This window comes from Lingula anatina, unplaced genomic scaffold (assembly GCF_051362555.1).
Source record: "Lingula anatina isolate TDL-2025a unplaced genomic scaffold, LinAna3.0 unanchor82, whole genome shotgun sequence".
NCBI classification, from domain to species: domain Eukaryota; kingdom Metazoa; phylum Brachiopoda; class Lingulata; order Lingulida; family Lingulidae; genus Lingula; species Lingula anatina.
Window position 1 is genome coordinate 961,005 of NW_028257603.1, and position 72,089 is coordinate 1,033,093.

The 72,089-nt window shown below is 40.0% G+C and overlaps 5 protein-coding genes across 5 annotated transcripts; 2 read left to right on the forward strand and 3 right to left on the reverse strand.

Moving 5' to 3' along the window:
• Positions 1 to 843: 843 nt before the first annotated feature.
• On the reverse strand, positions 844 to 4,738 carry LOC106156643 (uncharacterized). Its single transcript, XM_086998559.1, has 3 exons — positions 4,389 to 4,738; positions 3,847 to 4,048; positions 844 to 2,174 (listed from the first exon to the last, which is right to left on the reverse strand). The coding sequence occupies exons 1-3, from the start codon at positions 4,736 to 4,738 to the stop codon at positions 990 to 992; spliced, it is 1,737 nt and encodes a 578-aa protein (XP_086854685.1). The 3' UTR covers positions 844 to 989.
• Positions 4,739 to 20,565: 15,827 nt separating this feature from the next.
• On the reverse strand, positions 20,566 to 22,159 carry LOC147759144 (uncharacterized). Its single transcript, XM_086998560.1, has 2 exons — positions 21,934 to 22,159; positions 20,566 to 21,101 (listed from the first exon to the last, which is right to left on the reverse strand). The coding sequence occupies exons 1-2, from the start codon at positions 22,157 to 22,159 to the stop codon at positions 20,566 to 20,568; spliced, it is 762 nt and encodes a 253-aa protein (XP_086854686.1).
• Positions 22,160 to 33,078: 10,919 nt separating this feature from the next.
• Positions 33,079 to 34,985, forward strand: LOC147759145 (uncharacterized). The gene is made up of 3 exons (XM_086998561.1): positions 33,079 to 33,316; positions 33,686 to 33,916; positions 34,453 to 34,985. Exons 1-3 carry the CDS (start codon positions 33,079 to 33,081, stop codon positions 34,983 to 34,985), a joined length of 1,002 nt encoding a protein of 333 aa, XP_086854687.1.
• Positions 34,986 to 37,803: 2,818 nt separating this feature from the next.
• LOC147759146 (uncharacterized) lies at positions 37,804 to 40,300 on the forward strand. Its single transcript, XM_086998665.1, has 4 exons — positions 37,804 to 38,211; positions 38,316 to 38,499; positions 38,653 to 38,883; positions 39,389 to 40,300. The coding sequence occupies exons 1-4, from the start codon at positions 37,954 to 37,956 to the stop codon at positions 39,916 to 39,918; spliced, it is 1,203 nt and encodes a 400-aa protein (XP_086854791.1). The 5' UTR covers positions 37,804 to 37,953; the 3' UTR covers positions 39,919 to 40,300.
• LOC106164538 (uncharacterized) lies at positions 40,082 to 43,350 on the reverse strand. The gene is made up of 4 exons (XM_013542483.3): positions 42,726 to 43,350; positions 41,976 to 42,159; positions 41,280 to 41,516; positions 40,082 to 40,940 (listed from the first exon to the last, which is right to left on the reverse strand). Exons 1-4 carry the CDS (start codon positions 43,056 to 43,058, stop codon positions 40,408 to 40,410), a joined length of 1,287 nt encoding a protein of 428 aa, XP_013397937.2. The 5' UTR covers positions 43,059 to 43,350; the 3' UTR covers positions 40,082 to 40,407.
• Between the last annotated feature and the right edge of the window lie 28,739 nt (positions 43,351 to 72,089).

Sequence of the window (72,089 nt, forward strand, 5' to 3'; positions counted from 1 at the left end):
GGGTCCGCCTCGACAGGGGCGCCATCTATAATTGGTCGCAAAACTTCATAAAACTTCAGGGATGTATTCTGCGGATCGGAGAATAACAGGTTTTGGAGGAAACTTGTGCCAGAGCGCGGAGGACCAATTATGAAAATCGGCCGTTTGATATGTATCTGAATAAAAAATATTATACGTACTTGAATACATTCAATCGTTCAATAAAAAAATAAGCATGTACCATAAGGCATTTCAGGCCCGTGGGCTGTATGTCTGTGATTGTAGGGGGGGGGGGAGGTTGCCAGTCCCATAATTTTCTTTGGTGGGATCTTCAAAAAGCTTAAGATTTTCCCAGTTTATCTAAAAACTCCCACTTTTCCTTCGGTCAGTACAAATAAATGGTTGCATGTAAGGTTTATCATATAATTAAAAAATTAAACGAAACTTACCGAAGTTGAAGTTTGATTGTAATTCTACTTCATCGCTGGAAAGGAATGTAGGAATCACATGAGATAGCGCAGGCGTATCGGACTTCAGTTTTGAACGCAGTTAATCCAATGGTCGAAAGTGTACTGCACGAAGGCCTAAATTGTAATGACCACTTGACTGCTGTCTGTAAACTTCCTGAAAAATTGTATTACTGGGAGGGCTAAGTACCCTAGGGTGGGCATGTGATTCCTACATTCCTTTCCAGCGATGAAGTAGAATTACAATCAAACTTCAACTTCGGTAAGTTTCGTTTAATTTTTTAATTCTACTTCATCACTGTCAAGTTCATTACGGAACCACATGAGATTTTAAAAGCTCTGAGGCCATTGTGATTACCCCACAAAAATTAAAACAACACCTGCAGCATAAATTTGATATGTGTATTTGTGTATAACAATATAGCCAATATACATGTAGTACATTTTAAAACACTGAATATTGAATATCTTTCAGTTGCCACTTAGCGTCTGTTTGTTTATACATAAATAATGTCAGCGTCCACTGTTCACTGTAATAAAGCTTCAAACTTTTGTCATTGTTTCTAAAACTTTGGAGTCCATTTTGACAATATGTTTAGTTTTATTATAGAACGTGGCGAATGTACTTGCGTTTGCCCAACCAACATGCTTTAATATTTCGTCAATAGGGCATCCCATTAATGCTGCCGCTGATGTCGACGCGGCGCGTGTGCTATGTGCTGAATAAACACTAGTGTCTATTCCACTGTCGGCTAAAACTTGTTTAATCCAGCGAGAAATGGTCTCTGCTGAAACTGCCAAGTGTGGTTTTTGATAGCTGATAAACAACACGTTTGATTTTCTCAAAGGAGCTGTTTCAGTTACGTACGTCTGAAGATGGTGCACTATGCACAGTGATTTATCTGTATAAGCTGATAATGCTATCTGGGATAAATGATGTCCAGGTTTACTTTGCTTTAAAAGCACATCAATGTGAAACTCTACGCTGGACTCGGTTAATTTCATGTTGTCCACAGTTAATGCACGGAGCGTTTGCACCCGTTGTCCGGAAAGCAGTGCTAACAGCATTACGGTTTTCAGTGTTAATTGCTTCAAAGGCAGTCCGTCAACATGCATGTCTCTCAGCTTCCCCAGAACAATTGAGGCATCCCAGACCGTTGTGTAACGAGGGAGAGAGGGTTTCCTGTTAAACACACCCTTCATGAATCTTTTAACTATTGGGTGTTGCCCCACTTGCACGTGGTCGCTGTCAGTAATAATAACGATGGAAGATAAGGCACTCTTGGCCGTGTTTATGGCAGAGTATCCAATGTTTTGCTCATACAACTCTGTAAGGAAAATTAGAATATTGTTTATAGTTGTGTGAAACGGATTAATTTTCCGTCTATTACAGTACTCGTGCCATCGTTTAAGATAACAGTCATATTGCTTAGATGTGCTTGGCCTCCAAGAGGATAACAGTATCTCGGCAACATTCTGCGGAATCTTTCGCTCCTCGAACGATCTCCTGATAAGAGGCATATGAGCAGATTTAACTTGTCCCATATTTTGTGAATTTCCTTCGTTCCCGGTAGTTGAAGAAGGTCTTTCCGCTTGGGAACATAAATTGGCGGCGCAATTAACATGTTCAGCGCTGTTGTGTAATACGACTGAGTCGGCCAGTTGGGAAACACAACTATCCCTGTTACTTGCTCTAATGTCATCTTTTGTAGTACTGCCGGCATCAAACTGAAAGGTGGGAAACAGTAAACTGATAAATTTCCCCATGGGATTGAAAAAGCGTCAACAGCAAAAGATTGAGGTTCAGGTCTCCATGAGACATATTTGTCTAATTGATGATTAAGCCTAGTGGCAAACATATCAATGGTTGGTACAAATTGTAGTAATTCAAGGGCTTTGTTAAAGACAGAGCAATTCAACATCCACTCTTTCTCACAGTGGAAATGTCTGCTTTCATAATCTGCTTTGACATTAACTATACCCGGTATATGTGATGCGCTTAGCCAAATGGATCTTTCGGTAGCCCACATCCAAATATTTCTTGCAATTGCATTACATTCCAAAGATCTACTGCCCCCCTGCTCTCTTATGTAAGCAACGGCAGTGGTGTTATCCATCAATAGTTTGATGTGAATGTTTTTCTTATCGTTACAGAGTGCCTGAAGTGAAAACTGAGCTGCCTGAAGCTCGAGAAAGTTTATATGATGATCAGACTCTGAAGGTTTCCACTGACCACCTGTTTTGATGTTCAATTCTCGACAATAACAACCCCAACCCATTGTACTGGAATCTGTTTCAAGAGTTAGATCGGGGTTTCTTACTGTGACTGGTGCTTTTGAGCCTTTTAAGCAACTAATCCACCACCTTAAATCACTTACAGCCATATCTGATATATTAACTTTTGCATCAAAGTTTCCTTTGGCATCTTTTAAAGCTGCTATTTTATCATTTTCCAACTGTCTGTAGAAAAGTTTCCCATTAGGAACGGCGGGGAAGGTCGCAATTAAATTTCCTATAATGGTACACAATTCTCTTATAGTTGGAGACGTTTTCTTCAAGAAAGAATTACAAAGATCAATTATCTTGCAACTTTTGGAGTCAGATATTGCCACAGTCATATCTACAGAGTTCAGAATAAATCCTAAAAATTCTATAGATTGTGTAGCTTGAAACACCGATTTTTCCGGATTTATGACAAAGCCACATTGAGTAAGCATTTCGATCGTAGCTTTAACGTTTTTGTTGCAAGCTTCAATGCTCTCTCCTTGTAAATATGTGTCATCTATATATACTACGGAGAGATACCCGCTTTTCCTTAAGCAAGAGAAAATTGGCTTAAGAACCCGGGTGAAGACCCTGGGGCTTATATTGAGGCCCATTGGACACGCCCTGTACTGGTATAACTTTGATTTCCATTGGAATTTTAAGTATTTTTGATATTTTTCAGAGACAAATATGCAATAATATGCATCAGAGAGATCAATACTTGATTGCCAGCAGTTAGGCGTCATCATCTTAATTGCTGTTTGCAATGAATCCATTTTAAAATGGTGATTATCAATGCACTCATTTAACTCTTTTAGATTACAAATGAGTCGGTATTTCCCGCTCTTTTTCATTCTCAAAATAATCTCTGTATTTCCTTTTCTATTTCTACGGTTTCAGAGGCATTGAATTTTGCCTCCCTTATTGGTCTTGCCTGCACTGGCATTACACGGAAATCTAGTTCCATGCCTTTAATTATTCTTAATATTTCTTTGTCGGAGGTTATAGATCTCCATTCGTCTATAAAATACCGTAATCTGCCTCCTTCAAAAGTAAGAATATCATAGTTAGCCTTTTTAACGGCATCTAAAATAAACAGTGAAAATTCACTTTTAAATGTTTCTAGAGTCCTCACCTTCATAGTGGGTTCTACTCTTTCTTGAACTTCTTTCCCCTTCTCACGCCACTCGGCCCTGGTTTGTTGAACCAGTCCTGGGGGTGTCCCTCTCGGGAATTGTAGCCCTGTCCGTGCCGGGGGTTGTACCCCGGCCTCTTCCAGTTTTTTGGCTGGTACGGTTGGACCGCGTCCCGACCCACCTTGTCCATTTCCCGTATATCTTTGACGGATTTTGGCAGGTCGTCACCAAATAGTAAAGAGGTTACGGGTATGTTGGCATCGCATAACCCGGCGTGATCGCTTTTAAGCACGGGCCGCAGTAATTCCCGCCTTTGTAGCGACACTGACGTGTTCGCATGCCCGAGCAGAAATACGGCATCTAAACATGCGCGTATGGATTGTTCTGTCGAAGGCTCGGCGGGTTTGCTTAGCAAGTTTTCCGCAACGGATAACATTGCAAAGGTGCTTTTAGTGATAGCACTTTGGATGGAAGAAAATCTCAGATCTCTTTTCTTGAGATAGTTCTGTTTACGCATTCTGCGCCAAATTTCTTTGTTAACCCGAGGCACTGTGGCCTCAAGTACAACTCCTTCTTCTTTTTTACTTTTTCTGTCGCCAGTGGCTTAGAAAAAGCTTTATTGGCAATTTCAGCCAATTTAGCGCTTATATTCGGCCCAGTATCCTCCTCATCTTCAAATGATGCGCTTACATCTTCTAAGACAGCAGTACTGTGGCTCGCAACGTCGTCTTCGTCCTGATGGTCCATAGGACTGTCAATATCGGAGCAGGAGGAGTCGTCTCCTTCCTCTCCTTCAAAGACCGTCGCAGAGCGTTTGGCGGGTTTGTTTTCGGCTGCCATTGTCGCCCAAACCTCGCCCATTTTCTGTATATTGGAGGCAACAGCCTCCATAGTGCCCTTAAGGCCATCTATTGCTGAGAAAATGTTTCTCGATTCAGAGGGGGTAATACCCACCCCTGGCCCCAGTAGGGCGTCTTCTTCTTGAGAAGAAATATTGAAGGTTTCCATCAAAAAATGAAAAAACCGCGTAGGAAGAATTGTTATGCGTCCGTCTGGAAGTCCAGTTGGTTGCGCACTGAAGTCCGATACGCCTGCGCTATCTCATGTGGTTCCGTAATGAACTTGACAGTGATGAAGTAGAATATCAATAACCCTCTCCCCAACTCAGCATACAACCCTAACATGTTCTGGGCTGCATACACTATGTACAGTATTGCTTTGACATGGGACGTCTTCACGTCAAGTGCCATATACACAACTGATGCAGCTTGTACCGGTGTAACGTGACAGAGAGTTCCCCATAATGGAGTGTCCGCTTCCAATTCATTTGCACAGGTACGGCTCGCCTTAGATTTTGACCCACTTAAGCTAGGTCAACCTTATAACAATTATAACTAAATGGAGGGCTGACTCTCTGTTACACGGACCCTCAATTTCGTTTCACTGGGGTCCCAAATAATTAGTACAGGTTAGGGCAAGTCCCATGTATTTGACCCACTTAGGTCAGGCGAACCCTTACCATTATAACTAAATGGAGGGCGGACTTTCTGTTACATGGACTCTCAGTCTCGTTACACCGGTTCAATTTAAGTGATTGACATTTTTTTACTTTTATTAAAATAGTCTTGATATAACAACATGACGTTAATAAAACCTTTTGAAGCGATCACTTTACCAACTCTGAATCTCTAATCAGTATCCCTTGGAACAACTAAACAGCTGGGATCGAACTTTCGAAGACATTGTGACTTCACACACACACACACACACTCGCACACACACACACACACACACAGCACCTTGTAGCATCATGTACGCATGGTGGAACCTCGTAAAGTGACCTGATTCAGTGTACCCCAGCTCGATTTGAAAAGGTCGGTGTGGGTCATAAATATAATGTTACAATGTCACATTCCGGTACCTTTGTGGAATGTTAGTCTTAACGCTGTAGAGGTTTTTAAAGGCTTCGTTCTTAATCTTTCCGTTTACTAGACAAAAACAACTCTCATTAAACTTTAAGACATCTACAAGACTGTGGAAATAAAGACATAATCTAATGAGAAATTTACCACCACAGATGTCAAGAGAACCACCTCTTCATTTTTCAAAAAGTTAGTTTCTTCGCGTACTTACCTTGCTTAAATCAACTGAAACCAGTCGTCTTGATATTGCTAGTCTGTTGTTAAGGACATCAACCCAGCGTCTTTCAATCCCCTGTCTTCCTACCGAAGTTACAACTTTGTCTTCACGAAAGCACCTCAGTAATAAGGTAAATCCTTCATACCACCAGTGACCGGTGAGGGTATCCGAAAACAGCAACTCACGGTCTTCTTCAGAGAAATGACTTAAAATACTTTCCTCTGTGAGAGGAATAGTTTGTCCTTGGGACATTGTTCAATATTCTCACCGCTAACTCAGTCAGACAGATTGCTCAGTACAGGCAAAACATAAGCCTCAGAAACTTCTATTCTATGCCAAATAGTCGATCTTAAAGTCACCTGCAAGTTGAATGTCCTTCATTTAATGGCATGTAGTCCAAGGCGTGGCCGACATGTCAAGGGCAGCTCACGACAATGAACCAATGTGTCTGATTGGCCGAGAAGTGCTGAATGTGAAATGTAGAGACCCATTTACATTACCGTGACAACATTCTGTCTTTCATCGCATCACATAATGTCAGAAATTGACACGAGACGTACAAGGGATATCTGGTTTATGCGTGACGATAAATAGCCATTTAGACGAGAGAGAGAGAGAGAGAGAGAGAGAGAGAGAGAGAGAGAGAGAGAGGGAGGGAGAGAGAGAGAGAGAAAGAAAGAGAAGGAGAGAGAGAGAGTAAACCAGTAATAATTTATTCTGCTAGTTTTCCGGTATTGCCAGGTTATGCTTGCTGAGCTAGTGTTCAGTGGAACCGCGAATCCATCCCTTGAACTTGCTTTGAAACTCGTTTCTGATGTTCTTGCTCTCTCTAGCCAGGGTACAATTATAAATAAGTATGCTATTAGCCCGTCGTACAATATGACTACTACTAAAACAAAAAAGGTATTTGCTAAAGCCCAATTTACTTCTACTACTTAGTTGTCTGTATGTGCAGTTATGTCTTCTAGATCTCTCCTAACAATAGCATGGGAGAGATCATACTGACCTACCGACAATGAGGGTTTCTTCCTCCTGGCATCATATAATGATAGTAAACTTTTCATCAATTGTTCTGTGGCCAAAGTCTGTGTAGTAAAATTGATGATGGAAAACACTCTTTCACGCCCGCCCCCCCCCCCCCCTACACACACACACACACACACACACACACACACACACACACACACACACTGTGGTTCGTTTGAAAGTTATGGTCTTTTTTCCGCATATGTCTCGAATTTCTCTCGTTAGAAGTTGATTATGTGCAGAAAGCATTAGAGCCTGCACGTCTATATGGGTAACATTTCACCAATCTTGGGACATTGCATTCATCCCCATGCACTATACAGGTCACTGCTTAAGCGTGGCGGCAATAAAAACTTATAGCTCCTTTTATTTTTTTATATGTGACTTGGGGTAGAACGTGTACTCAACGTAAAAAAACGATTACAAATTTACGTGGAAGCAACGATCAAAGAAACGTAGCAGCCACGTTATATGTAACGTGGGGCTGAATCGTGTCTTCCACGTAAAAAACGGTTACAAATTTACGTGGGAACATCGTTCAAAGTAACGTTGCTGCCACGTTATATGTAACGTGGGGGTGAAACCTGTATTCCACGCAAAAAAACGGTAACAAATTTACGTGGGAACATCGTTCAAAGGAACGTTGCTGAAACATGTATTCCACATTCAAACCTCTTACAAGTTAACGTGGGATCCACGTTCAAAGTTACGTTGCTGCCACGTTATAAGTAACGTTGGGGTAGGACGTGTATTCCACGCAAAAAAAAAAAAAAAAACGATTACAAATTTACGTGGAAACCACGTTGCTGCTTCGTTACTCGTAACGTAGTGCTGAAACATGTATTCCACGTTCAAACCTCTTACAATTTCACGTGGGATCCAAGTTCAAAGTAACGTTCCTGCCACGTTATATGTAACGTGAGGGTAGAACGTGTATTCCACGTAAAAACACGGTTACAAATTTACGTGGAAACCACTTTCAAAGGAACGTTGCTGCCACGTTATATGTAACGTGGGGGAAGAATGTGTATTTCACGTAAAAATTGGTTACAAATTTACGTGGAAACCACGTTCAAAGGAACGTTGCTGCCATGTTATTCGTAATTTGGAGCTGCAACGTATATCCCAGGTTCAAACCTTACAGATTTACGGGTATTTCACGTTCAAACCTCTTACAAATTTATGAGGGAACGTACCACGTTCAGAGTAACATTGCTGCTACGTTACACGTAACGTGGGGGTCAAACGTGTATTCCACGCAAAAATAACGGTTACAGAGTTACGTTGGTACCACATTTAAAGTAGCCTTGCTGCCACAATCAGTGAGACGTGCTCACCACGTGGTGTCAACGTGGTGTTGCTTGCTGGGAATAACTTGAAGCGTATCGTTTTGCAAAACAGCAGATCCTGTTTCTACTTCATAACAAAGGTGAGTCTTTAAATGGATTTAAGACACAATAAATTGTTTCAGGAAATTTTGATTTCTTTAAATTCATTGAAATGAATAGGCAATACAAAGTTTCAAATACGTTGAGAAAAAATACTACTTTAAATCCATTTTTTAAAACTTATGCTGTATTTTACCACTAATTCTATTTTTATTCGAGAAAAGAACAGTTTTCTTCGACTCTAGAGCCTTTGCTTAAATGATCCAGCAGTCTTAGTATTATATTATATTATATTATATTATATTATATTATATTATATTATATTATATTATATTAGCAGTATTAGTCTGTCGTTGTACAGAGTGCCAAATGTCTCGTGTCCTATCACATAATTAGCCGGGGTTATCTGAGATGGTGTGCAGTTTTTGGCTGAAGACAATATTATCTTTAAATTATAAAGCCGCTTACTAGGAAGATCGTTGCAATCGTTTTCGTCTGAAACCCCATTCGTCAGACCCAATGAGATTGTGTTTTGAAATCACCACACCATCCTCCCACCCAGACAGTATTGCTTGTTAAATTTCTCAGTTTAAGCTTTGAAACAAAAACATTGAAAATACCTTAACAAGCCTAAATCCTGTATACGCCAGTATTTCCTCTAAGTCAATTGTCAATAACTGGCAGTACGTGATGCGTAATTGGATCATTTTGTTTCGTATTCTTTACTTCTAACACATTGACTCATTAAATACAAATATAAGGCTAGCACAGGTATTTGAGATACAGAAGTAGGTGTTTTACCTTTCGTGCTAACAATTCCGGATAATGTCCCAAGAACAACTGATTCCTCTCACAGAGGAAAGCATTTTCAGTCATTTCTCCGAAGAAGACCGTACGTTGCTGTTGTCGGATACCCTCACCGGTCGCTGGTGGTATGAAGGATTTACCTTATTACTGAGGTGCTTTCGTGAAGACAGTGCTTTAACTTTGGCTGGAAGACAGGAGATTAAAAAACGCTGGGTTGATGTCCTTAAAAACAGGCTAGCGATATCTAGACGACTACCCTTAGTTGATTTAAACAAGGTTAGTACACTGTACTTGAACATATGGTATCTACGAAACAGAAGGCATGTTTTGTTGACATCATTGTTCAAAATGCTCTCTTTTTTATATCTCTTTTAATATTTGTCTGTGTCTTTCGGTAAGTCATCATATTGAAACTAAGTGCAATTCCTACTACCTGTAAAGTTTTAGACCCAGAGGCAATTCAACCTGTAGACTACTGGTCAATTGAAAATAATCGGCCTCAACTTTGAAGAGGACAGTCTGCTTTGTGCGTGACTTATTTATCTCAATCTGGTAGACGGATACAGTGTTGAACAAAAGCGGCGTTTTAATCGATTACACAACATTAGATAATAATATGATACATTTATTGTAAGTCTAAAACCCATAAAATACAGGGTTACTACTTAATATGGAATATTATTTTTTGGCGAGTAAATTTTCTACAAAGTATTTATGTTCTCTCTTACTCTTTTAAATCCAAAACTGAGGTGTCACTTTATGTGTAGCCAGGTGTGTTACCTAATTACCATGCTACTTTCGAAACAACTAATGTAAGCAGTTGCATGTTCTGTGGTCAGAAATGTGAGGGGTGGTCTTTTAGGCAATTTCTGCCCTTGTATAAAAACGCATGGGTTTGGTCAATCTTTGGAGTGTATTTAGAGAAGCAACAAAGGGATCGCTCTGAAACTTGTCAGGTACCTTAGAGAAGATATGGTTCGACAGCTAAGCAACGCAGCTTACTATGGGATTCTTGGTCTCAGAGAAAATGGCTAGAAACGGACAGCCATTGCCAGACAACTCAACATTTTTCAGGAACCGTTAGTAAAGTCCTCCAAACAAATGCTACAACAGGGGCATCTACTCCAATACTTCCACCAGGGTGTCCGCGTACCACACCAAGAAGACAGGATCGCCTTCTCCTTAGAGTGCGCCGTGCTGGTCGTACAAAGGCAACCAGTGTCCTCAAAAAAAGAGTGGCAGAATGCCTTTCAAACGCCCGTTTCAAGGTCCCTTGTAAACAAGAGATTACAGCAAGCCGGTTATTTTGCACGAAGGCCAGTAGGGAAACCACTGTTATCAGCAGGTCATACACAGCGACGTCTGCAATGGGCTGGGGACCACGTGCGTTTGCAGCCAAAACACTGGAATCACGTCGTTTTCAGTGATGAGGCCAGATATGGAATTTAGGGGGTTGACTGTCGAATCCGTCCCGCCGACGTGTACGAGGGGCATAAAACGATGATTGTGTACTACCTTGGGTGCAAGCAGGGGGTGGTAACGTCTCTGTTTAGGGAGCATTTCATGCCCAGAACCAGTTGGTTTTTCTAGGAGGCAACCTCAACCAGGGTTCCTATAGAGACATTCTACAGCAAACAATGCTTCGATTTGAAAGAGTCATCTTCAGGAACAACTTTGTGTACCAAGACGACTGTGCAACCCCACATCGAGCTCGCAGAATCACTGTTTTTCTTCAAAACCAATGGGTTCAGCAACTGCCCTGGCCTGCAAACTTCCCAGTAATGAACCCAATTGAAAATCTGTGGGCGGAAGAAACTCAGATAATTAATAGCTATGGTCATCGGCCGGTAAATAGTGATGAAATGCGACAGGCAAATATCACTGCGTGGAATGATATCCCCATCCAAACTCTAAAAAACTTGTCACAGGGTATGGCATTTAGGATGAGGGCGCTGCAAGCGGCTGCTGGAGGTCATCTCCGCTATTGATGACTTTTCATGATTTACTGTAATGATTTCGTTGACTGTGTAACATATCACTGTCCGGAGGCTATCATTTTCTTTCATATCTTAGCTTAAAGTTAATACTGACATCAAACTGTTGATATGGTTTTCTGGGGGTGTTCTTTTCTTTTGAATGACTCTTACGTTAGATTTGATATTATTGACCAAAATATCTCACAATAGAAGACTGGGTATTTTTCTCACTCAGTGATATACTTTTATGATGAATCAAGCCAAAATATATAATCAGCACTCAAAAATAACAATGATAAAAAATATTCCATATTAAGTAGTAACCCTGTATGTTATGTAGACTTAACAATTTAAAAACTAAAAAACAAAGTTAAGATGAATTGAATTAATAAAATATGACCTAAGAGTTTGAGGTAAGATAATGATGTTCAGTTAATATTTCCGAGTTATAAAATGATCTTTAATAAAATTTGTTAAAAAGGTATGTTTTTAAAGCTTTTTTTTTAAATCCTTCACTGAGCTAATGCTTCTCAAGTCCACAGGAAATTTATTCCACTCATGTGGTGCCGCGTACTGGAATGATTTTTCGCCAAAAGATTGTGTTAATAGTCTCGACACCCAAGTTTGAAACCTATCATTTATTATGAATCCCTCACGAAAAAGTCCTATAGGATCCTATAGGAAATTGGCCCAATTCGTAAGGGATGGCCTTCACTGCAGGATACGTTTAAATGCCCAGTTAACATTGCATGACCTCATGGTTCAGCTGGTAATGGCTTGACAGTGTAACCGCTACCTCATATGGCCCTGATATTTCTGTTGTGGGTGTTCTATGTATCTTTTTTAGAGAAAGTCATTTTATGCCCCGCATATTCAATTCATTTTAATGTAGATGTAGGCCTACATGGTGAATACGGGTCCAATCGGTTGTAATGTGTTTCCATTATATGTGTTTGTTATCTGAGTGAACTAGGTTATTGCCCTTGCACTATGGTGTCTGTATGTGTTTGCAATATAATATTTGAAAAAAATATTTTACAAAAAAAAAAAAAAAAAAAAAAAAAAGGGTTTGGTGTTGCTTGTTTGGAAGTAAGAATACCCCACTCTCCAGGTTTCAGAAGATTATTTACGCAAGATGATTTTTTTCCTATTTATTTATTTATTTTTTGGTTCAACGTTGTTTCAACGTTAAAACAACATAATTGGCCCGCTGGGATACTAATACAAAAAAGTATTTTGCCATCGGAATGCCCTGCTGCAATAGGAAACTGTCTTTAGTTCCAAGCACCCGCACTAAGTAATGCAAAGATACAACAAGTAGGGTAAAACATCGCAGCAGACAAACGACATTGATTCACGGTTGAATCAACGTTAATTTTGGTGGATCAACGTTGAATCAACGTAGAATCAATGTCGTTTGCCTGCTGGGATGGTGGTGCCTAGGACGCATTGCCCAGTCATAGAAAGTGATTTAAGGTAATACGCCATATTTAGTTCAAGCTACAGACTTGACATTTAATATGGAATATTTTTTCCAAATCATAAATAATCAGTTTTTTTCCTATTTTGCGGACGGATAAATGAAAATAAGAATTAAAATCGTGTTTTAATAACTTTTGATAATCTGTTAGATGTCATTGTGACATCAGTTCATTAATTGAATTCGCCAGTGAAGCAAACAAAAATGCATTGCCTATTTCAAGTCAAACGCCAACCATTGAAAGCGATATTTTGGATCTCCATATTTTCCAAATCATCATCTTTAAAAGAGTTACACGCCCCACAAAGGCCCCTCATGTCAGTGTCTAGTCACAGCAACAGTCGCTGTTATGCCTGACCTCATCTTCCTGGTACCAGAGCTTTCAAGCGGCAAGGCATTCCTTAGGATAGGTTTTTAGAATTTAATCTGGAATAAAATTCCAGGCAACGGTTAAAACTTGTCCAATTTGGTTCAGTTTTGTTGTAGGAGATGCAGGCCGTTGATTCGGCGACTAATGGCCTACCCACATATTAACTATGTGGTTTCAATTATGGCGATTTTGATGACCGAGGTAGCTGTTCGCTCCCTTGGTTCTGTAAGTTATCTGCTATTTAAATTGCTCTGTGTGAACCGACAATCTCATCGTGCAACCTAAAATTGTTCCTAAGGTGCCCCCTATCAAATGATAGTCAAGTGGTTCCCAGATTATTCCTTTATTTTATTTGGTTCAAGTTTTCATCGATGACTTCCATTGGTGTTTTGGCACCAATGTGGTATCCACTCCAAATATTGACGCTGTCAATGATCCTAGTCACTTCAAAAGCGGCACACGCCTTGTCGTAGACCTCTTCAGGATGTCTGTAAACTCTGTTTTGACCATACAGTTGAAATCTGACCTCAATAAAGAAAAACACGAGGTTTCAATGTTCTACCAAGAAACGGTCATGGTCCCACGATTCATTAGAGAAACAGACTACTCTGTTTTGCTGTTTACAGTGGCTCATTTCTCTAACAAAGACCATGTGTTGCCGTTGTCGGATACTCTCACCGGCCGCTGGTGGTATGAAGGACTTACCTTATTACTGAGGTGCAGTACAGTATACAGTATATATATTTTTTCAGATCCCAATCAGACGACCGATTTTCATAATCGGTCCTCCGCGCACCGGAACTACTTTCCTCCATAAGCTCTTATTCTCCGATCCGCACAACACATGCCTGAAGTTTTATGAGCTCCTGCAACCAGTTGTAGATGCCAATACCGTTGTCGAGGACCCACGAATTTTGAAAACTACACAAAGAATAGGTAAACCACATTACAATGATATTGCCGCTCAATGAGTCTTAAGAATTCCCTATTGTAAGAGTATTAAATAATGAGATTGTACTCCAAAATACCTTCTTTAGAACTATTTTTTTAAAATAAACATTCAATACAGAGTGAAAAAATATTTGTTTTAGCCGAGCTATATGCCAGCATACCGGTTTTGGAAACCATGCACAAGGAGGAGGCTATCGGTCCGGAAGAAGATTATGCTCTATTTGATAACATTGGTTTGTTTAAAGAAAAAATTGTCCAAGGCAACAATTGCATAGAGTATTTAAAATGGTTGGAGGCTCGGACCAACGATGAAATGGTTGAAGTTTATCGTTTCCACAAGCAGCAAAGTCAGCTCATACTTCACAGCAGAGGTGAGTCTTCAATTGGTTTTACCTCACAAATAATTGATTCCCTAAACGTAAAGAGACGAAATACGTTTAAGTATATAAACCACATCTCTCATTCTCATTCCATTTCCATCTCAAACCCTTAAGGAACCGTAGACCTGATTTTCGCGCCAATTCTTGATTGTCCTCGGTAAAAAATACAAATCATTATTAGACCATTCCCTACACTTTCGATAGAAGTATTCTACCATTTTTCATTAAATAAGTGGGCTATTAACGAACCATTATTCATTTGTCTTGATCTGCCATATTTTGTCTGAAATTACAGAAGAAAAATCGAAATTGGTACTTTTATTTCGGTGGTTTCTCATTTTGAAAGTTTGAATTAAAAAGGAAAATAAAATTGCAGGATATGTAGACGTGAACGTAAAATTTAGGGAAAATTTCAAACTAGAATAGTTTGCATAATAATTACGAGAATACGGCATTATTCTTGAAACATTAATACCCATTTCTCAATTTTTGTTGCGGGATTTAAATAGGTTGTCGATTTGTTTTTAGGAGCCGTGAACAGTGATCGGCAAATGGTTTTTAAAGATAATTTCCACAGTCTGTATTTGGATGCCCTACTTAAGGTGTATCCTGAAGCAATCTTCATTCACACCTACCGCAATCCGAGCACATCCGTAGCTTCCCTGTGTTCCGTCTTCGAAGCATTGAAACTTCTTCTCTATAAAGAACATGGCATCGACTTAAAACAACTTGGCAGGGAGGTATTAAACTGGTCATTTTTTCATGGTGGAATAGAAATGATGAATTTTCGGAAGAACCACCCAGACCTGGAGCACAGATTCATCGACATTGCGTTTGACGACCTCGTTATATCACCTATGGATGCTGTGAAGAAAATATACTATCACTTTGACCTGGAACTGACCGACCAAGGGAAAGACAACATGGAGGCGTACGTCAAGGAAAATCCACAAAACAAATATGGCCGCCACAATTACGACCTGAAGCGTTATCACCTGACAGAAGAGGAAGTTTTGGAGCACTTTAAAGAATATGTGGAGAAGTTCAAAATTTCTTGTTGATTATAATTAATTAACTTTTATTACACTTCGTATAGTTGGAATTTTTTAGGTAACGGTACGTTAATAATTAATACCACTTTTTGCTTTAAAGCGTAAGCTTTCCTATACCTTTTTCATAAGTTTATTAGGTGTCATAGTGCCGATAAATATACCATTTTAATCAAAAGCATTGATACCATTAAAAAGATAACAACCATTTGTTTGGGATTAATATTTAACAATAAAACATTGTAAAGACCTTGTTGAAATATAATATGTTCCATTTTACCACCAAAACAGCACTTATCATAATTATATATCATGGAATATGTGCTTGCCATCGGACCACGGCTACACCTTTTTATATAGTAGATTGTTACACAAAATAACTTGTGTTTAATCATGTTAAATATGGTGTCTGGAATAAAAAGCACTGTTTATTAAAACATTCACATGTGATGTGATCATTTGTAAATTAAAGCACATGGAATCAGGGGTGGGACAATCTTTTTGACCAATGTTGAACACCGTATTTTACCACCAAATCTAATTTTATTCGAGAAAAGAACAATTTTCTCCTACTCTTCGACCTTTGCTTACTTAATCCAGCATGGAGAGTGACAAATTTCTCGTGTCCTATCACGAAATTAGCTGGGGTCATCTGAGATGGTGTGCATTTTTTGGCTGAAGACAATGTTATCTTTAAATTATAAAACCGCTTGCTAGAAAGATACGGAATCGTATAAACCCCATTCGTCTGACCCAGTGGGATTGAGTTTTGAATCCCTACACAATCTTTCCACCCAGACAGTACTGCTTGTTAAATTTATCAGTATAAGCTTTGAAACAAAAACATTGGAAATACCTTGACAAGCCTTAATCATGCATACGCCAGCATTTCCTGAAAATCAGTTGTCATTAACAGACAGTACGTGATGCAATTGCCATGCATGGTGACTTAAATGGGTTTCTGTGTTTCACATTCAGCTCTTCAGACACATTGACTCAGTTTCAGGATACGCCTTGGACTAAACCCCATTCAATACGAATAAAAGGCTGGCACAGGTATTAGAGATACAGAAGTAGGTGTTTTACCTTTCGTGCTAACAGTTCCGCATAATGTCCCAAGAACAACCGATTCCTCTTACAGAGGAAAGCATTTTCAGTCATTTCTCTGACAAAGACCGTGAGTTGCTGTTGTCGAATACCCTCACCGGTCGCTGGTGGTATGAAGGATTTACCTTATTATTGAGGTGCTTTCGTGAAGACAAAACTATAACTTTGACAGGAAGACAGGAGATTGAAAAACTCTTGGTTGACGTCCTTGAAAACAGACTAGCGATATTTAGACGACTGCCCTCAGTTGACTTAAACAAGGTTAGTACACTGTACATGTACTGTATATATGGTATCTATACGGTACATAAGGTATGTTTTTTTGACACATATAGGTAGGACAAAAGTGGCGGTTCAGTCGATTGGGCAACAAAACGTGTGTCGACACTTTAGTTTTGGACCTATAATTTGTTATTGATGGTCTTCACTGCAGGATACGTTCAAATGCCCAATAAACATCAACCTCGTGGCTCAGCTGGTGATTACTGTAATTATACTTGAATACGAAATTGTCAGTCGGATATCAGTAGGGGTGGGCAAATGACAATTAAAAAAAAACAGGTGGATCCTATGGCCATTTTTGCTGCTGAACACAAATCTGACAATTTTTTTTACCAAATATATGCTACTATGTTCTTTTAAAATCGATCACTTATTCTAAAGTATATCGTTTTATAGTGCAAAAGGTAAATTGCTAGGACCCAACGAGAGATCGCATTCGTTCTGGTGACTGCTTAAACAGGGGGCAAGGTCGTTGTCGTGATGGACTGACGTGCCTCATCCGGAATTCGAACTCGTGACTTCTCGTTACCATGGTTGGTGACGCTTTGTATTGTTTTTTTTTGCATCCAAGCACGCTACCGACTGCGCCGTGACTGACCCGCCCACCCTCCGTAGATACGAGTTTTCTCTTCTAGTAATCAAAAGCAAATTTTACAGATTAGTTTTAGGAAAAAAAAACATTAGAGGCATTTTGCTGGGTCTCGAACCAGTGGACAAGGATACAGTCATGCACAAGTCAACGGGGTTACCACGGAGCCACAGACGCTTCGTTGGTGAGTGGTGGATCAAATGGGAATATTCTAGCTTGTCAGGGAGAGGGCCAGTTTGGATGTACATGCGTATATTTTTGCTATTTCAATCGATAATCCGGGTGCCCTAGTTCAACCCGGGCAACCCCAGTCCTCGACCAAGGTTTTTCATGCCCGTTAAGTTCATGCTTTTTTGATTTCATTGTTTGTTGTCCTTTGTCACGACTCTGTGTGTGCGCGTGACGTTGTATATGTGCGCACGCATGTTTATACGTCGCTCATTCTTCTTTGTTACGTTAAAATGATACATACGTTACCGATATATACGTTACCGTGATCCGTGTAAATATTTATTTATTTTATTTACATTGGTTTGTCTTTCGTTTTGTGGGCCAACACTTTAAGGCAGAAGTGTTTTGTGCCCACAAAACAAAAGACAACCTATGTAAATAGAATAAATGTATATTTACACGCTTCATGGTAACGTATGTATCATAATAACGTAACAAAGAAGAATGAGCGACGTATATACATGCGTGCGCACATGTACAACGTCGCACGCATCCACAGTGTATCACCAAAAGACAACAAAGAATGAAAACAGAAAACAATACCTTCACGTTTTTTGTTTACGTATTTATTGATAACGTAGACCTATCCATTATATAAACAATTTCAACAAACTTTTTCAAGACAAGTAATCTTTACTTGCCCTGCTTTTTCATTTTATTGTCTTGTTCTATACCGTAAGAAAATGCGTTTGCTCACAAAACGGATAATGAGCGTATATTGTAATTAAAACGTTCAAATGTGCAGAAAACTGGTGTGTTATCCATTCAAGCAATTGCGTCGATGCGAATTTCGAGTAAAACATATTTGGCAAATAATTCCGCCCAGAAGATTTTTTTTTTGGGGGTGAACGCGGTTAACAGGTGGTATGACGTGTTGTTATACCTGAAGCTACTGAATCAATTCAAGGTCGATCGGTTGGTGGTATGACGTGCTGTTATACCTGAAGCTACTGAATCAATACAAGGTCGATCGGTTTCATTGCTTATCCGCTGGAAATGTTCCTAGTTATATGAGTTCAGATGTTTTTAGTTTCATTTTACTTTGGAACGAGATCCACAGCTGTTCACACCTTGGCGGTTTCAGATTTGAGTAGATTTTACTCTTTCATTGTTGACTGTGGAGTTGCCCCGGGTACTGAATGAACATATGAACCGTCTCGAGAAGCATGGACCCAAGATAGGAAGGGGGTGCATAAAAAGACAAAACGTAGTTTACAACTGGTAAAAGCAATAGCGGCGGGGCGACATTTGTAAAAAACGGATGACAGGATAGGCTCTATACGGGGTTAGGAATAGCTCAATGCAAGTTTGATCGGTGGCGTAGCTGGAAAAAGATAGAGCTCAATGACCATGCCCACGTCATATTATTGACGGCGCAGACTTTATGCTAATATGTTCTTTTTACATCGGTCACGTATTCTAAATTATATCGTTTTATTGTGTAAAAGGTAAATTGTTAGGACCCACGAGAGCCCTCATTCGTTCTGGTGACCGCCCGATAGGGGGGCAAGGTCGTTGTCGTGATGGACTGACGTGCCTCCACCGGGATTCGAACTCGTGACTTCTCGTTACCATGGTTGGTGACGCTTTCTATTGTTTTTTGCATCCAAGCACGCTACCTACTGCGCCGTGACTGACCCGCCCACCCTCCGTAGGTACGAATTTCCTCTTATAGTAATCAAAAGCAAATTTTACAGATTACTTGTAGGAAAAAAATATTAGAATCATTTTGCTGGGTCTCGAACCAGCGGACAAGGATAGACTCACGCACAAGGCAACGGAGTTACCACAGAGCCACAGAAGCTTCGTTGGTGAGCGGTGGATCAAATGGAAACTTTCTACCTTGTCAGGGAGAGGGCCAGTTTCAGACCATCTGCAAAACAAATACGGCCAGCATACGTATGATTTGAAACGCTATCATCTGACAGAGGAAGAAGTGTTGGAATATTTAAAAGAATTTGCGGAGTTTTGCAGACCTCAGTAATGAAATTGACCCTGTGGAATGTTTTTTATCCTGCTGTTATCAGACAGTTGGGATCCACAACAATTTCAAATTTCAATGAATTTTTCTGTTGATTGAAGCAATTCAATATATGCATGGGTTATCATTATATACTTCATTATTCATTTATTTCATACACTCATGCCAGAAAAAAAAAGATTAAATCAAGTTACAAAGATATGGAGTAAATAAAGACAAGGACACACGCGATCCCAACCATACAGAAATAAAATGATACTCCAATAATGTTTCGTCTTTTGATAACTTTTTGCATAGCTGATTTTAAGTTATAAAGCATTCACTTACAGCGTAAATTTGGATCTCCATATTTTACTAGTTACCAACTGTTAAAGAGTTACACGCAACACAAAGGGCATTAATTTCACATTGCATGTCTTATCACAGAACACGTCATTGGTGTGGTTCTGGTCCCATGTTGCTGCCACCAGCTCTCTAAACCGTTGTGACAGGCATAGTAGTCCTAAGAATGGTGGTCCGGGGTCCCACAGCATTAGTACAGGTTAGGGTTGGTCGTAGTATTGGGGTTAATATATGGGACGAATTTTACCAGTGCAAAGTAATGGGGAACAGCTTTCAGCTTAAAGCAGACTACTATTCCTGTCACATAAACAGATGTAGGACCCAACTTATAGGTATTTGCGTTGTAAGAGACTTGCTTGGTTGGCTATTTGATGCAAATTTCTCTTGGTGTACGTTCTATAGATGCGATATGTACATGTACAGCGTACTAACCTTTTATATGTCAGTTGACAGCAGTCAATTAGATGTCGCAAGTCTGTTTTAATTTAAGCGTAAGATAATAAATTAGCATGAGAATTTATACTCCTGCACATTTAAGCACAGGGTGCGATAGTTTAAATTACCAACATAAAGTTACCTTCAAAATTCCAACTCTGACGACTGATAAAAGTTAACACTGATTATGAACATGGTATTTTGTACTCCTCCACATATCCTTTAAAGTGCTCCAAAACTTCTTCTTCTGTCAGGTGATAACGCTTCAGGTCGTACTTGTGGTGGCCATATTTGTTTTGTGGATTTTCCTTCACATACGCCTCCATGTTGTCTTTCCCTTGGTCGGTCAGTTCCAGGCCAAAGTTATCGTATATTTTCTTCACAACATCCATGGGTGATGTAGTAAGGTCGTCATATGCAATGTCGATGAATCTGTGCTCCAGCTCTGGGTGTTGTTTTCTAAAATCCATCATCTCTTTTGTACAGTTGAGGTTTGTAGTCTTTAAAACCTTTCTGCCAATTTGCGTTACGTCGACATCATGTTCCTCAGAAGAAGGCGGCATGAGCTTTTCACGAAGAGAACACAAGGAAGCAACGGTGGAGCATGGATTGCGGTAGGTGTGAACGAAAATTGCATCTGGATACACCTTTAGTAGGACATCCAAATATAGACTGTGGAAATTCTCTTTAAACACCATTCGCAGATCACCGTTCGGAGATTCTGAAGCCAAAACAACAATTTCTTTTAATCCTGCCGTCTAATTCAGTTTTAAGTCTTATCCAGGTAAACATTTGCTCAAAACTGGCATCATGTTCTTCTTATTTGAGGCATACTATTTGCATTTTTATATGACTAGATGTCTTGCAAAGGCAAGTGTTTTTCTAAATTCAGACATCAAAAAGATAAAAATCGTCATTAAAATGTATCTAATGTGAAATCAGGCAGACTGTTGAAATTTAAATGACGTAAGTGCTGGGACGGGTTCAAATGTCTTTCCTCAATTGACACTTTTCATGACAAAAAAACATCTAAGTATCCATTTAGGTTTGAAATGGCATGAGAGTGAGATATGTGGTGTACATACCCAATTATATTAGAGAATAAGAAATACACATTTGAACTGTTTTGTTGGCGGCCATATTTGATTCTAATTTGATTTTAAACAATAATGTTGTGGTCATAGACTGATTTCTATTGCATGAATGGACTGAAATATGGGTATAAGACAAGAGCATATATATATATATATATATATATATATATATATATATATATATATATATATATATATATATATATATGGTTATTGGCTGTCACTTTGTATATTTCACGTTACCCAAGCAGGGATGACTTAAGAATAACTTAAGACTTTTGGTATGGTGATAAAAAGCATTTAAGAAAGTGTGTGGAAATTAAATTCTGTTGTTAATATTGTGTTTTGCCTGGTTGACAATACGGACTATATTAGATAATAAAAAAAAAAACACTTGCACTGTTAAATTATTAACTAAAGAAGAACTTACTTGCAGGATTAAACTAGTCTAAGACTTACCTCTGCCATGTAATATAAGCTGAGTCTGCTGTTTATGGAAACTGTAAGCCTCAAGCATTTCATCGTTGGTCCGTGCCTGCATCCACTTTATATAATCTCCATAGTTACACAGTTGGAGCGCGTAATCCTTGAACACACCGATGTTAAAAAAAAGATAGTGGTCCTCTTCCGGTCCGGTAGCCTCAAAGTTGTGGATGATTTTGAAATCCGGCCTTGTAGCATACATCCTGACTATATAACAATTTTTTCAATTAGTATTTTCGTGCAAACCCAGAGAGCAGTTAGATCGAGTTTTTATATTGCCCAGGCACTATATGATACTTCAACTGTGAATTATTTAGTCTCATTATAAAACAATATTATTTTTGGTGTTGCTTGCCTATTTCTTGTGTAGTTTTCAAAATTCGTGGGTCCTCGGCGTCGGGAGCAACATTTGCAACTGGTTGCAATAGTTCATAAAACTTGAGGCATGTATTCTGCGGATCGGAGAATAAGAGCTTTTGGAGGAAAGTAGTCCCAGTGCGACAGGGACCAATTATGAATATCGGCCGTTTGATTGGTATCTGAAAAAAAGTTCAAACATGTGAACTATCCTCGAAACTATGATTTACGTTCTTGTTTTACCAAACTACGGCTGAAGTTGTGCAAAGATAAGGGTTAAGCATTTGACATACCCAGTCAAAATTTTCTTCGATTAAGATGTTTGTTATTCATGCAATTCACACCTAAACATAAGGATTTGACCCCAGCTCACCACCTGGATCAAAATCCGGCACGCCTCTGGCCAACTACCGAATCAGAAATCCGGCATTTGTACGGCTCATCTGTTTCAGTTATTGCTTTATCCGGTTTTCATAGTTGAAAATCAGTATAACGTAACATGGCTAGTTGGCTGAATAAGTACAATTATCACAGGAAAAAGGTCAATAAGTTGCATTGCAGACCTCTGAATACGTACACTTATCCAACCATATTTGTTACTTTCGGAAATATAGCTGTGGGATTTTGTCCAAAAATTACACGCACACTAATTCATACAAATGCATGTCAAATATAAGGAGTGCTCGAACTTCCGCACACACAACACAATTTTTTTGTCAAACAATGTTGCGCAAATTAAAAATGGTATACAGTATTAATGAAAATGTGCAGCATGTCCAAAAAAGTAAATATATACCTACATACAGATACAGACACCATTGTGCTAGGCCTAGGCCTATAAACTCTTTGACTCAGTAACAGGCCTACCCAAGTACCAGACTCGGCACCTAAGGATCCTGAATTAACCGGTATATCGGACCACGCTACCCGTTTTCAAGGTGTGTGTCAGATCACATTTCGGAGTATCATACCCCAGAACGAATTTTGTAGCACGACTGCGGGCTCATCCACGCTCGGCTGAACAAGCTTAAACTGTACTCTTACTTTAGAGTACTCTATTTTATTGTCTCTATGGGGATATATGGGGACTTTACGACATTCGGTTTGAATGTTTTAACCACTTTTGATAGGGCTTTTTTGCATTGTATTAGATTAATGTGGCAGTCTAAGGTTCATCTAGGTGGCTTTCAAAATTATGCACCCGGTTTTAAAATCATATAGCGATTTTACGACAATCGTTTACTATCCAATCAAGGTGACAGCCGAGCATGCCAGGGCTCATCCTGTCGGTGTTCTAGCTGATACTCCGAAATGCGATCTGACACACACCTTGAAAACGGGTAGTGTGGTCCGATATACCGGTTAATTCAGGATCCTTAGGTGCCGAGTCTGGTAGTTGGGTAGGCCTGAGTTATAAAGCACATGTTATGGAGGTTATATTAGCACTATACGTCGTGTAGATTTGTATCGGAGTAAATGGGAAATGTGGGGCAAAAATTTATTTCGTTCGGAGAAACACAGAAAACCCCAACAGCAATATCAGGGCGATATAAGGAGCTGTTAGACTGTCTGATATCCGGCTGACAATTTCGTATTCAAGTATAATTACAGTAATCACCAGCTGAGCCACGAGGTTGATGTTTACTGGGCATTTAAGCGTATCCTGCAGTGAAGATCATCAAAAATAAATCATAGGTCCAAAACTACCTTATGTACCGTATAGATACCATATATACATATACAGTGTACTAACCTTGTTTAAGTCAACTGAGGGCAGTCGTCTAAATATCGCTAGCCTGTTTTTAAGGACATCAGCCAAGAGTATTTCAATCTCCTGTCTTCCTGCCAAAGTTATAGTTTTGTCTTCACGAAAGCACCTCAATAATAAGGTAAATCCTTCATACCACCAGCGGCTGGTGAGGGTATCCGACAACAGCAACTTACGGTCTTCTTCAGAGAAATGACTTAAAATACTTTCCTCTGTGAGAGGAATAGTTTGTCCTTGGGACATTGTTCAATATTCTCACCGCTAACTCAGTCAGATAGATTGCTCAGTACAGGCAAAACATAAGCCTCAGAAACTTCTATTCTATGCCAAATAGTCGATCTTAAAGTCACCAAAAGTTACCTGCAAGTTGAATGTCCTTCATTTAATGGCATGTAATCCAAGGCGTGGCCGACATGTCAAGGGCAGCTCACGACAATGAACCAATGTGTCTGATTGGCCGAGAAGTGCTGAATGTGAAATGTAGAGACCCATTTACATTACCATGACAACATTCTGTCTTTCATCGCATCACATAATGTCAGAAATTGACACGAGACGTACAAGGGATATCTGGTTTATGCGTGACGATAAATAGCCATTTAGACGAGAGAGAGAGAGAGAGAGAGAGAGAGAGAGAGAAGGAGAGAGAGAGTAAACCAGTAATAATTTATTCTGCTAGTTTTCCGGTATTGCCAGATTATGCTTGCTGAGCTAGTGTTCAGTGGAACCGCGAATCCATCCCTTGAACTTGCTTTGAAACTCGTTTCTGATGTTCTTGCTCTCTCTAGCCAGGGTACAATTATAAATAAGTAAGCTATTAGCCCGTCGTACAATATGACTACTACTAAAACAAAAAAGGTATTTGCTAAAGCCCAATTTGCTTCTACTACTTAGTTGTCTGTATGTGCAGTTATGTCTTCTAGATCTCTCCTTACAATAGCATGGGAGAGATCATACTGACCTACCGACAATGAGGGTTTCTTCCTCCTGGCATCACATAATGATAGTAAACTTTTCATCAATTGTTCTGTGGCCAAAGTCTGTGTAGTAAAATTGATGATGGAAAACACTCTTTCACGCCCGCCCCCCCCCCTACACACACACACACACACACACACACACACACACACAATATGGTTCGTTTGAAAGTTATGGCCTTTTTTCCGCATATGTCTCGAATTTCTCTCGTTAGAAGTTGATTATGTGCAGAAAGCATTAGAGCCTGCACGTCTATATGGGTAACATTTCACCAATCTTGGGACATTGCATTCATCCCCATGCACTATACAGGTCATTGCTTTTAAGCGTGGCGGCAACAAAAACTCATAGGTCCTTTTATCATTTTTTATATGTAACTTGGGGTAGAACGTGTACTCAACGTAAAAAAACGATTACAAATTTACGTGGAAGCAACGATCAAAGAAACGTAGCAGCCACGTTATATGTAACGTGGGGATGAATCGTGTCTTCCACGTAAAAAACGCTTGCAAATTTACGTGGGAACATCGTTCAAAGTAACGTTGCTACCACGTTATATGTAACGTGGGGGGAAAAGTGTATTCCACGTAAAAAATGGTGACAAATTTACGTGGGAACATCGTTCAAAGGAACGTTGCTGAAACATGTATTCCACATTCAAACCTCTTACAAGTTAACGTGGGATCCACGTTCAAAGTTACGTTGCTGCCACGTTATATGTAACGTTGGGGTAGGACGTGTATTCCACGCAAAAAAAAAAAAAACGATTACAAATTTACGTGGAAACCACGTTGCTGCTTCGTTACACGTAACGTAGTGCTGAAACATGTATTCCAAACCTCTTACAATTTCACGTGGAATCCAAGTTCAAAGTAACGTTCCTGCCACGTTATATGTAACGTGGGGGTAGAACGTGTATTCCACGTAAAAACACGGTTACAAATTTACGTGGAAACCAGGTTCAAAGGAACGTTGCTGCCACGTTATGTATAACGTGGAGGTAGAACGTGTCTTCCACGTTCAAACCTCTTACAAGTTTACGTGGAAACCACGTTAAAAGTTACGTTGCTGCCACGTTATATGTAACGTTGGGGTAGGACGTGTATTCCACGCAAAAAAAAAAAAAAAAAAACGATTACAAATTTACGTGGAAACCACGTTGCTGCTTCGTTACACGTAACGTAGTGCTGAAACATGTATTCCAAACCTCTTACAATTTCACGTGGAATCCAAGTTCAAAGTAACGTTCCTGCCACGTTATATGTAACGTGGGGGTAGAACGTGTATTCCACGTAAAAACACGGTTACAAATTTACGTGGAAACCAGGTTCAAAGGAACGTTGCTGCCACGTTATGTATAACGTGGAGGTAGAACGTGTCTTCCACGTTCAAACCTCTTACAAGTTTACGTGGAAACCACGTTAAAAGTAACGTTGCTGCCACGTTAAATGTAACGTGGGGGTAGAACGTGTATTCCACGTAAAAAATGATTACAAATTTATGTGGAAACCACTTTCTAAGTAACGTTGCTACCACGTTATATGTAACGTGGGGGTAGAACGTGTATCCCACGTAAAAAATGGTTACAAATTTACTTTGAAACCACGTTCAAAGTAACGTTGCTGCCATGTTATTCGTAACTTGGAGCTGCAACGTATATCCCACGTTCAAACCTTTCAGATTTACGGGTATTTCACGTTCAAACCTCTTACAAATTTATGTGGGAACCACGTTCAGAGTAACATTGCTGCTACGTTACACGTAACGTGGGGGTCAAACGTGTATTCCACGCAAAAATAACGGTAACAGAGTTACGTGGGTACCACATTTAAAGTAGCCTTGCTGCCACAATCAGTGAGACGGCTCACCACGTGGTGTCAACGTGGAGTTGCTTGCTGGGAATAACTTGAAGCGTATCGTTTTGCAAAACAGCAGATTCTGTTTCTACTTCATAACAAAGGTGAGTCTTTAAATGGATTTAAGACACAATAAATTGTTTCAGTAAATTTTGATTTCTTTAAATTCATTGAAATGAATAGGCAATACAAAGTTCCTAATACGTTAAGAAAAAATACTACTTTAAATCCATTTTTAAAACTTATGCTGTATTTTACCACTGATTCTATTTTTATTCGAGAAAAGAACAGTTTTCTTAGACTATAGAGCCTTTGCTTAATTGATCCAGCAATATTAGCCTATCGTTGTACAGAGTGCCAAATGTCTCGTGTCCTATCACAGAATAAGCCGGGGTTATCTGAAATGGTGTGCAGTTTTTGGCTGAAGACAATATTATCTTTAAATTATAAAGCCGCTTACTAGGAAGATATGGAATCGTTTTCGTCTGAAACCCCATTCGTCAGACCCCATGAGATTGTGCTTTGAAATCACCACACCATCCTCCCACCCAGACAGTATTGCTTGTTAAATTTCTCAGTTTAAGCTTTGAAACAAAAACATTGAAAATACCTTAACAAGCCTAAATCATGTATACGCCAGTATTTCCTCTGAGTCAATTGTCAATAACTGGCAGTACGTGATGCGTAATTGGATCATTTTGTTTCGTATTCTTTACTTCTAACACATTGACTCAGTTTCAGGGTACGCCTTGAACTAAACTCCATTAAATACAAATATAAGGCTAGCACAGGTATTTGAGATACAGAAGTAGGTGTTTTACCTTTCGTGCTAACAATTCCGGATAATGTCCCAAGAACAACTGATTCCTCTCACAGAGGAAAGTATTTTCAGTCATTTCTCCGAAGAAGACCGGACGTTGCTGTTGTCGGATACCCTCACCGGTCGCTGGTGGTATGAAGGATTTACCTTATTACTGAGGTGCTTTCGTGAAGACAGTGCTTTAACTTTGGCTGGAAGACAGGACATTAAAAAACGCTGGGTTGATGTCCTTAAAAACAGGCTAGCGATATCTAGACGACTACCCTTAGTTGAATTAAACAAGGTTAGTACACTGTACTTGAACATATGGTATCTACGAAACAGAAGGCATGTTTTGTTGACATCATTGTTCAAAATGCTCTCTTCTTTATATCTCTTTTAATATTTGTCTGTGTCTTTCGGCATGGACATAATAAGAGATGCTTTCGGTAAGTCATCATATTGAAACTAAGTGCAATGCCTACTACCTGTGGAGTGTATGAAACCTTCGAAGTTTTAGACCCAGGGGCAATTCAACCTGTAGACTACTAGTCAATTGAAAATAATCGGCCTCAACTTTGAAGAGGACAGTCTGCTTTCTGCGTGAGTTATTTATCTCAATCTGGTAGACGGATACAGTGTTGAACAAAAGCGGCTTTCAATCGATTACACAACATTAGATAATAATATGATACATTTACTGAAAGTCTAAAACCCATAAAATACATGGTTACTACTTAATATGGAATATTATTTTTTGGCGGGTAAATTTTCTAGGAAGTATTTATTTTCTCTCTTACTCTTTTAAATCCAAAACTGAGGTGTCACTTTATGTGTAGCCAGGTGTGTTACCTAATTACCATGCTACTTTCGAAACAACTAATGTAAGCAGTTGCATGTTCTGTGGTCAGAAATGTGAGGGGTGGTCTTTTCGGCAATTTCTGCCCTTGTATAAAAACGCATGGGTTTGGTCAATCTTTGGAGTGTATTTAGAGAAGTAACATAGGGATCGCTCTGAAACTTGTCAGGTACCTTAGAGAAGATATGGTTCGACAGCTAAGCAAAGCAGCTTACTATGGGATTCTTGGTCTCAGAGAAAATGGCTAGAAACGGACAGCCATTGCCAGACAATTCAACATTTTTCAGGAACCGTTAGTAAAGTCCTCCAAACAAATGCTACAACAGGGGCACCTACTCCAATACTTCCACCAGGGTGTCCGCGTACCACACCAAGAAGACAGGATCGCCTTCTCCTTAGAGTGCGCCGTGCTGGTCGTACAAAGGCAACCAGTGTCCTCAAAAAAAGAGTGGCAGAATGCCTTTCAAACGCCCGTTTCAAGGTCCCTTGTAAACAAGAGATTACAGCAAGCCGGTTATTTTGCACGAAGGCCAGTATGGAAACCACTGTTAACAGCAGGTCATATACAGCGACGTCTGCAATGGGCTGGGGACCACGTGCGTTTGCAGCCAAAACACTGGAATCACGTCGTTTTCAGTGATGAGGCCAGATATGGAATTTGGTGGGTTGACTGTCGAATCCGTCCCGCCGACGTGTAAGAGGGGCATAAAACGATGATTGTGTACTACCTTGGGTGCAAGCAGGGGGTGTTAACGTCTCTGTTTGGGGAGCATTCCATGCCCAGAACCAGTTGGTTTTTCTAGGAGGCAACCTCAACCAGGTTTCCTACAGAGACATTCTACAGCAAACAATGCTTCGATTTGTAAGAGTCATCTTCAGGAACAACATTGTGTACCAAGACGACTGTGCAACCCCACATCGAGCTCGCAGAATCACTGTTTTTCTTCAAAACCAATGGGTTCAGCAACTGCCCTGGCCTGCAAACTTCCCAGTAATGAACCCAATTGAAAATCTGTGGGCGGAAGAAACTCAGAGAATTAATAGCTATGGTCATCGGCCGGTAAATAGTGATGAAATGCGACAGGCAAATATCACTGCGTGGAATGATATCCCCATCCAAACTCTAAAAAACTTGTCACAGGGTATGGCATTTAGGATGAGGGCGCTGCAAGCGGCTGCTGGAGGTCATCCCCGCTATTGATGACTTTTCATGATTTACTGTAATGATTTCTTTGACTGTGTAACATATCACTGTCCGGAGGCTATAATTTTCTTTAATATCTTAGCTTAAAGGACAACTCAGTGGGTTAGATTAATGTATAGAAGCAGGTTCTATGTAAAACTTTGATCAGATTTGTGTTTTGGGAGATTGTTTATTATTATATGAATAAGTCTGGGTCACAAAAGTCCTGTTAAGACAACAAGAATAAAGAATTAGAAAACGAAAACTATTTATCATGATTTCGGAGCACAGCCAGAAGTACTTCCGGCTCATGGTCACGACCTCGATTTTCCCACGCTTACGACCAATCACAGCAGGCTTCAGTCAGAATGAGATAGACGTCACGACTACACAGCGAAACTTGTCAGACATGTAAGTGCCGCCTGTCCATCTTTTCGGTACATGTACCGATCAAAAACAGAAAACGTAAAGCCCAAAACGCTCTTATACACGTAACCAAAAAATGACAAATATTGTCATTTATTGTGAACAGGATAATATGATAATCAGACACACTTGAGACCTGTGAAGCGCATACTCACGTGTCGAGGAGTAGTTTCGCCTTTGCCTCGTATGTGAGTCCTAACTCAGCTTTAAGTGTCCTCCACCGCCCCACCTCCCTCCCAACATACACAGTCTGAGTGCTTCTTCGTCTGTCTCTAATTTTCTTTCGTATCATTCGAACTGGAGTGGCTATTTTCTTTCGCCCCCTTTTGTCGCTCTCCTGTTCAGACTTGACGCGCGTCTGAGCCATGTTTGCTGTTTTGGCGCCAAATAGTAACATCCGGGTCTCAGCCGTAGTACTTCATTCATAGTAAACCGCGAGACTTAGCGAGAAATTGCGCGTTCTGAAGCCGTACTGTGAGGTGGTAGCTGAGTATTTAAGACGAGTCGTCTTTTATTATTTAATGGAACTTAAAAACGGTATTAGGTAGCTTCATTTTCTGAACGGTTTTGGATAGGATATAACCTGTACCTTGTTCATTATGGGGAAATTGGTGAGTTTTCCAGGAAAATTCATTTTCGTGCTATTTTAAGGGTTTAACGCGCTGAGACTGTCTTTAAAGTTAATACTGACATCAAACTGTTGATATGGTTTTCTGGGGGTGTTCTTTTCTTTTGAATGACTCTTATGTCAGATTTGATATTATTGACCAAAATATCTCACAACAGAAGACTGGATATTTTTCTCACTCAGTGATATACTTTTTTGATGAATCAAGCCAAAAAATATTTAATCAGCACTCAAAAATAACAATGATAAAAAATATTCCATATTAAGTAGTAACCCTGTATGTTCTGTAGACTTAACAAACTAAAAACTAAAAACAAAGTTAAGATGAATTGAATTTATAAAATTATGACCTAAGAGTTTGAGGTAAGATAATGATGTTCAGTTTTAAATATTTCCGAGTTATAAAATGATCTTTAATAAAATTTGTTAAAAAGGTATGTTTTTAAAGCTTTTTTTTTTTTAATCCTTCACTGAGCTAATGCTTCTCAAGTCCACAGGAAATTTATTCCACTCATGTGGTGCCGCGTACTGGAATGATTTTTCGCCAAAAGATTGTGTTAATAGTTTTGACACCCAAGTTTGAAACCTATCATTTATTATGAATCCCTCACGAAAAAGTCCTATAGGATCCTATAGGAAATTGGCCCAATTCGTAAGGGATGGCCTTCGCTGCAGGATACGTTTAAATGCCCAGTTAACATTGCATGACCTCATGGTTCAGCTGGTAATGGCTTGACAGTCTAACCGCTACCTCATATGGCCCTGATATTTCTGTTGTGGGTGTTCTATGTATCTTTTTTAGAGAAAGTCATTTTATGCCCCGCATATTCAATTCATTCTAATGTAGATGTAGGCCTACATGGTGAATACGGGTCCAATGGGTTGTAATGTGTTTCCATAACATGTGCTTGTTATCTGAGTGAACTAGGTTATTGCCCTTGCACTATGGTGTCTGTATGTGTTTGCAAAATAATATTAAAAAAAAAAAAAAAGAAGAAGGGTTTGGTGTTGCTTGTGTGGAAGTAAGAATAACCCACTCTCCAGGTTTCAGAAGATTATTTAGGCAAGATGATTTTTTTTCCTATTTATTTATTTATTTTTTGGTTCAACGTTGTTTCAACGTTAAAACAACATAATTTGCCCGCTGGGATACTAATACAAAAAAGTATTTTGCCATCGGAATGCCCTGCTGCAATAGGAAACTGTCTTTAGTTTCAAGCACCCGCACTAAGTAATGCAAAGATACAACAAGTAGGGTAAAACATCCCAGCAGACAAACGAGATTGATTCACGGTTGAATCAACGTTAATTTTGGTGGATCAACGTTGAATCAACGTAGAATCAATGTCGTTTGCCTGCTGGGATGGTGGTGCCTAGGACGCACTGCCCAGTCATAGAAAGTCATTTAAGGTAATAAGCCCTATTTAGTTCAAGCTACAGACTTGACATTTAATATGGAATATTTTTCCAAATCATAAATAATCAGTTTTTTTCCTATTTTGCGGACTGATAAATGAAAATAAGGATTAAAATCGTGTTGTAATAACTTTTGATAATCTGTTAGATGTCATTGTGACATCAGTTCATTAATTGAATTCGCCAGTGAAGCAAACAAAAATGCATTGCCTGTTTCAAGTCATACGCCAACCATTGAAAGCGATATTTTGGATCTCCATATTTTCCAAATTATCATCTTTAAAAGAGTTACACGCCCCACAAAGGCCCCTCATGTCAGTGTCTAATCACAGCAACAGTCGCTGTTATGCCTGACCTCATCTTCCTGGTACCAGAGCTTTCAAGCGGCAAGGCATTCCTTAGGATAGGTTTTTAGAATTTAATCTGGAATAAAATTCCAGGCAACGGTTAAAACTTGTCCAATTTGGTTCAGTTTTGTTGTAGGAGATGCAGGCCGTTGATTCGACGACTAATGGCCTACCCACATATTGACTATGTGGTTTCAATTATGGCGATTTTGATGACCGAGGTAGCTGTTCGCTCCCTTGGTTCTGTAAGTTATCTGCTATTTAAATTGCTCTGTGTGAACCGACAATCTCATCGTGCAACCTTAAATTGTTCCTAAGGTGCCCCCTATCAAATGATAGTCAAGTGGTTCCCAGATTATTCCTTTATTTTATCTGGTTCAAGTTTTCATCGATGACTTCCAATGGTGTTTTGGCACCAATGTGGTATCCACTCCAAATATTGACGCTGTCAATGATCCTAGTCACTTCAAAAGCGGCACACGCCTTGTCGTAGACTTCTTCAGGATGTCTGTAAACTCTGTTTTGACCATACAGTTGAAATCTGACCTCAATAAAGAAAAACACGAGGTTTCAATGTTCTACCAAGAAACGGTCATGGTCCCACAATTCATTACAGAAACAGACTACTCTGTTTTGCTGTTTACAGTGGCTCATTTCTCTAGCAAAGACCATGTGTTGCTGTTGTCGGATACTCTCACCGGCCGCTGGTGGTATGAAGGACTTACCTTATTACTGAGGTGCAGTACAGTATACAGTATATATATTTTTTTCAGATCCCAATCAGACGACCGATTTTCATAATCGGTCCTCCGCGCACCGGAACTACTTTCCTCCATAAGCTCTTATTCTCCGATCCGCACAACACATGCCTGAAGTTTTATGAGCTCCTGCAACCAGTTGTAGATGCCAATACCGTTGTCGAGGTCCCACGAATTTTGAAAACTACACAAAGAATAGGTAAACCACATTACAATGATATTGCCGCTCAATGAGTCTTAAGAATTCCCTGTCGTAAGAGTATTAAATAATGAGGTTGTACCCCAAAATACCTTCAAAAGAACTATTTTTAAAATATACATTCAATACAGAGTGAAAAAAATATCTGTTTTAGCCGAGCTATATGCCAGCATACCGGTTTTGGAAACCATGCACAAGGAGGAGGCTATCGGTCCGGAAGAAGATCATGCTCTATTTGATAACATTGGTTTGTTTAAAGAAAAAATTGTCCAAGGCAACAATTGCATAGAGTATTTAAAATGGTTGGAGGCTCGGACCAACGATGAAATGGTTGAAGTTTATCGTTTCCACAAGCAGCAAACTCAGCTTATACTTCACAGCAGAGGTGAGTCTTCAATTGGTTTTACCTCACAAATAATTGATTCCCTAAATGTAAAGAGACGAAATACGTTTAAGTATATAAACCACATCTCTAATTCTCATTCCATTTCCATCTCAAACCCTTAAGGAACCGTAGACTTGATTTTCGCGCCAATTCTTGATTGTCCTCGATAAAAAATACAAATCATTATTAAACCATTCCCTACACTTTCGATAGAAGTATTCTACCATTTTTCATTAAATAAGTAGGCTATTAACGAACCATGATCCATTTGTCTAGATCTGCCATATTTTGTCTGAAATTACAGAAGAAAAATCGAAATTGGTACTTTTATTTCGGTGGTTTCTCATTTTGAAAGTTTGAATTAAAAAGGAAATAAGATTGCAGGATATGTAGACGTGAACGTAAAATTTAGGGAAAATTTCAAACTAGAATAGTTTGCATAATAATTACGAGAATACGGCATTATTCTTGAAACATTAATACCCATTTCTCAATTTTTGTTGCGGGATTTAAATAGGTTGTCGATTTGTTTTTAGGAGCCGTGAACACTGATCGGCCAATGGTTTTTAAAGATAATTTCCACAGTCTGTATTTGGATGCCCTACTTAAGGTGTATCCTGAAGCAATCTTCGTTCACACCTACCGCAATCCGAGCGCATCTGTAGCTTCCCTGTGTTCCGTCTTCGAAGCATTGAAACTTCTTCTCTATAAGGAACATGGCATCGACTTAAAACAACTTGGCAGGGAGGTATTAAACTGGTCATTTTTTCATGGTGGAATAGAAATGATGAATTTTCGGAGGAACCACCCAGACCTGGAGCACAGATTCATCGACATTGCGTTTGCCGACCTCGTTATATCACCCATGGATACTGTGAAGAAAATATACGATCACTTTGGCCTGGAACTGACTGACCAAGGGAAAGATAACATGGAGGAGTATGTGAAGGAAAATCCACAAAACAAATATGGCCGCCACAAGTATGACCTGAAGCGTTATTACCTGACAGAAGAGGAAGTTTTGGAGCACTTTAAAGAATATGTGAAGGAGTTCAAAATCCCATGTTGACTTATTATCAGTTAGCTTTTATTATCCAGCGTATAGTTGGAACTTTTTTTAGGGCTTACTAAGTTAATAATTAATACCACGTTTTGCTTAAATGCTTGAGGTTTCCTATACCTTTTTCATAAGTTTACTAGGTGTCATAGTGGCGATAAATATACCATTTTAATGAAAAGCATTGATCTCATTAAAGAGATAACAACCATTCGTTTGGGATTGATATTTCACAATAGATACATTGTAAACAACTTACTGAAATGTATTATATTCCATTTTACGACCAAAACAGTATTTATCGTAATTATATATCATGGAATATGTACTTGCCATCGGACCACGTGACATACAAAGATGGCTACCCCTTTTTATATAGGAGATTATTACACAAAATAATTTGTGTTTAATCATGTTAAATATGGTGTCTGGAATAAAAAGCAATGTTTATTTAAATATTCACCTGTGATGTGATCATTTGTAAATAAAAGCACATGGAATCAGGAGTGGGCCAACCTTTTTTACCAATGTTGTGTACTGTATTTTACCACCAAATCTAAGTTTATTCGAGAAAAGAACAGTTTTCTCCTACTCTAGAACCTTGCTTAATTGATCCAGCAATATTAATTGAGTGTCAAATATCTCGTGTCCTATCACGAAATTAGCCGGAGTCATCTGAGATGGTGTGCACTTTTTGGCTGAAAACAATGTTATCTTTATATTATTAAACCGATTGCTGTAAAGATACGGAATCGTATAAACCCCATTCGTCTGACCCAATGGGATTGTGTTTTGAATCCCTACACCATCTTTCCACCCAGACAATATTGCTTGTTAGATTTCTCAGTTTAAGCTTCGAAACAAAAACATTGGAAATACCTTGACAAACCTTAATCATGTATACGCCAGCATTTCCTGAAAATCAGTTGTCATTAACAGACAGTACGTGATGCAATTGTGACTTAATGTATGGTGACTTAAATGGGTTTCTGTGTTTTACATTCAGCACTTCAGACACATTGACTCAGTTTTAGGATACGCCTTGGATTAAACCCCATTCAATACAAATAAAAGGCTGGCACAGGTATTTGAGATATACAAGTAGGTGTTTTACCTTTCGTGCTAACAGTTCCGCATAATGTCCCAAGAACAACCGATTCCTCTCACAGAGGAAAGGATTATCAGTCATTTCTCCGAAGAAGACCGTACGTTGCTGTTGTCGGATACCCTCACCGGCCGCTGGTGGTATGAAGGCTTTACCTTATTACTGAGGTGCTTTCGTGAAGACAGGACATTGAAAAACGCTGGGTTGATGTCCTTAAAAACAGACTAGCGATGTCTAGACAACTGCCCTTAGTTGATTTAAACAAGGTAAGTACACTGTGCATGTACTTATGGTATCTACGAAACAGAAGGCATGTTTTGTTGACATCACTGTTCAAAATGCTCTCTTCTTTGTATCTCTTTTAATATTTTTCTGTGTCTTTCGGTAAGTCATCACATTGAAACTAAGTGCAATTCCTACTACCTGTGGAGTGTATGAAACCTTCGAAGTTTTAGACACAGGGGCACTTCGACCTGTAGGCTACTGGTCAATTGAAAATAATCGGCCTCAACTTTAAAGTCTGCTTTGTGCGTGAGTTATTTATCTCAAATTGGTAGACGGATACAGTGTTGAACAAAAGCGGTGTTTCAATCGATTACGCAACATTAGATGTGTGTTAATAGTCTCGACACCCAAGTTTGGAACCTATCATTTATTATGAATCCCTAACGAAAAAGTCCTATAGAATCCTATAGGAAATTGGTCCAATTTCGTTTAGAATCCTATAGGATCTTATAGGATCCTATAGGACTTTTTCGTAAGGGATGGCCTTCGCTGCAGGATAGGTTTAAATGCCCAGTTAACATTGACCCCATGGGTCAGCTGGTAATGACTTGACAGTCTAACCGCTACCTCATATGGCCCTAATATTGCTGTTGTGTGAGTTCTATGTGTATTTTTTAAAGAAAGTCATTTTTTCCCCTCATCTCCAATTCATTCAAATATAGATCTACCTGGTGAATACGATTGTAATGTGATTTCCATAGCATGTGCTTGTTATCTGAGTGAACTAGGTTATTGCCCTTGCACTATGGTGTCTGTATGTGTTTGCAAAATAATATTTAAAAATATTTTACAAACGGAAAGGGATTTTGTGATGCTTGTGTGGAAGTAAGAAAACCCCACTCTCCAGGTTTCACAAGATTATTTACGCAAAATATTTTCTTTGTGTGTGTGTGTGTGTGTGTGTGTGTGTGACCAAGTCATTTCTGGGCAAAAACCCACAGCAATTATTTCCAAAGTAACAAATATGGCTGGATAAGTGTATTTATTCAGAGGTCTGCAAATCAACATTTCGACCTTTTCCTGTTTGTGATAATTTAAATTATTCAGCCAGCTAGATGTGTTACGTTATACGATGAAAACATGTGTAACGAAACTGAGGGTCCGTAAGAAAGTCCGCCCTCCATAATGGTTAGGATTAGTGTGACCTATGTGGGTCAAAATCTAGTGCGAGGCTGTACAAATGAATTGGAAACTGACGCTCTATTATGGGGGACTCTCTGCACTAACCCGCTTCACAGGCACTAACCCGCAAAGATGCAAAGATACAACGAGTAGGGTAAAACATGGTGGTGTCTAGGCTGCATTGTCCAATCATAGAAAGTCTTTTTAGGTGATGCGCATTATTTAGTTCAAGATATAATGAGATGCCCTTATCATCTAGGACACTACTATAACTCGAAGTCCGCCATAGATAAAGGGCCATTAGCTGAGGTATTTTAACGTTAGTAACTGGGGCTACCTGATACCGATTTCTATCGGCGTTGGCTTAGTATAGTAACTAATCTTTTAGATATATATATACGTATCCAGTACTCAGTACGTGTATTTGAGAATTGAGATTGTTTGTTATACTTGAGTGTAAATAGCATAATGTCCCAAGGACAATTCATTTCTCTCACAGAGGAAAGTATTTTCTGCCACTTTTCTGAAGAAGACCGCGGGTCTCTGTTAAAGGATACTCTCGCCGGCCGCTGGTGGTATGAAGGATTTATCTTGTTACTGAGGTGCTTTCGTGAAGACAAAGCTATAAATTTGGCAGGAAGACAGGGGATTGAAAGACGCTTGGTTGATGTCCTTAACAACAGACTAGCAATATCAAGACGACTTCCATCAGTTGACTTTAGCAAGGTTAGAACATATTGCTTTCTTTTAAATAAGTTATGTCTTCACTTAACTTGATAATGATATATGATATGTAATGCATGGTTTGCGGGCAGTGTATATTTTTTCAGATCCTAATCAAACGGCCGATTTTCATAATTGGTCCTCCGCGCACCGGAACCACTTTTCTCCAAAAGCTCTTTTTCTCCGATCCGCACAACACATGCCTGAAGTTTTATGAGCTCCTGCAACCAGTTGTAGACGCCGATACCGTCGTCGAGGACCCACGAATTTTGAAAACTACACAAAGAATAGGTAAACCACATTATAATGATATTGCTGCTCAATGAGTCTTAAGAATTCCCTGCTGTAGAAGTATTAAATGATGAGGTTGTACTCCAAAATACCTTCAAAAGAACTATTTTTAAAATATGCATTTAATACAGAGTGAAAAAATATCCATTTTAGCCAAGCTGTATGCCAACAGACCGCATTTGAAAACCATGCACACGGAGGAGGCTATCGGTCCGGAAGAAGATCATGCTCTATTTGATAACATCGGTTTGTTTAAGGAAAACATGTTCCAAGGCAACAATTGCATAGAATATTTAAATTGGTTTGAGGCTCGGACCAGTGATGAAATGGTTGAAGTTTATCGTTTCCACAAGCAGCAAACTCGGCTTATACTTCACAGCAGAGGTGATTATTCAATTGGTTTTACCTTACAAATAACTGATTCCCTAAACGTAAAGAGACGTAATACATTTGAGTAAATGAACCACATCTCTCATTCTCGGTCCATTTCCATCTTAAACCCTTCAGGAAGCGTAGACTTTCGCGCCATATCTTGATTGTCCTCGGAAAAATACAAATCATTATTAGACCAGTTTCTGAACTTACGTTAGATGTATTGTACCATTTTTCATTAAATAAGTGGCCTATAAACGAACCATGATTCATTTGTCTAGATCTGCCATATTTTATCTGAAATTGCAGAATAATAATTCGACATCGTGTACTTATGTTTCGGGTTGTTCTCATCTTAAAAGTCTGAAATAAAAAGGAAAATAGATATTAATGTTTAATTTAGGGACACTTTCAAACCGAAACAGTTTGCATAATAATTACGAGAATACAGCGTTATTCTTGAAACATTTTTCAATTTTTGATGCGAGATTTACATAGCTCGTCGATTTGTTTTTAGGAGCCGTGAATAGTGATCGGCAGATGGTTTTTAAAGATAATTTCCACAGTCTGTATTTGGATGCTCTGCTTAAGGTGTATCCTGAAGCAATCTTTGTTCACACCTACCGCAATCCGAGCGCATCCGTAGCTTCCCTGTGTTCCGTCGTCGAAGCATTGAAACATCTCATCTATGAGGAACATGGCATCGACTTAAAACAACTTGGCAGGGAGGTATTAAATTGGTCATTTTTTCATGGTGGAATGGAGATGATGAATTTTCGGAGGAATCACCCAGACCTGGAGCACAGATTCATCGACATTGCATATGACGACCTTGTCACATCGCCCATGGATGCTGTGAAGAAAATATACGATCATTTTGGACTTACCGACCAAGGGAAAGACAACATGGAGGCGTATGTGATGGAAAACCCACAAAACAAATATGGCCGCCACAAGTATGACCTGAGGCGTTATCATCTGACAGAAGAGGACGTTTTGAAGCACTTTAAGGAATATGTGGAGGAGTACAAAATCCCATGTTCATAATCAGTGTTAACTTTTATCAGTCGTCAGAGTTGTCTTGTGACTCTTTAACAGTTGGTAATTAGTAAAATATGGAGATTCAAAATTACGCTGTAAATGGATGCTTTATAACTTAAAATCAGCCATGCATTTTAGTTTGCTTTAAAAGTTATTAAAAGACGATACATTACTGGGGCATCATTTTATTTCTGTTTGGTTTGGATTTATGTTATTACACGTGTGTCCTTGTCTTTATTTACACCATATCTCTGTAACTTGTTTTAATCTTCAATACATTTAAGGTCTGCAGTCCTGAAACATTATGCTTAATCAATTGCTCCCTGTTTTTTCTTGGCATGAGTGTTAGAAATAAGAAATAATAAAGTACATAATGATAACCCATGAATATATTGAATTGCATCAATCAACAGCAAAATTCAGTTTTGAAACTGTGGTTGTTTCTGATTCTCTGATAACACCAGGATAAATAACATTCCACAGGGTCAAAGCTCATTACTGAGGTCTGCAAAACTCCACAAATTCTTTGAAATATTCCAACACTTCTTCCTCTGTCAGATTATAGCGTTTCAACCCATACGCGTGCTGGCCGTATTTGTTTTGCGGATGGTCAGTAACGTAAGTAGACATCTTGGCTTCCCCTAACGCCGTCAACTCCAAGCCAAAGAAGTCGTAAATCTCCTTTACAACTTTCATTGGCGATGCAACAATATCTACGTAATCTACATCGCAGAATCGGTGCGCTTCTTCTGGGTGTTGCTTTCTATATCGAACCATTTCATTTCCACCGTGAAGCAGCGGAGACCGCATGGTATGTTGACCAAAATCATCCAGGTCTATGTTCTTAGGCTTGGACACGAAAGTAGCAAACCTTTTTGATAACAGGGAACATACGGACGCGGTCGTCTCACAGGGGTCACGGTAAGTACTGATAAAGCGGGCGTCCGGGTAAACCTTCAGTATTGCCTCGAGATTCGCTGCGTGCGTCGACTCTTTGAAAATCACTTGTTTGTTGTTCAATACATTGTCTGAAATAGTATTTATTTATTCATTGTTATTTTTTGGCCATTTTTATCTAGCAGAAGTATTCAAAACGCGAATGATACGTTATCATTATCATAAGTGATCAGTGACATATCGGTGACGTCATCACGGCCCTCTGGTGAAGGGTCGAAGTATTATATGTGCCTCAAACGTCAAAACACATTTAGTCTCTTCGAATACGATTACCACAACTTATCCTGTTTGAGATACAATTCGACCCTTAACGTACTGTCAATCGTGCTTGTGGCAATAATATGATGATACCAAAGTTTTAAATAGATTTCGGTTTCAAAATACATGTACCCGTAAACAATTGTCCATACCTTTGCCCCTTGCTAAGAATATGATTTGCATCTGAAGTTTATGGAAGCGGTAAGCTTCCACCATTTGATCCTTGGTGAGCGTCCTTCGCCATGCCTCGTAATCCTGGATGTTGGAAGTGAAGAAAAGGAAGTTCTTAAAAAGTCCCATATTTTCCATCAGATTGAAACACTCGTAAGGCCCCGTTGCCCGTATGTAGTGGATCGCTCTCAACTCTGGCGTTGCTGTGTACCGTGACCCTGCGTACGAGATACATTCATAAGTTCCGTATTACGTTTTGGTTATCTCGGAGCTGTATATGTTCCTACATGTAGACTTGAAAGTGAAAGGCAGCGACTCGTTCTCCTTTACAGAGGTGTTAACTTTATAGAGTAGCATTTAGAGCTGAGTAAAACGCAATAACACATCGTTAATGTACCCCTGTATATTGCAGTTTTGTCATCCGTACATTTTCACGTCATATACATTGTACATTGTACGAGACTCCCATTTTAAACCCACCCACGTTAAATATAACCCATTTCTGCCTTATGATCATGCAAGTCTCATCAAAATCAGTGTATGACTTTTTGAGTAGTGCTGACGAAAAACAGATAAACAGGCTAACAGATGAATGGAGGTAAGAACATTAAGCCACCTTGGCCGAAGTAACAAAATAACAACAGCAGCAGCAGTACCAGCAATAATAATAATAATACCTAATTTCCTAATCTCAGTTAGCTCCCTTGACTGCGCATGCGTGCTGGTAGCCTCTTCCACAGGGTGCATCACCTCAAAGTACCTAGGAGAAGTGTTCTTAGGATCCTCGTACAGGAGACTCTGCAGGAAAGATGTTCCAGAGCGAGCAGGTCCGATAATGAATATGGGTCTCTTGATCTGACACTGAAATGACTAAGAATAGTCTGATAGCGTATCGCATGTATCGCCCAAACTCAATATAGGGATGCATTTTACATGCTGAAGTATCAAAAAATAAAATTGAATTAATTCGAAGTTGTATTCAATTTTTATACATATGTATATATGCATAGAATAAAAACCCATGGCCGCCTCAATATTACACCTACATCTACATTATGTAAGAAGACTAAATGGTAACATATGTTCAGGTGTAACGAAACTGAGGGTCCGTGTAACAAGAAGTCCGCCCTCTATATAGTTATAATGGTTAGGGTTAGTCTGACCTAAGTCTAGGGCGAGCCTTTACTTTACAAATGAATGGGAAGCGGACTCTCTATCATGGGGGACTCTCTGTCATGTTACACAACCCAGGGAGTGAAGATAATAGTTTTTATTATTTTTCCAAAAAGTGCACAGGGGGGGGGGGGGGGGGGGGGAGGCATTAACCCTTTACCCCGGCATTCAGGTTGTAGACTGGTGAAAATGATGACAAAAATTGATGACCCCTAAGTAGTCTAACCTCCAACCGTCAGGTATAACACACATACCTTCAAAACATCAACAGACGCCAGTCGTTTGGATATAGCCAACCTATTTTGAAGAATTTCAGTCCATCGCGTTTCAACAATCATTCTGCCTGCCACAGTTAAATCTTCGTCTTCCCGATAACACTTGAGAAGTAAGCAAAAGCCCTCGTGCCACCACCGGCGAGTGAGGCTTTCTGACAGAATAACCCGTCGCTCCTCAACTGTGAATTTTCTCCACAGACTTTCCTCTGTGAGCGGAGTCAGTCGTCTCCTAAGCAGCACCCGGCACAGCCAGTCCAGTAACATGTGAAAGTATGGAAGACAGAACGCGTATAAATCTTGTAAACCTGGCATATTCACGTATCACAGTATTAAGGCTAAGGTTCGCGACTAGAACTCTAAAAACCTAAAAAAAGTTTTTATGACCGCATTGTACTAGCTTGGTCGCTCCGACTCTGCGGGGAATCTCGCTATTTATTAAAGTGCAATCAGTGGAATCAGCTGAATAGTCTGACTGGTATCCTCGGGCAGCTTGGAGGTAATTAAATTCCGTGTGCTGATTAACCTGATTCCATTGATTGCATTTTAGCGAGAATTTCCAGCACAGTTGGTTCAACCCAGCTAGAGCGACGTGTGAATCTGAATGCTCCCAATGAGAGGTTTGAATTTCACAGTATTTTGTCCTAACCCACAGTCTTGGTTACTCAGGCGTATGGTGGTGATAGCGTCATTTTATGGCCTAAGCTGCACCTTTAATATTAACCTCTACAAAAATCAAACACGGGGTATAAACTTATTCTTGACCTTGATAACCGTATGATTTGAGATAGTTGGGCCTTTGCAGTGGCGGATATGGGATGGGGGGGGGTCTGAAAAATATCTTTCACTCTAGAAATTAGTATTTTGACTAGCTGAATCATACTTCTAAACCGGATCAATTGTTCGCCCTCTAAAATTAAAAAAGAAAAAAAAAATGGGCCCTTCAGTGGGCACCGAACCCCACGCAGCCACTTATTCCTAAAAATTGGACCCCCTTCAGATAATCCTCGATCCGCCCCTGCTCTGCGTCTGGTGTCCCAGATGATATGATAACCGCATTAAGGTCTGCATGCCTGACCAGCTATTTCAAAGAGGTGAGGTGGGGTCTTTAATTTTTTCAGTGGAACATTTTATGGCGGTTTTAGCATACACCCTAAGTTGAACCAACTTTAGAAATTGCGCAAAGCCTAGATCAGATAAGGATTCAGAGCAAACTCTTTTGTGGCTTGGATAAGCCTTCTGTTAACTGTTCCGAATCTCCCTCGTCTTCGGTTGTCCTAATAAAAACTGGAGTCCCTTGGCTGTGTAGAATGATTGCATGCGTGGCCTCAGCATAAGAGGTAGATACTATTAAGATGTGGTGATATTCACTCTTTCGGGTAGGTACATGTATGTATAGATAATGATGCTATGTTAAGATATTATATGTTGCCCATTAATTCACAATTTTAGATATTTGAAGAAGTGGAGAAAGTAATGAAACAACTGTGCATGCGTTACTCAGAGCTCACGCAGTAAGTTGAGATCAAGCAATAAAAAAATATTTGTTACCATAACATTTATGTGGTGGAATAGAAAGCTCGCCAGTTCTTGGACATTTAAACGTCTTTTAATGATTCCCTCTTCTTAGGGGCTTGCTAAAACATCAAACTCCTCATTAAAAAAAAAGTCAGCTCTGTAGGAATTCTCAGTGTCGGGTTCTCAGATACGGCTTCGTGTGCATCATGAACTTAAACGGTCATGAAAAACCTTGGTCGAGGACTGGGGTTGCCCGGGTTGAAATAGGGCACCCGGATTATCGATTGAAATAGCAAATATATACACATGTACATCCAAACTGGCCCTCTCCCTGACAAGCTAGAAAATTTCCATTTGATCCATCACTCAGCAACGAAGCTTTTGTGGCTCCGTGGTAACTCCGTTGCCTTGTGCGTGAGTGTATCCTTGTCCGCTGGTTCGAGACCCAGCAAAATGACTCTGATATTTTTTTCCTAAAAGTAATCTGTAAAATTTGCTTTTGATTACTATAAGAGGAAACTCGTACCTACGGAGGGTGGGCGGGTCAGTCACGGCGCAGTCGGTAGCGTGCTTGGATGCAAAAAAACAATACAAAGCGTCACCAACCATGGTAACGAGAAGTCACGAGTTCGAATCCCGGATGAGGCACGTCAGTCCATCACGACAACGACCTTGCCCCCTGTTCGGGCAGTAACCAGAACGAATGCGGGCTCTCGTGGGTCCTAGCAATTTACCTTTTGCACAATAAAACGATATACTTGAGAATAAGTGATGGATTTAAAAAGAACATAGTAGCATAAAGTCTGCGTCGTCAATAATATGACATGGGAATGGTCATTGATCTCTATCTTTTTCCAGCTACGTCACCGATCAAACTTGCATTGAGCTATTGCTAACCGCGTATAGAGCCTCGCCTGTCATACTGCAATTTCAGCAAAATGGGCTCTTTTCTCGGTGGGATTTTCAGAGGAAAAAAGTTTTATTTTTTACAAAAGTCGCCCCGCCGCTATTGCTTTTACCAGTTGTAAACTACGTTTGTCTTCTTATGCAACCCCTTCCTATCTTGGGTCCATGCTTCTCGAGACGGTTCATATGTTCATTCAGTACCCGAGGCAACTCCACAGTCAACAATGAAAGAGTAAAATCTACTCAAAACTGAAACCGCCAAGGTGTGAACAGCTGTGGATCTCATCGCGCTCTTTAACGTCAAAGGTGAAACCACACGTTATCTCATTGCAAAATAAAATGAAACTAAAAACATCTGAACTCATCTTACTAGGAACATTTCCAGCGGATAAGCAATGAAACCGATCGACCTTGTATTGATTCAGTAGCTTCAGGTATAACAGCACGTCATACCACCAACCGATCGACCTTGAATTGATTCAGTAGCTTCAGGTATAACAAACAACACGTCATACCACCTGTTAACCGCGTTCACCCGAAAAAAAATTTCTTCTGGGCAGAATTATTTGCCAAATATGTTTTACTCGAAATTCGCATCGACGCAATTGCTTGAATGGAAAAACACACCAGTTTTCTGCACATTTGAACGTTTTAATTACAATATACGCTTATTATCCGTTTTGTGAGCAAACGCATTTTTCTTACGGTATAGAACATAACAATAAAATGAAAAAGCAGGGCAAGTAAAGATTACTTGTCTTGAAAAAGTTTGTTGTAATTGTTTATATAATGGATAGGTCTACGTTATCAATAAATACGTTACCAAAAAACGTGAAGGTATTGTTTTCTGTTTTCATTCTTTGTTGTCCTTTGGTGCGACACTGTGGATGCGTGCGACGTTGTACATGTGTGCACGCATGTATATACGTCGCTCATCCTTCTTTGTTACGTTATTATGATACATACGTTACCGTGAAGCGTGTAAATATACATTTATTCTATTTACATTGGTTGTCTTTTGTTTTGTGGGCACAAAACACTTCTGCCTTAAAGTGTTGGCCCACAAAACGAAAGACAAACCACTGTAAATAAAATAAATAAATATTTACACGGATCACGGTAACGTATATATCGGTAACGTATGTATCATTTTAACGTAACAAAGAAGAATGAGCGACGTATAAACATGCGTGCGCACATATACAACGTCACGCGCACACACAGAGTCTTGACAAAGGACAACAAACAATGAAATCAAAAAATCATGAACTTTTAAAACGGTCATGAAAAACCTGGGTCGAGGACTGGGGTTGCCCGGGTTGAAATAGGGCACCCGGATTATCGATTGAAATAGCAAATATATACACATGTACATCCAAACTGGCCCTCTCCCTGACAAGCTAGAAAATTTCCATTTGATCCATCACTCAGCAACGAAGCTTCTGTGGCTCCGTGGTAACTCCGTTGCCTTGTGCGTGAGTGTATCCTTGTCCGCTGGTTCGAGACCCAGCAAAATGACTCTGATATTTTTTTCCTAAAAGTAATCTGTAAAATTTGCTTTTGATTACTATAAGAGGAAACTCGTACCTACGGAGGGTGGGCGGGTCAGTCACGGCGCAGTCGGTAGCGTGCTTGGATGCAAAAAAAACAATACAAAGCGTCACCAACCATGGTAACGAGAAGTCACGAGTTCGAATCCCGGATGAGGCACGTCAGTCCATCACGACAACGACCTTGCCCCCTGTTCGGGCAGTAACCAGAACGAATGCGGGCTCTCGTGGGTCCTAGCAATTTACCTTTTGCACAATAAAACGATATACTTGAGAATAAGTGATGGATTTAAAAAGAACATAGTAGCATAAAGTCTGCGTCGTCAATAATATGACATGGGAATGGTCATTGATCTCTATCTTTTTCCAGCTACGTCACCGATCAAACTTGCATTGAGCTATTGCTAACCGCGTATAGAGCCTCGCCTGTCATACTGCAATTTCAGCAAAATGGGCTCTTTTCTCGGTGGGATTTTCAGAGGAAAAAAGTTTTATTTTTTACAAAAGTCGCCCCGCCGCTATTGCTTTTACCAGTTGTAAACTACGTATGTCTTCTTATGCAACCCCTTCCTATCTTGGGTCCATGCTTCTCGAGACGGTTCATATGTTCATTCAGTACCCGAGGCAACTCCACAGTCAACAATGAAAGAGTAAAATCTACTCAAAACTGAAACCGCCAAGGTGTGAACAGCTGTGGATCTCATCGCGCTCTTTAACGTCAAAGGTGAAACCACACGTTATCTCATTGCAAAATAAAATGAAACTAAAAACATCTGAACTCATCTTACTAGGAACATTTCCAGCGGATAAGCAATGAAACCGATCGACCTTGTATTGATTCAGTAGCTTCAGGTATAACAGCACGTCATACCACCAACCGATCGACCTTGAATTGATTCAGTAGCTTCAGGTATAACAAACAACACGTCATACCACCTGTTAACCGCGTTCACCCGAAAAAAAATTTCTTCTGGGCAGAATTATTTGCCAAATATGTTTTACTCGAAATTCACATCGACGCAATTGCTTGAATGGAAAACACACCAGTTTTCTGCACATTTGAACGTTTTAATTACAATATACGCTTATTATCCGTTTTGTGAGCAAACGCATTTTTCTTACGGTATAGAACATAACAATAAAATGAAAAAGCAGGGCAAGTAAAGATTACTTGTCTTGAAAAAGTTTGTTGTAATTGTTTATATAATGGATAGGTCTACGTTATCAATAAATACGTTACCAAAAAACGTGAAGGTATTGTTTTCTGTTTTCATTCTTTGTTGTCCTTTGGTGCGACACTGTGGATGCGTGCGACGTTGTACATGTGCGCACGCATGTATATTCGTCGCTCATCCTTCTTTGTTACGTTATTATGATACATACGTTACCGTGAAGCGTGTAAATATACATTTATTCTATTTACATTGGTTGTCTTTTGTTTTGTGGGCACAAAACACTTCTGCCTTAAAGTGTTGGCCCACAAAACGAAAGACAAACCACTGTAAATAAAATAAATAAATATTTACACGGATCACGGTAACGTATATATCGGTAACGTATGTATCATTTTAACGTAACAAAGAAGAATGAGCGACGTATAAACATGCGTGCGCACATATACAACGTCACGCGCACACACAGAGTCTTGACAAAGGACAACAAACAATGAAATCAAAAAATCATGAACTTTTAAAACGGTCATGAAAAACCTTGGTCGAGGACTGGGGTTGCCCGGGTTGAAATAGGGCACCCGGATTATCGATTGAAATAGCAAATATATACACATGTACATCCAAACTGGCCCTCTCCCTGACAAGCTAGAAAATTTCCATTTGATCCATCACTCAGCAACGAAGCTTCTGTGGCTCCGTGGTAACTCCGTTGCCTTGTGCGTGAGTGTATCCTTGTCCGCTGGTTCGAGACCCAGCAAAATGACCCTGATATTTTTTTCCTAAAAGTAATCTGTAAAATTTGCTTTTGATTACTATAAGAGGAAACTCGTACCTACGGAGGGTGGGCGGGTCAGTCACGGCGCAGTCGGTAGCGTGCTTGGATGCAAAAAAACAATACAAAGCGTCACCAACCATGGTAACGAGAAGTCACGAGTTCGAATCCCGGATGAGGCACGTCAGTCCATCACGACAACGACCTTGCCCCCTGTTCGGGCAGTAACCAGAACGAATGCGGGCTCTCGTGGGTCCTAGCAATTTACCTTTTGCACAATAAAACGATATACTTGAGAATAAGTGATGGATTTAAAAAGAACATAGTAGCATAAAGTCTGCGTCGTCAATAATATGACATGGGAATGGTCATTGATCTCTATCTTTTTCCAGCTACGTCACCGATCAAACTTGCATTGAGCTATTGCTAACCGCGTATAGAGCCTCGCCTGTCATACTGCAATTTCAGCAAAATGGGCTCTTTTCTCGGTGGGATTTTCAGAGGAAAAAAGTTTTATTTTTTACAAAAGTCGCCCCGCCGCTATTGCTTTTATCAGTTGTAAACTACGTTTGTCTTCTTATGCAACCCCTTCCTATCTTGGGTCCATGCTTCTCGAGACGGTTCATATGTTCATTCAGTACCCGAGGCAACTCCACAGTCAACAATGAAAGAGTAAAATCTACTCAAAACTGAAACCGCCAAGGTGTGAACAGCTGTGGATCTCATCGCGCTCTTTAACGTCAAAGGTGAAACCACACGTTATCTCATTGCAAAATAAAATGAAACTAAAAACATCTGAACTCATCTTACTAGGAACATTTCCAGCGGATAAGCAATGAAACCGATCGACCTTGTATTGATTCAGTAGCTTCAGGTATAACAGCACGTCATACCACCAACCGATCGACCTTGAATTGATTCAGTAGCTTCAGGTATAACAAACAACACGTCATACCACCTGTTAACCGCGTTCACCCGAAAAAAAATTTCTTCTGGGCAGAATTATTTGCCAAATATGTTTTACTCGAAATTCGCATCGACGCAATTGCTTGAATGGAAAACACACCAGTTTTCTGCACATTTGAACGTTTTAATTACAATATACGCTTATTATCCGTTTTGTGAGCAAACGCATTTTTCTTACGGTATAGAACATAACAATAAAATGAAAAAGCAGGGCAAGTAAAGATTACTTGTCTTGAAAAAGTTTGTTGTAATTGTTTATATAATGGATAGGTCTACGTTATCAATAAATACGTTACCAAAAAACGTGAAGGTATTGTTTTCTGTTTTCATTCTTTGTTGTCCTTTGGTGCGACACTGTGGATGCGTGCGACGTTGTACATGTGCGCACGCATGTATATACGTCGCTCATCCTTCTTTGTTACGTTATTATGATACATACGTTACCGTGAAGCGTGTAAATATACATTTATTCTATTTACATTGGTTGTCTTTTGTTTTGTGGGCACAAAACACTTCTGCCTTAAAGTGTTGGCCCACAAAACGAAAGACAAACCACTGTAAATAAAATAAATAAATATTTACACGGATCACGGTAACGTATATATCGGTAACGTATGTATCATTTTAACGTAACAAAGAAGAATGAGCGACGTATAAACATGCGTGCGCACATATACAACGTCACGCGCACACACAGAGTCTTGACAAAGGACAACAAACAATGAAATCAAAAAATCATGAACTTTTAAAACGGTCATGAAAAACCTTGGTCGAGGACTGGGGTTGCCCGGGTTGAAATAGGGCACCCGGATTATCGATTGAAATAGCAAATATATACACATGTACATCCAAACTGGCCCTCTCCCTGACAAGCTAGAAAATTTCCATTTGATCCATCACTCAGCAACGAAGCTTCTGTGGCTCCGTGGTAACTCCGTTGCCTTGTGCGTGAGTGTATCCTTGTCCGCTGGTTCGAGACCCAGCAAAGTGACTCTGATATTTTTTTCCTAAAAGTAATCTGTAAAATTTGCTTTTGATTACTATAAGAGGAAACTCGTACCTACGGAGGGTGGGCGGGTCAGTCACGGCGCAGTCGGTAGCGTGCTTGGATGCAAAAAAACAATACAAAGCGTCACCAACCATGGTAACGAGAAGTCACGAGTTCGAATCCCGGATGAGGCACGTCAGTCCATCACGACAACGACCTTGCCCCCTGTTCGGGCAGTAACCAGAACGAATGCGGGCTCTCGTGGGTCCTAGCAATTTACCTTTTGCACAATAAAACGATATACTTGAGAATAAGTGATGGATTTAAAAAGAACATAGTAGCATAAAGTCTGCGTCGTCAATAATATGACATGGGAATGGTCATTGATCTCTATCTTTTTCCAGCTACGTCACCGATCAAACTTGCATTGAGCTATTGCTAACCGCGTATAGAGCCTCGCCTGTCATACTGCAATTTCAGCAAAATGGGCTCTTTTCTCGGTGGGATTTTCAGAGGAAAAAAGTTTTATTTTTTACAAAAGTCGCCCCGCCGCTATTGCTTTTACCAGTTGTAAACTACGTTTGTCTTCTTATGCAACCCCTTCCTATCTTGGGTCCATGCTTCTCGAGACGGTTCATATGTTCATTCAGTACCCGAGGCAACTCCACAGTCAACAATGAAAGAGTAAAATCTACTCAAAACTGAAACCGCCAAGGTGTGAACAGCTGTGGATCTCATCGCGCTCTTTAACGTCAAAGGTGAAACCACACGTTATCTCGTTGCAAAATAAAATGAAACTAAAAACATCTGAACTCATCTTACTAGGACCATTTCCAGCGGATAAGCAATGAAACCGATCGACCTTGTATTGATTCAGTAGCTTCAGGTATAACAGCACGTCATACCACCAACCGATCGACCTTGAATTGATTCAGTAGCTTCAGGTATAACAAACAACACGTCATACCACCTGTTAACCGCGTTCACCCGAAAAAAAATTTCTTCTGGGCAGAATTATTTGCCAAATATGTTTTACTCGAAATTCGCATCGACGCAATTGCTTGAATGGAAAACACACCAGTTTTCTGCACATTTGAACGTTTTAATTACAATATACGCTTATTATCCGTTTTGTGAGCAAACGCATTTTTCTTACGGTATAGAACATAACAATAAAATGAAAAAGCAGGGCAAGTAAAGATTACTTGTCTTGAAAAAGTTTGTTGTAATTGTTTATATAATGGATAGGTCTACGTTATCAATAAATACGTTACCAAAAAACGTGAAGGTATTGTTTTCTGTTTTCATTCTTTGTTGTCCTTTGGTGCGACACTGTGGATGCGTGCGACGTTGTACATGTGCGCACGCATGTATATACGTCGCTCATCCTTCTTTGTTACGTTATTATGATACATACGTTACCGTGAAGCGTGTAAATATACATTTATTCTATTTACATTGGTTGTCTTTTGTTTTGTGGGCACAAAACACTTCTGCCTTAAAGTGTTGGCCCACAAAACGAAAGACAAACCACTGTAAATAAAATAAATAAATATTTACACGGATCACGGTAACGTATATATCGGTAACGTATGTATCATTTTAACGTAACAAAGAAGAATGAGCGACGTATAAACATGCGTGCGCACATATACAACGTCACGCGCACACACAGAGTCTTGACAAAGGACAACAAACAATGAAATCAAAAAATCATGAACTTTTAAAACGGTCATGAAAAACCTTGGTCGAGGACTGGGGTTGCCCGGGTTGAAATAGGGCACCCGGATTATCGATTGAAATAGCAAATATATACACATGTACATCCAAACTGGCCCTCTCCCTGACAAGCTAGAAAATTTCCATTTGATCCATCACTCAGCAACGAAGCTTCTGTGGCTCCGTGGTAACTCCGTTGCCTTGTGCGTGAGTGTATCCTTGTCCGCTGGTTCGAGACCCAGCAAAATGACTCTGATATTTTTTTCCTAAAAGTAATCTGTAAAATTTGCTTTTGATTACTATAAGAGGAAACTCGTACCTACGGAGGGTGGGCGGGTCAGTCACGGCGCAGTCGGTAGCGTGCTTGGATGCAAAAAAACAATACAAAGCGTCACCAACCATGGTAACGAGAAGTCACGAGTTCGAATCCCGGATGAGGCACGTCAGTCCATCACGACAACGACCTTGCCCCCTGTTCGGGCAGTAACCAGAACGAATGCGGGCTCTCGTGGGTCCTAGCAATTTACCTTTTGCACAATAAAACGATATACTTGAGAATAAGTGATGGATTTAAAAAGAACATAGTAGCATAAAGTCTGCGTCGTCAATAATATGACATGGGAATGGTCATTGATCTCTATCTTTTTCCAGCTACGTCACCGATCAAACTTGCATTGAGCTATTGCTAACCGCGTATAGAGCCTCGCCTGTCATACTGCAATTTCAGCAAAATGGGCTCTTTTCTCGGTGGGATTTTCAGAGGAAAAAAGTTTTATTTTTTACAAAAGTCGCCCCGCCGCTATTGCTTTTACCAGTTGTAAACTACGTTTGTCTTCTTATGCAACCCCTTCCTATCTTGGGTCCATGCTTCTCGAGACGGTTCATATGTTCATTCAGTACCCGAGGCAACTCCACAGTCAACAATGAAAGAGTAAAATCTACTCAAAACTGAAACCGCCAAGGTGTGAACAGCTGTGGATCTCATCGCGCTCTTTAACGTCAAAGGTGAAACCACACGTTATCTCGTTGCAAAATAAAATGAAACTAAAAACATCTGAACTCATCTTACTAGGACCATTTCCAGCGGATAAGCAATGAAACCGATCGACCTTGTATTGATTCAGTAGCTTCAGGTATAACAGCACGTCATACCACCAACCGATCGACCTTGAATTGATTCAGTAGCTTCAGGTATAACAAACAACACGTCATACCACCTGTTAACCGCGTTCACCCGAAAAAAAATTTCTTCTGGGCAGAATTATTTGCCAAATATGTTTTACTCGAAATTCGCATCGACGCAATTGCTTGAATGGAAAACACACCAGTTTTCTGCACATTTGAACGTTTTAATTACAATATACGCTTATTATCCGTTTTGTGAGCAAACGCATTTTTCTTACGGTATAGAACATAACAATAAAATGAAAAAGCAGGGCAAGTAAAGATTACTTGTCTTGAAAAAGTTTGTTGTAATTGTTTATATAATGGATAGGTCTACGTTATCAATAAATACGTTACCAAAAAACGTGAAGGTATTGTTTTCTGTTTTCATTCTTTGTTGTCCTTTGGTGCGACACTGTGGATGCGTGCGACGTTGTACATGTGCGCACGCATGTATATACGTCGCTCATCCTTCTTTGTTACGTTATTATGATACATACGTTACCGTGAAGCGTGTAAATATACATTTATTCTATTTACATTGGTTGTCTTTTGTTTTGTGGGCACAAAACACTTCTGCCTTAAAGTGTTGGCCCACAAAACGAAAGACAAACCACTGTAAATAAAATAAATAAATATTTACACGGATCACGGTAACGTATATATCGGTAACGTATGTATCATTTTAACGTAACAAAGAAGAATGAGCGACGTATAAACATGCGTGCGCACATATACAACGTCACGCGCACACACAGAGTCTTGACAAAGGACAACAAACAATGAAATCAAAAAATCATGAACTTTTAAAACGGTCATGAAAAACCTTGGTCGAGGACTGGGGTTGCCCGGGTTGAAATAGGGCACCCGGATTATCGATTGAAATAGCAAATATATACACATGTACATCCAAACTGGCCCTCTCCCTGACAAGCTAGAAAATTTCCATTTGATCCATCACTCAGCAACGAAGCTTCTGTGGCTCCGTGGTAACTCCGTTGCCTTGTGCGTGAGTGTATCCTTGTCCGCTGGTTCGAGACCCAGCAAAATGACTCTGATATTTTTTTCCTAAAAGTAATCTGTAAAATTTGCTTTTGATTACTATAAGAGGAAACTCGTACCTACGGAGGGTGGGCGGGTCAGTCACGGCGCAGTCGGTAGCGTGCTTGGATGCAAAAAAACAATACAAAGCGTCACCAACCATGGTAACGAGAAGTCACGAGTTCGAATCCCGGATGAGGCACGTCAGTCCATCACGACAACGACCTTGCCCCCTGTTCGGGCAGTAACCAGAACGAATGCGGGCTCTCGTGGGTCCTAGCAATTTACCTTTTGCACAATAAAACGATATACTTGAGAATAAGTGATGGATTTAAAAAGAACATAGTAGCATAAAGTCTGCGTCGTCAATAATATGACATGGGAATGGTCATTGATCTCTATCTTTTTCCAGCTACGTCACCGATCAAACTTGCATTGAGCTATTGCTAACCGCGTATAGAGCCTCGCCTGTCATACTGCAATTTCAGCAAAATGGGCTCTTTTCTCGGTGGGATTTTCAGAGGAAAAAAGTTTTATTTTTTACAAAAGTCGCCCCGCCGCTATTGCTTTTACCAGTTGTAAACTACGTTTGTCTTCTTATGCAACCCCTTCCTATCTTGGGTCCATGCTTCTCGAGACGGTTCATATGTTCATTCAGTACCCGAGGCAACTCCACAGTCAACAATGAAAGAGTAAAATCTACTCAAAACTGAAACCGCCAAGGTGTGAACAGCTGTGGATCTCATCGCGCTCTTTAACGTCAAAGGTGAAACCACACGTTATCTCATTGCAAAATAAAATGAAACTAAAAACATCTGAACTCATCTTACTAGGACCATTTCCAGCGGATAAGCAATGAAACCGATCGACCTTGTATTGATTCAGTAGCTTCAGGTATAACAGCACGTCATACCACCAACCGATCGACCTTGAATTGATTCAGTAGCTTCAGGTATAACAAACAACACGTCATACCACCTGTTAACCGCGTTCACCCGAAAAAAAATTTCTTCTGGGCAGAATTATTTGCCAAATATGTTTTACTCGAAATTCGCATCGACGCAATTGCTTGAATGGAAAAACACACCAGTTTTCTGCACATTTGAACGTTTTAATTACAATATACGCTTATTATCCGTTTTGTGAGCAAACGCATTTTTCTTACGGTATAGAACATAACAATAAAATGAAAAAGCAGGGCAAGTAAAGATTACTTGTCTTGAAAAAGTTTGTTGTAATTGTTTATATAATGGATAGGTCTACGTTATCAATAAATACGTTACCAAAAAACGTGAAGGTATTGTTTTCTGTTTTCATTCTTTGTTGTCCTTTGGTGCGACACTGTGGATGCGTGCGACGTTGTACATGTGCGCACGCATGTATATACGTCGCTCATCCTTCTTTGTTACGTTATTATGATACATACGTTACCGTGAAGCGTGTAAATATACATTTATTCTATTTACATTGGTTGTCTTTTGTTTTGTGGGCACAAAACACTTCTGCCTTAAAGTGTTGGCCCACAAAACGAAAGACAAACCACTGTAAATAAAATAAATAAATATTTACACGGATCACGGTAACGTATATATCGGTAACGTATGTATCATTTTAACGTAACAAAGAAGAATGAGCGACGTATAAACATGCGTGCGCACATATACAACGTCACGCGCACACACAGAGTCTTGACAAAGGACAACAAACAATGAAATCAAAAAATCATGAACTTTTAAAACGGTCATGAAAAACCTTGGTCGAGGACTGGGGTTGCCCGGGTTGAAATAGGGCACCCGGATTATCGATTGAAATAGCAAATATATACACATGTACATCCAAACTGGCCCTCTCCCTGACAAGCTAGAAAATTTCCATTTGATCCATCACTCAGCAACGAAGCTTCTGTGGCTCCGTGGTAACTCCGTTGCCTTGTGCGTGAGTGTATCCTTGTCCGCTGGTTCGAGACCCAGCAAAATGACTCTGATATTTTTTTCCTAAAAGTAATCTGTAAAATTTGCTTTTGATTACTATAAGAGGAAACTCGTACCTACGGAGGGTGGGCGGGTCAGTCACGGCGCAGTCGGTAGCGTGCTTGGATGCAAAAAAAACAATACAAAGCGTCACCAACCATGGTAACGAGAAGTCACGAGTTCGAATCCCGGATGAGGCACGTCAGTCCATCACGACAACGACCTTGCCCCCTGTTCGGGCAGTAACCAGAACGAATGCGGGCTCTCGTGGGTCCTAGCAATTTACCTTTTGCACAATAAAACGATATACTTGAGAATAAGTGATGGATTTAAAAAGAACATAGTAGCATAAAGTCTGCGTCGTCAATAATATGACATGGGAATGGTCATTGATCTCTATCTTTTTCCAGCTACGTCACCGATCAAACTTGCATTGAGCTATTGCTAACCGCGTATAGAGCCTCGCCTGTCATACTGCAATTTCAGCAAAATGGGCTCTTTTCTCGGTGGGATTTTCAGAGGAAAAAAGTTTTATTTTTTACAAAAGTCGCCCCGCCGCTATTGCTTTTACCAGTTGTAAACTACGTTTGTCTTCTTATGCAACCCCTTCCTATCTTGGGTCCATGCTTCTCGAGACGGTTCATATGTTCATTCAGTACCCGAGGCAACTCCACAGTCAACAATGAAAGAGTAAAATCTACTCAAAACTGAAACCGCCAAGGTGTGAACAGCTGTGGATCTCATCGCGCTCTTTAACGTCAAAGGTGAAACCACACGTTATCTCATTGCAAAATAAAATGAAACTAAAAACATCTGAACTCATCTTACTAGGAACATTTCCAGCGGATAAGCAATGAAACCGATCGACCTTGTATTGATTCAGTAGCTTCAGGTATAACAGCACGTCATACCACCAACCGATCGACCTTGAATTGATTCAGTAGCTTCAGGTATAACAAACAACACGTCATACCACCTGTTAACCGCGTTCACCCGAAAAAAAATTTCTTCTGGGCAGAATTATTTGCCAAATATGTTTTACTCGAAATTCACATCGACGCAATTGCTTGAATGGAAAACACACCAGTTTTCTGCACATTTGAACGTTTTAATTACAATATACGCTTATTATCCGTTTTGTGAGCAAACGCATTTTTCTTACGGTATAGAACATAACAATAAAATGAAAAAGCAGGGCAAGTAAAGTTAACTTGTCTTGAAAAAGTTTGTTGTAATTGTTTATATAATGGATAGGTCTACGTTATCAATAAATACGTTACCAAAAAACGTGAAGGTATTGTTTTCTGTTTTCATTCTTTGTTGTCCTTTGGTGCGACACTGTGGATGCGTGCGACGTTGTACATGTGCGCACGCATGTATATTCGTCGCTCATCCTTCTTTGTTACGTTATTATGATACATACGTTACCGTGAAGCGTGTAAATATACATTTATTCTATTTACATTGGTTGTCTTTTGTTTTGTGGGCACAAAACACTTCTGCCTTAAAGTGTTGGCCCACAAAACGAAAGACAAACCACTGTAAATAAAATAAATAAATATTTACACGGATCACGGTAACGTATATATCGGTAACGTATGTATCATTTTAACGTAACAAAGAAGAATGAGCGACGTATAAACATGCGTGCGCACATATACAACGTCACGCGCACACACAGAGTCTTGACAAAGGACAACAAACAATGAAATCAAAAAATCATGAACTTTTAAAACGGTCATGAAAAACCTTGGTCGAGGACTGGGGTTGCCCGGGTTGAAATAGGGCACCCGGATTATCGATTGAAATAGCAAATATATACACATGTACATCCAAACTGGCCCTCTCCCTGACAAGCTAGAAAATTTCCATTTGATCCATCACTCAGCAACGAAGCTTCTGTGGCTCCGTGGTAACTCCGTTGCCTTGTGCGTGAGTGTATCCTTGTCCGCTGGTTCGAGACCCAGCAAAATGACTCTGATATTTTTTTCCTAAAAGTAATCTGTAAAATTTGCTTTTGATTACTATAAGAGGAAACTCGTACCTACGGAGGGTGGGCGGGTCAGTCACGGCGCAGTCGGTAGCGTGCTTGGATGCAAAAAAACAATACAAAGCGTCACCAACCATGGTAACGAGAAGTCACGAGTTCGAATCCCGGATGAGGCACGTCAGTCCATCACGACAACGACCTTGCCCCCTGTTCGGGCAGTAACCAGAACGAATGCGGGCTCTCGTGGGTCCTAGCAATTTACCTTTTGCACAATAAAACGATATACTTGAGAATAAGTGATGGATTTAAAAAGAACATAGTAGCATAAAGTCTGCGTCGTCAATAATATGACATGGGAATGGTCATTGATCTCTATCTTTTTCCAGCTACGTCACCGATCAAACTTGCATTGAGCTATTGCTAACCGCGTATAGAGCCTCGCCTGTCATACTGCAATTTCAGCAAAATGGGCTCTTTTCTCGGTGGGATTTTCAGAGGCAAAAAGTTTTATTTTTTACAAAAGTCGCCCCGCCGCTATTGCTTTTACCAGTTGTAAACTACGTTTGTCTTCTTATGCAACCCCTTCCTATCTTGGGTCCATGCTTCTCGAGACGGTTCATATGTTCATTCAGTACCCGAGGCAACTCCACAGTCAACAATGAAAGAGTAAAATCTACTCAAAACTGAAACCGCCAAGGTGTGAACAGCTGTGGATCTCATCGCGCTCTTTAACGTCAAAGGTGAAACCACACGTTATCTCATTGCAAAATAAAATGAAACTAAAAACATCTGAACTCATCTTACTAGGAACATTTCCAGCGGATAAGCAATGAAACCGATCGACCTTGTATTGATTCAGTAGCTTCAGGTATAACAGCACGTCATACCACCAACCGATCGACCTTGAATTGATTCAGTAGCTTCAGGTATAACAAACAACACGTCATACCACCTGTTAACCGCGTTCACCCGAAAAAAAATTTCTTCTGGGCAGAATTATTTGCCAAATATGTTTTACTCGAAATTCGCATCGACGCAATTGCTTGAATGGAAAACACACCAGTTTTCTGCACATTTGAACGTTTTAATTACAATATACGCTTATTATCCGTTTTGTGAGCAAACGCATTTTTCTTACGGTATAGAACATAACAATAAAATGAAAAAGCAGGGCAAGTAAAGTTAACTTGTCTTGAAAAAGTTTGTTGTAATTGTTTATATAATGGATAGGTCTACGTTATCAATAAATACGTTACCAAAAAACGTGAAGGTATTGTTTTCTGTTTTCATTCTTTGTTGTCCTTTGGTGCGACACTGTGGATGCGTGCGACGTTGTACATGTGCGCACGCATGTATATTCGTCGCTCATCCTTCTTTGTTACGTTATTATGATACATACGTTACCGTGAAGCGTGTAAATATACATTTATTCTATTTACATTGGTTGTCTTTTGTTTTGTGGGCACAAAACACTTCTGCCTTAAAGTGTTGGCCCACAAAACGAAAGACAAACCACTGTAAATAAAATAAATAAATATTTACACGGATCACGGTAACGTATATATCGGTAACGTATGTATCATTTTAACGTAACAAAGAAGAATGAGCGACGTATAAACATGCGTGCGCACATATACAACGTCACGCGCACACACAGAGTCTTGACAAAGGACAACAAACAATGAAATCAAAAAATCATGAACTTTTAAAACGGTCATGAAAAACCTTGGTCGAGGACTGGGGTTGCCCGGGTTGAAATAGGGCACCCGGATTATCGATTGAAATAGCAAATATATACACATGTACATCCAAACTGGCCCTCTCCCTGACAAGCTAGAAAATTTCCATTTGATCCATCACTCAGCAACGAAGCTTCTGTGGCTCCGTGGTAACTCCGTTGCCTTGTGCGTGAGTGTATCCTTGTCCGCTGGTTCGAGACCCAGCAAAATGACTCTGATATTTTTTTCCTAAAAGTAATCTGTAAAATTTGCTTTTGATTACTATAAGAGGAAACTCGTACCTACGGAGGGTGGGCGGGTCAGTCACGGCGCAGTCGGTAGCGTGCTTGGATGCAAAAAAACAATACAAAGCGTCACCAACCATGGTAACGAGAAGTCACGAGTTCGAATCCCGGATGAGGCACGTCAGTCCATCACGACAACGACCTTGCCCCCTGTTCGGGCAGTAACCAGAACGAATGCGGGCTCTCGTGGGTCCTAGCAATTTACCTTTTGCACAATAAAACGATATACTTGAGAATAAGTGATGGATTTAAAAAGAACATAGTAGCATAAAGTCTGCGTCGTCAATAATATGACATGGGAATGGTCATTGATCTCTATCTTTTTCCAGCTACGTCACCGATCAAACTTGCATTGAGCTATTGCTAACCGCGTATAGAGCCTCGCCTGTCATACTGCAATTTCAGCAAAATGGGCTCTTTTCTCGGTGGGATTTTCAGAGGCAAAAAGTTTTATTTTTTACAAAAGTCGCCCCGCCGCTATTGCTTTTACCAGTTGTAAACTACGTTTGTCTTCTTATGCAACCCCTTCCTATCTTGGGTCCATGCTTCTCGAGACGGTTCATATGTTCATTCAGTACCCGAGGCAACTCCACAGTCAACAATGAAAGAGTAAAATCTACTCAAAACTGAAACCGCCAAGGTGTGAACAGCTGTGGATCTCATCGCGCTCTTTAACGTCAAAGGTGAAACCACACGTTATCTCATTGCAAAATAAAATGAAACTAAAAACATCTGAACTCATCTTACTAGGAACATTTCCAGCGGATAAGCAATGAAACCGATCGACCTTGTATTGATTCAGTAGCTTCAGGTATAACAGCACGTCATACCACCAACCGATCGACCTTGAATTGATTCAGTAGCTTCAGGTATAACAAACAACACGTCATACCACCTGTTAACCGCGTTCACCCGAAAAAAAATTTCTTCTGGGCAGAATTATTTGCCAAATATGTTTTACTCGAAATTCGCATCGACGCAATTGCTTGAATGGAAAACACACCAGTTTTCTGCACATTTGAACGTTTTAATTACAATATACGCTTATTATCCGTTTTGTGAGCAAACGCATTTTTCTTACGGTATAGAACATAACAATAAAATGAAAAAGCAGGGCAAGTAAAGATTACTTGTCTTGAAAAAGTTTGTTGTAATTGTTTATATAATGGATAGGTCTACGTTATCAATAAATACGTTACCAAAAAACGTGAAGGTATTGTTTTCTGTTTTCATTCTTTGTTGTCCTTTGGTGCGACACTGTGGATGCGTGCGACGTTGTACATGTGCGCACGCATGTATATACGTCGCTCATCCTTCTTTGTTACGTTATTATGATACATACGTTACCATGAAGCGTGTAAATATACATTTATTCTATTTACATTGGTTGTCTTTTGTTTTGTGGGCACAAAACACTTCTGCCTTAAAGTGTTGGCCCACAAAACGAAAGACAAACCACTGTAAATAAAATAAATAAATATTTACACGGATCACGGTAACGTGTATATCGGTAACGTATGTATCATTTTAACGTAACAAAGAAGAATGAGCGACGTATAAACATGCGTGCGCACATATACAACGTCACGCGCACACACAGAGTCTTGACAAAGGACAACAAACAATGAAATCAAAAAATCATGAACTTTTAAAACGGTCATGAAAAACCTTGGTCGAGGACTGGGGTTGCCCGGGTTGAAATAGGGCACCCGGATTATCGATTGAAATAGCAAATATATACACATGTACATCCAAACTGGCCCTCTCCCTGACAAGCTAGAAAATTTCCATTTGATCCATCACTCAGCAACGAAGCTTCTGTGGCTCCGTGGTAACTCCGTTGCCTTGTGCGTGAGTGTATCCTTGTCCGCTGGTTCGAGACCCAGCAAAATGACTCTGATATTTTTTTCCTAAAAGTAATCTGTAAAATTTGCTATTGATTACTATAAGAGGAAACTCGTACCTACGGAGGGTGGGCGGGTCAGTCACGGCGCAGTCGGTAGCGTGCTTGGATGCAAAAAAACAATACAAAGCGTCACCAACCATGGTAACGAGAAGTCACGAGTTCGAATCCCGGATGAGGCACGTCAGTCCATCACGACAACGACCTTGCCCCCTGTTCGGGCAGTAACCAGAACGAATGCGGGCTCTCGTGGGTCCTAGCAATTTACCTTTTGCACAATAAAACGATATACTTGAGAATAAGTGATGGATTTAAAAAGAACATAGTAGCATAAAGTCTGCGTCGTCAATAATATGACATGGGAATGGTCATTGATCTCTATCTTTTTCCAGCTACGTCACCGATCAAACTTGCATTGAGCTATTGCTAACCGCGTATAGAGCCTCGCCTGTCATACTGCAATTTCAGCAAAATGGGCTCTTTTCTCGGTGGGATTTTCAGAGGCAAAAAGTTTTATTTTTTACAAAAGTCGCCCCGCCGCTATTGCTTTTACCAGTTGTAAACTACGTTTGTCTTCTTATGCAACCCCTTCCTATCTTGGGTCCATGCTTCTCGAGACGGTTCATATGTTCATTCAGTACCCGAGGCAACTCCACAGTCAACAATGAAAGAGTAAAATCTACTCAAAACTGAAACCGCCAAGGTGTGAACAGCTGTGGATCTCATCGCGCTCTTTAACGTCAAAGGTGAAACCACACGTTATCTCATTGCAAAATAAAATGAAACTAAAAACATCTGAACTCATCTTACTAGGAACATTTCCAGCGGATAAGCAATGAAACCGATCGACCTTGTATTGATTCAGTAGCTTCAGGTATAACAGCACGTCATACCACCAACCGATCGACCTTGAATTGATTCAGTAGCTTCAGGTATAACAAACAACACGTCATACCACCTGTTAACCGCGTTCACCCGAAAAAAAATTTCTTCTGGGCAGAATTATTTGCCAAATATGTTTTACTCGAAATTCGCATCGACGCAATTGCTTGAATGGAAAACACACCAGTTTTCTGCACATTTGAACGTTTTAATTACAATATACGCTTATTATCCGTTTTGTGAGCAAACGCATTTTTTTACGGTATAGAACATAACAATAAAATGAAAAAGCAGGGCAAGTAAAGATTACTTGTCTTGAAAAAGTTTGTTGTAATTGTTTATATAATGGATAGGTCTACGTTATCAATTAATACGTTACCAAAAAACGTGAAGGTATTGTTTTCTGTTTTCATTCTTTGTTGTCCTTTGGTGCGACACTGTGGATGCGTGCGACGTTGTACATGTGCGCACGCATGTATATACGTCGCTCATCCTTCTTTGTTACGTTATTATGATACATACGTTACCATGAAGCGTGTAAATATACATTTATTCTATTTACATTGGTTGTCTTTTGTTTTGTGGGCACAAAACACTTCTGCCTTAAAGTGTTGGCCCACAAAACGAAAGACAAACCACTGTAAATAAAATAAATAAATATTTACACGGATCACGGTAACGTATATATCGGTAACGTATGTATCATTTTAACGTAACAAAGAAGAATGAGCGACGTATAAACATGCGTGCGCACATATACAACGTCACGCGCACACACAGAGTCTTGACAAAGGACAACAAACAATGAAATCAAAAAATCATGAACTTTTAAAACGGTCATGAAAAACCTTGGTCGAGGACTGGGGTTGCCCGGGTTGAAATAGGGCACCCGGATTATCGATTGAAATAGCAAATATATACACATGTACATCCAAACTGGCCCTCTCCCTGACAAGCTAGAAAATTTCCATTTGATCCATCACTCAGCAACGAAGCTTCTGTGGCTCCGTGGTAACTCCGTTGCCTTGTGCGTGAGTGTATCCTTGTCCGCTGGTTCGAGACCCAGCAAAATGACTCTGATATTTTTTTCCTAAAAGTAATCTGTAAAATTTGCTTTTGATTACTATAAGAGGAAACTCGTACCTACGGAGGGTGGGCGGGTCAGTCACGGCGCAGTCGGTAGCGTGCTTGGATGCAAAAAAACAATACAAAGCGTCACCAACCATGGTAACGAGAAGTCACGAGTTCGAATCCCGGATGAGGTACGTCAGTCCATCACGACAACGACCTTGCCCCCTGTTCGGGCAGTAACCAGAACGAATGCGGGCTCTCGTGGGTCCTAGCAATTTACCTTTTGCACAATAAAACGATATACTTGAGAATAAGTGATGGATTTAAAAAGAACATAGTAGCATAAAGTCTGCGTCGTCAATAATATGACATGGGAATGGTCATTGATCTCTATCTTTTTCCAGCTACGTCACCGATCAAACTTGCATTGAGCTATTGCTAACCGCGTATAGAGCCTCGCCTGTCATACTGCAATTTCAGCAAAATGGGCTCTTTTCTCGGTGGGATTTTCAGAGGAAAAAAGTTTTATTTTTTACAAAAGTCGCCCCGCCGCTATTGCTTTTATCAGTTGTAAACTACGTTTGTCTTCTTATGCAACCCCTTCCTATCTTGGGTCCATGCTTCTCGAGACGGTTCATATGTTCATTCAGTACCCGAGGCAACTCCACAGTCAACAATGAAAGAGTAAAATCTACTCAAAACTGAAACCGCCAAGGTGTGAACAGCTGTGGATCTCATCGCGCTCTTTAACGTCAAAGGTGAAACCACACGTTATCTCATTGCAAAATAAAATGAAACTAAAAACATCTGAACTCATCTTACTAGGAACATTTCCAGCGGATAAGCAATGAAACCGATCGACCTTGTATTGATTCAGTAGCTTCAGGTATAACAGCACGTCATACCACCAACCGATCGACCTTGAATTGATTCAGTAGCTTCAGGTATAACAAACAACACGTCATACCACCTGTTAACCGCGTTCACCCGAAAAAAAATTTCTTCTGGGCAGAATTATTTGCCAAATATGTTTTACTCGAAATTCGCATCGACGCAATTGCTTGAATGGAAAACACACCAGTTTTCTGCACATTTGAACGTTTTAATTACAATATACGCTTATTATCCGTTTTGTGAGCAAACGCATTTTTCTTACGGTATAGAACATAACAATAAAATGAAAAAGCAGGGCAAGTAAAGATTACTTGTCTTGAAAAAGTTTGTTGTAATTGTTTATATAATGGATAGGTCTACGTTATCAATTAATACGTTACCAAAAAACGTGAAGGTATTGTTTTCTGTTTTCATTCTTTGTTGTCCTTTGGTGCGACACTGTGGATGCGTGCGACGTTGTACATGTGCGCACGCATGTATATACGTCGCTCATCCTTCTTTGTTACGTTATTATGATACATACGTTACCATGAAGCGTGTAAATATACATTTATTCTATTTACATTGGTTGTCTTTTGTTTTGTGGGCACAAAACACTTCTGCCTTAAAGTGTTGGCCCACAAAACGAAAGACAAACCACTGTAAATAAAATAAATAAATATTTACACGGATCACGGTAACGTATATATCGGTAACGTATGTATCATTTTAACGTAACAAAGAAGAATGAGCGACGTATAAACATGCGTGCGCACATATACAACGTCACGCGCACACACAGAGTCTTGACAAAGGACAACAAACAATGAAATCAAAAAATCATGAACTTTTAAAACGGTCATGAAAAACCTTGGTCGAGGACTGGGGTTGCCCGGGTTGAAATAGGGCACCCGGATTATCGATTGAAATAGCAAATATATACACATGTACATCCAAACTGGCCCTCTCCCTGACAAGCTAGAAAATTTCCATTTGATCCATCACTCAGCAACGAAGCTTCTGTGGCTCCGTGGTAACTCCGTTGCCTTGTGCGTGAGTGTATCCTTGTCCGCTGGTTCGAGACCCAGCAAAATGACTCTGATATTTTTTTCCTAAAAGTAATCTGTAAAATTTGCTTTTGATTACTATAAGAGGAAACTCGTACCTACGGAGGGTGGGCGGGTCAGTCACGGCGCAGTCGGTAGCGTGCTTGGATGCAAAAAAACAATACAAAGCGTCACCAACCATGGTAACGAGAAGTCACGAGTTCGAATCCCGGATGAGGTACGTCAGTCCATCACGACAACGACCTTGCCCCCTGTTCGGGCAGTAACCAGAACGAATGCGGGCTCTCGTGGGTCCTAGCAATTTACCTTTTGCACAATAAAACGATATACTTGAGAATAAGTGATGGATTTAAAAAGAACATAGTAGCATAAAGTCTGCGTCGTCAATAATATGACATGGGAATGGTCATTGATCTCTATCTTTTTCCAGCTACGTCACCGATCAAACTTGCATTGAGCTATTGCTAACCGCGTATAGAGCCTCGCCTGTCATACTGCAATTTCAGCAAAATGGGCTCTTTTCTCGGTGGGATTTTCAGAGGAAAAAAGTTTTATTTTTTACAAAAGTCGCCCCGCCGCTATTGCTTTTATCAGTTGTAAACTACGTTTGTCTTCTTATGCAACCCCTTCCTATCTTGGGTCCATGCTTCTCGAGACGGTTCATATGTTCATTCAGTACCCGAGGCAACTCCACAGTCAACAATGAAAGAGTAAAATCTACTCAAAACTGAAACCGCCAAGGTGTGAACAGCTGTGGATCTCATCGCGCTCTTTAACGTCAAAGGTGAAACCACACGTTATCTCATTGCAAAATAAAATGAAACTAAAAACATCTGAACTCATCTTACTAGGAACATTTCCAGCGGATAAGCAATGAAACCGATCGACCTTGTATTGATTCAGTAGCTTCAGGTATAACAGCACGTCATACCACCAACCGATCGACCTTGAATTGATTCAGTAGCTTCAGGTATAACAAACAACACGTCATACCACCTGTTAACCGCGTTCACCCGAAAAAAAATTTCTTCTGGGCAGAATTATTTGCCAAATATGTTTTACTCGAAATTCGCATCGACGCAATTGCTTGAATGGAAAACACACCAGTTTTCTGCACATTTGAACGTTTTAATTACAATATACGCTTATTATCCGTTTTGTGAGCAAACGCATTTTTCTTACGGTATAGAACATAACAATAAAATGAAAAAGCAGGGCAAGTAAAGATTACTTGTCTTGAAAAAGTTTGTTGTAATTGTTTATATAATGGATAGGTCTACGTTATCAATAAATACGTTACCAAAAAACGTGAAGGTATTGTTTTCTGTTTTCATTCTTTGTTGTCCTTTGGTGCGACACTGTGGATGCGTGCGACGTTGTACATGTGCGCACGCATGTATATACGTCGCTCATCCTTCTTTGTTACGTTATTATGATACATACGTTACCGTGAAGCGTGTAAATATACATTTATTCTATTTACATTGGTTGTCTTTTGTTTTGTGGGCACAAAACACTTCTGCCTTAAAGTGTTGGCCCACAAAACGAAAGACAAACCACTGTAAATAAAATAAATAAATATTTACACGGATCACGGTAACGTATATATCGGTAACGTATGTATCATTTTAACGTAACAAAGAAGAATGAGCGACGTATAAACATGCGTGCGCACATATACAACGTCACGCGCACACACAGAGTCTTGACAAAGGACAACAAACAATGAAATCAAAAAATCATGAACTTTTAAAACGGTCATGAAAAACCTTGGTCGAGGACTGGGGTTGCCCGGGTTGAAATAGGGCACCCGGATTATCGATTGAAATAGCAAATATATACACATGTACATCCAAACTGGCCCTCTCCCTGACAAGCTAGAAAATTTCCATTTGATCCATCACTCAGCAACGAAGCTTCTGTGGCTCCGTGGTAACTCCGTTGCCTTGTGCGTGAGTGTATCCTTGTCCGCTGGTTCGAGACCCAGCAAAATGACTCTGATATTTTTTTCCTAAAAGTAATCTGTAAAATTTGCTTTTGATTACTATAAGAGGAAACTCGTACCTACGGAGGGTGGGCGGGTCAGTCACGGCGCAGTCGGTAGCGTGCTTGGATGCAAAAAAACAATACAAAGCGTCACCAACCATGGTAACGAGAAGTCACGAGTTCGAATCCCGGATGAGGCACGTCAGTCCATCACGACAACGACCTTGCCCCCTGTTCGGGCAGTAACCAGAACGAATGCGGGCTCTCGTGGGTCCTAGCAATTTACCTTTTGCACAATAAAACGATATACTTGAGAATAAGTGATGGATTTAAAAAGAACATAGTAGCATAAAGTCTGCGTCGTCAATAATATGACATGGGAATGGTCATTGATCTCTATCTTTTTCCAGCTACGTCACCGATCAAACTTGCATTGAGCTATTGCTAACCGCGTATAGAGCCTCGCCTGTCATACTGCAATTTCAGCAAAATGGGCTCTTTTCTCGGTGGGATTTTCAGAGGAAAAAAGTTTTATTTTTTACAAAAGTCGCCCCGCCGCTATTGCTTTTACCAGTTGTAAACTACGTTTGTCTTCTTATGCACCCCCTTCCTATCTTGGGTCCATGCTTCTCGAGACGGTTCATATGTTCATTCAGTACCCGAGGCAACTCCACAGTCAACAATGAAAGAGTAAAATCTACTCAAAACTGAAACCGCCAAGGTGTGAACAGCTGTGGATCTCATCGCGCTCTTTAACGTCAAAGGTGAAACCACACGTTATCTCGTTGCAAAATAAAATGAAACTAAAAACATCTGAACTCATCTTACTAGGACCATTTCCAGCGGATAAGCAATGAAACCGATCGACCTTGTATTGATTCAGTAGCTTCAGGTATAACAGCACGTCATACCACCAACCGATCGACCTTGAATTGATTCAGTAGCTTCAGGTATAACAAACAACACGTCATACCACCTGTTAACCGCGTTCACCCGAAAAAAAATTTCTTCTGGGCAGAATTATTTGCCAAATATGTTTTACTCGAAATTCGCATCGACGCAATTGCTTGAATGGAAAACACAGCAGTTTTCTGCACATTTGAACGTTTTAATTACAATATACGCTTATTATCCGTTTTGTGAGCAAACGCATTTTTCTTACGGTATAGAACATAACAATAAAATGAAAAAGCAGGGCAAGTAAAGATTACTTGTCTTGAAAAAGTTTGTTGTAATTGTTTATATAATGGATAGGTCTACGTTATCAATAAATACGTTACCAAAAAACGTGAAGGTATTGTTTTCTGTTTTCATTCTTTGTTGTCCTTTGGTGCGACACTGTGGATGCGTGCGACGTTGTACATGTGCGCACGCATGTATATACGTCGCTCATCCTTCTTTGTTACGTTATTATGATACATACGTTACCGTGAAGCGTGTAAATATACATTTATTCTATTTACATTGGTTGTCTTTTGTTTTGTGGGCACAAAACACTTCTGCCTTAAAGTGTTGGCCCACAAAACGAAAGACAAACCACTGTAAATAAAATAAATAAATATTTACACGGATCACGGTAACGTGTATATCGGTAACGTATGTATCATTTTAACGTAACAAAGAAGAATGAGCGACGTATAAACATGCGTGCGCACATATACAACGTCACGCGCACACACAGAGTCTTGACAAAGGACAACAAACAATGAAATCAAAAAATCATGAACTTTTAAAACGGTCATGAAAAACCTTGGTCGAGGACTGGGGTTGCCCGGGTTGAAATAGGGCACCCGGATTATCGATTGAAATAGCAAATATATACACATGTACATCCAAACTGGCCCTCTCCCTGACAAGCTAGAAAATTTCCATTTGATCCATCACTCAGCAACGAAGCTTCTGTGGCTCCGTGGTAACTCCGTTGCCTTGTGCGTGAGTGTATCCTTGTCCGCTGGTTCGAGACCCAGCAAAGTGACTCTGATATTTTTTTCCTAAAAGTAATCTGTAAAATTTGCTTTTGATTACTATAAGAGGAAACTCGTACCTACGGAGGGTGGGCGGGTCAGTCACGGCGCAGTCGGTAGCGTGCTTGGATGCAAAAAAACAATACAAAGCGTCACCAACCATGGTAACGAGAAGTCACGAGTTCGAATCCCGGATGAGGCACGTCAGTCCATCACGACAACGACCTTGCCCCCTGTTCGGGCAGTAACCAGAACGAATGCGGGCTCTCGTGGGTCCTAGCAATTTACCTTTTGCACAATAAAACGATATACTTGAGAATAAGTGATGGATTTAAAAAGAACATAGTAGCATAAAGTCTGCGTCGTCAATAATATGACATGGGAATGGTCATTGATCTCTATCTTTTTCCAGCTACGTCACCGATCAAACTTGCATTGAGCTATTGCTAACCGCGTATAGAGCCTCGCCTGTCATACTGCAATTTCAGCAAAATGGGCTCTTTTCTCGGTGGGATTTTCAGAGGAAAAAAGTTTTATTTTTTACAAAAGTCGCCCCGCCGCTATTGCTTTTACCAGTTGTAAACTACGTTTGTCTTCTTATGCAACCCCTTCCTATCTTGGGTCCATGCTTCTCGAGACGGTTCATATGTTCATTCAGTACCCGAGGCAACTCCACAGTCAACAATGAAAGAGTAAAATCTACTCAAAACTGAAACCGCCAAGGTGTGAACAGCTGTGGATCTCATCGCGCTCTTTAACGTCAAAGGTGAAACCACACGTTATCTCGTTGCAAAATAAAATGAAACTAAAAACATCTGAACTCATCTTACTAGGACCATTTCCAGCGGATAAGCAATGAAACCGATCGACCTTGTATTGATTCAGTAGCTTCAGGTATAACAGCACGTCATACCACCAACCGATCGACCTTGAATTGATTCAGTAGCTTCAGGTATAACAAACAACACGTCATACCACCTGTTAACCGCGTTCACCCGAAAAAAAATTTCTTCTGGGCAGAATTATTTGCCAAATATGTTTTACTCGAAATTCGCATCGACGCAATTGCTTGAATGGAAAACACAGCAGTTTTCTGCACATTTGAACGTTTTAATTACAATATACGCTTATTATCCGTTTTGTGAGCAAACGCATTTTTCTTACGGTATAGAACATAACAATAAAATGAAAAAGCAGGGCAAGTAAAGATTACTTGTCTTGAAAAAGTTTGTTGTAATTGTTTATATAATGGATAGGTCTACGTTATCAATAAATACGTTACCAAAAAACGTGAAGGTATTGTTTTCTGTTTTCATTCTTTGTTGTCCTTTGGTGCGACACTGTGGATGCGTGCGACGTTGTACATGTGCGCACGCATGTATATACGTCGCTCATCCTTCTTTGTTACGTTATTATGATACATACGTTACCGTGAAGCGTGTAAATATACATTTATTCTATTTACATTGGTTGTCTTTTGTTTTGTGGGCACAAAACACTTCTGCCTTAAAGTGTTGGCCCACAAAACGAAAGACAAACCACTGTAAATAAAATAAATAAATATTTACACGGATCACGGTAACGTATATATCGGTAACGTATGTATCATTTTAACGTAACAAAGAAGAATGAGCGACGTATAAACATGCGTGCGCACATATACAACGTCACGCGCACACACAGAGTCTTGACAAAGGACAACAAACAATGAAATCAAAAAATCATGAACTTTTAAAACGGTCATGAAAAACCTTGGTCGAGGACTGGGGTTGCCCGGGTTGAAATAGGGCACCCGGATTATCGATTGAAATAGCAAATATA

Coding starts and splice junctions, on each gene's coding strand:
- LOC106156643 (XM_086998559.1), bottom strand. CDS start 4,738: ATGGAGGCTGTTGCCTCCAATATACAGAAAATGGGCGAGGTTTGGGCG. Junction 4,049..4,388: donor TTGAGGCCACAGTGCCTCGG/GTTAACAAAGAA, acceptor AATCCGTCAAAG/ATATACGGGAAATGGACAAG. Junction 2,175..3,846: donor GAGTAGAACCCACTATGAAG/GTGAGGACTCTA, acceptor CCCACCTTTCAG/TTTGATGCCGGCAGTACTAC.
- LOC147759144 (XM_086998560.1), bottom strand. CDS start 22,159: ATGTATGCTACAAGGCCGGATTTCAAAATCATCCACAACTTTGAGGCT. Junction 21,102..21,933: donor GCTTATATTACATGGCAGAG/GTAAGTCTTAGA, acceptor TTTTGGCTTCAG/AATCTCCGAACGGTGATCTG.
- LOC147759145 (XM_086998561.1), top strand. CDS start 33,079: ATGTCTGTAAACTCTGTTTTGACCATACAGTTGAAATCTGACCTCAAT. Junction 33,317..33,685: donor TACCTTATTACTGAGGTGCA/GTACAGTATACA, acceptor TATCTGTTTTAG/CCGAGCTATATGCCAGCATA. Junction 33,917..34,452: donor GCTTATACTTCACAGCAGAG/GTGAGTCTTCAA, acceptor ATTTGTTTTTAG/GAGCCGTGAACACTGATCGG.
- LOC147759146 (XM_086998665.1), top strand. CDS start 37,954: ATGTCCCAAGGACAATTCATTTCTCTCACAGAGGAAAGTATTTTCTGC. Junction 38,212..38,315: donor CATCAGTTGACTTTAGCAAG/GTTAGAACATAT, acceptor ATATTTTTTCAG/ATCCTAATCAAACGGCCGAT. Junction 38,884..39,388: donor GCTTATACTTCACAGCAGAG/GTGATTATTCAA, acceptor ATTTGTTTTTAG/GAGCCGTGAATAGTGATCGG.
- LOC106164538 (XM_013542483.3), bottom strand. CDS start 43,058: ATGCCAGGTTTACAAGATTTATACGCGTTCTGTCTTCCATACTTTCAC. Junction 42,160..42,725: donor CGTCTGTTGATGTTTTGAAG/GTATGTGTGTTA, acceptor TAGTCATTTCAG/TGTCAGATCAAGAGACCCAT. Junction 40,941..41,279: donor ATTCTTAGCAAGGGGCAAAG/GTATGGACAATT, acceptor ATACTATTTCAG/ACAATGTATTGAACAACAAA.